The sequence below is a fragment of the Bemisia tabaci genome, chromosome 4 (genome assembly GCF_918797505.1).
Source record: "Bemisia tabaci chromosome 4, PGI_BMITA_v3".
Lineage (NCBI taxonomy): Eukaryota > Metazoa > Arthropoda > Insecta > Hemiptera > Aleyrodidae > Bemisia > Bemisia tabaci.
This window is the reverse complement of record NC_092796.1, coordinates 22,287,993-22,348,150: the sequence shown is the minus strand read 5'-3', so window position 1 is coordinate 22,348,150 and position 60,158 is coordinate 22,287,993. Positions and strand designations below refer to the sequence as shown.

Sequence of the window (60,158 nt, the reverse complement as noted above, 5' to 3'; positions counted from 1 at the left end):
TGCGCTTTCCTGTTAGAGCGACATCACGCGATTGCACCGCTCTGCGCCGTGTCAAATTACCACAGGTTTGTGGATACCACTATTCGTGCTCCACGCTTGTCCTAATTGCATACGCAAATTATTGTAGGGGCTTTAATTTTTCTAAAGCTGTTTGTGCGATTCGGCTGGCCGGCGCCTTGCTAAATTGCTACGAACTTCTTGATGCAACCATACGCGTTCGACGACTGTCCGGATTGCATACACGAAATGTTGGAGGCGCACTAGTGACCCTATTCTACAAAGTCAATGTTACGTCAATGGCTCTCAACAAATAAGTTTACAGACCAGAAAACTGAGCTATACTGCGCCATGGCATCAGTGGAGACTTCAATATTCAAATCAGGTTGGCTGGGTTCCTGCCGAGTCACCAGAAGAAAGCAATCAGTTCTGTAATTTCTTACAGTGAAGGTTTGTTTTCAAACACCGCGTTAACCTCGAAGGGTATTTTAATTTAATAAGCCATAATACCAGCGAGACCTGAATAGCATATAGATTAAGAGGCGCATCATTTGGAGAAGCTATGTAAATGAGTTGTTTCATACAATATTCAATGAAAATTACTTCCGTCGGAAAATTAAAAAATATAATTCTTCAGGTTTGCCGTATACCATAGAAAATATGACTTTTGAAAACCATTTTTGTTGATTGAAAGAAGAAATGTTCAGGGCTTAATATTAATTTTTTAACGCCCATCATCAAGAAGACGAAAATGGAAAATGATCGCATGAGAAGGAGTGATTTTAAAATGATAGCATCTCAATCAAATAGTACAGTTATGGCTTTTGTCGAACGCTTCATTCTAGATAACACGGCAGAACAATAAGAACTGAATAAAGAAGGATTAAGGTTTTCCGGATCCATAATTTATCATCTCCCAATATTATATAAATAACGTAAAAATTTCAATGGATGAACGAATATCACATTACAGTGTGATAAATTTTGACACTAAAGATTGAAGGTTCCGAATGATAAAACACTATATTTGTGCCTTCACGCCTCTCAGGCTGCAACTGCTCATAAAAAAAGAAATCAAGAAATATGTACACATTAATGAAACTTACAGAACTGACTTCTTCCTAACCATTTTATTCACATTACAAGCCAGTAGGCAATATATGAATTCAAGCATCATTTTATTTTTTTAAAATTCTTGCTGGATCCTCGTAAATCCATCGCCACCTTTCCTCAATGTCGTTTTTCTTTCTTTGTAAGAGGTTCGGTGTCAGACAATACTGCAGATTGAACCCATCCTCCCCTCAGTTGGCTTGTTGGAGCTTGTGTTGCTCGTTGCAATGTGCGGAATCGAAATTATAAGCAACTTTGAGACTTTTCGGTTTTTCAATATTCCCTAGGAGACAATAATTAATGATCTGTTCACTCGCCGACACCAATAACCTTTAGTGCCCCAAATCATCGACTGTTGCAATTTGTTCGTTGCCTGTGCATAATAAAAAATGGACTTTCGACGAATCGCCTCCGGTATCCGATTGATCCGGTTTAAAAAGTTGAGAAGAACAGTGTTTTCGGAGGGAATGACGTCGAAACACTCTGATTGGTGTCTTCAAAACGGTTGCTAAGGCTCTGATTTCAATATCAGACCCATTTTAACCAGTATTACTACAAAACTTCCGAGAAAATTAATTTATGACAATAATGCATTCATCATAATCATTCAAAAATTATAAGCAACTTTTAGACTTTTCGGTTTTTCAATATTCCCAGGGAGACAGTTAATGAGCGGTTCACTCGCCGGCACCAATAACCCATAGTGCCCTGAATCATCGTCTGTTGCAATGTTTTCGTTGCCTCTGCATAATAAAAAATAAACTTTCGACGAATCTCCTCCGGTATCCGATTGATCCGGTTTAAAAAGTTGAGAATAACGGTGTTTTTGGAGGGAATGACGTCGAAACACTCTGAGTGGTGTCTTCAAAACGGTTGCTAAGGCTCTGATCTCAATATCAGACCCATATTCACCAGGATCACTACACAAATTCGGAGAACATTAATTTATGACGACAATGCATTTATCACAATCATTCAAAAATTATAAGTAACTTTTAGACTTTTCGGTTTTTCAATTTTCCCAGGGAGACAGTTAATGAGCGGTTCACTCGCCGGCACCAATAACCTATAGTGCCCCGAATCATTATCTGTTATTGCAATGTGTTCAGTTTAGTAGTGTTTTTGGAGGGAATGACGTTGAAACACTCTGATTGGTGTCTTCAAAACGGTTGCTAAGGCTCTGATCTCAATATCAGACCCATTTTCACTGGGATTAATAAAACAGTTCAGAGAACATTAATTTATGAAAAAATGCATTCATCATAATCATTAAGAAATCAACTTTACAGTGTTTTCAGTACTGTGCAAGTGTGCAACCTCTTCTTTTCTTTTAACAATACTTAATATATGTACAATATTCAAATTGACACAATTATTTTTCCTTAAAATTAACATTCGGAAGTTCCAATTTATTGAAAAGATGGCAAAACCCTGAACGTAAATCTGTACAGCCACATAAAGAGAACGAATCAATACACATCGACAATCGTAACCTTCGTAAATCTTTAGACACCCGTGACAAAGATCTGAAATTTTTCACGTCTAGTACGGCCGCCAAACGTCCGAGTTTTTAGAGGTCTTCTCCTGCGGGGACTTATCGCTGGACTTTGAGGAGGAAGACGATTTGTTCTGATCATCCGGCGTCGGTGTTGGACTTGAAGCTTTTTTGGAGTCGTCGGACTTGGGACTGTCAGGCACTTCCTTGGCCTTGGCGTCCTCGAAGATCTGCTGCCTGAAGTGGAGCTGCGAGTAGGGGTTCGGGTAGAACTGCGAGTAGAGCCACTGCGTCGACAGGGATGGGTTCAGGAAAAGGCTGAAAAACGAGGGGTTCTGCTGGAACGGAAGGCTAGGGGGGAACCGGGGGGCCACCGAGTTCTGGAGCCCTTCGGTAGTGGAGGGTCCCGTCGGGGGATCGCCCGCGGGGTTTTTCAGGTCGGAAAGGGGCTTGTGCCGTCTGCCGCGGCGGCCGACCCCGATGGGGAACGGGTGCCCCCGACCTAGGCGTGGGTGGGGGTGGGGGTGGAGCTTCCCGGCAGGACTCGCGTGGTTGTGGCTGTGGTTGTGGTTCCCCACGTTGATGTTGAGCGGACCCAGCGGCTCCGACGAGGATCGTAATAAATCTGAAAATTGAAACATGAATTCCAATTGATGATCATAATCGTTTCTGCAACCTTTCTATTAGGACACCTCCTAAAACAATTTAGGAAGTCCTTCTCAATCGAGCATCTTTAATTCGTATAATGTGTGTAAATTTGTATCCCGATCTCCTTTTCTTGAAATATTTTAACTTCTACGTAACGATGACCATTTCCGAATTTACAAATTCTATCTTCAGATCTCTTTCTGGGCTTGCCGGTCGCGAACGCAGCAGAATAAGTTAAAAATAAATAAACGTAGAAATTGGTTAAACACAATTGAGGGATTGGAGGACAAGGCGCATAAGTGCAGTTTTTGAAAAACATTGAGATCTCATTCTGTGAAAAATTTTCTCCCAAAGTCTGATTTTTAAGTATCGAAAAGTTACTTTCAACTTTCTTTTCGCCATAAGGATCCATGCAATTTCAAAATTTATCATATATATCATATCAGGCTGGCTACTTCATACTCTCTGCTTGAAAGTTGAAAGTTTCTTACCCGAAAAATTTGAACAAAAGGAGATCGGGATAGAAATGTACATACACCTATAAAAAAATTCAATTTTTTGGGAGCATCTATTTTAAATTTCTGCAAATCACAGTGTTAGCCTCAAGTTTGCTAATTCCTGATCAACTTTTAAACAGATACTACACACATCTAACATTTTCCCCTCGGAGAAAATTATTTGTGTTTTCCAGCCCTATTTTCTTTTGAATGTATGTTCACTATTTTCAATAATTAATTTAAATATCTTATAATTCCTAAAATGAAGTAAAATAAATCAATGAGTGGCTGTTGAGTTATTAGTTTTACTACTTTCTGGCCATTCAACACTTACTTACTAACTATCCTTTGATGATGTCTCTAAACACTTTGCAACTTTCTATCCTTTTTCATCTCTGAAACTGTGATTATGGCCCAAAACTTGTTGTATCTAATCTTCACTTAAACAGAAAAAAGTTGAAAGAGTGAATTGAGGAACACAATTCAGGAATAGTGGGTAGCATTTACTAGGCCTGATATTGTTTAATTATCAAATTCAAATTGAAATTGAAATCAAGCTAATAGTTAAAAATTATAGCTCCACCATTTTCAGGGAACTGTCTTACCTCTAGGCGACGTTTCTCTTGGATGATCGGAGCCAGTCAATGGTAGTATGTGAGGAAAATGCGATGAATGAGGCGGTCCGCAGTGCGACAAGTAAGGAGGATACCCTCCTAAATTACGGCCAAATGCCGAGTTCCAGTGATGTCCATCACCATTTATTCCTAGATGATGGGCTAGACCTGAAATCAGAAAATATGTTCCATTGCGATTAATTTCTTCATATTTCGTCTCATGTTAACATGCTTATATTTTTGTCTCCGACGAAAATTCTGGAAAAATATAATAGGAAGGTGTGTAATCACAGCAAAGGGACGGCAACAATCTCAGTACCTGCAACCTCTGCTTGCGTTGCCTCTCTCAAAAGCTTCATAAGGACAAGAATAATCCTTGAATTTTGTATTTTCTTGGTTTTCGAGAGAATAGTGCCGAGTTGTGCCTCAGTTTGCCGTGGTGACCTTTGTGCGGAGATCAGGATAAATACCACATGCTTGGCATTTGTCAACCCTTGATCGTAACCCTTTCTTTTCATCGCCCAGTGACATTCAAAATGCCAAGAAAGAGTTATAAGGAGGATTCATTTTTTGCTTGTCTCTGAGATGACTTGAACTGAGGGTTGAAAGACTATGGCAGAATTATAAAAACTGATAAAAAAATGTGGCATTTAATTCGCCGAGCGTCTCTCTAGCGTGTAAAGGTTATTAATGTCAGTTTTCTTCCCAACACAAAGTATGCGATACCGTTGATTGTCACTTTTCCGACTCAGCACTGAAGATAACGGTGAACAAAATAGAATTTTCGTAACAGAGATCCTGTTTGGAAACTTCTCTTTGTAGGGAAAAACTGTCTACATAGTAGGCAATTTTTTACGATCATTAGATCTTACTATTTATTAAAAGCCATTTTAATTTTATGTAACATCTGAGGCTCCAAAAGGAAGGAAGATCACAATCTCGTCGCTTTTAGCGATCACATAATATCGCTGAAACTTAGATAATTTTTTGGGGAAGCTACGACTTAAATTTAGATGACGAGCTCCCAACGACTTCCACTAACTTGGGTTATATATCCGAAATATTCTCGAACAACGCGAAAAGTTTCTCAATCAAGTTACAAGTTACAGAGCTGGGTGCATATTAGAGAGGTCTTATAAAATTCATATCAAGAGCTAAGGTATCACAAGTGAGGACTGGAGCCGAAAGAAAGTGTGAGGAAGGAGGAGGAGCGGCAGAGGGCGCGCGAAAGAGAGACAGCGGAGGATTAAGGCGGAATGAAAAAGGGGCGGAGGTGAGGGGGGGGGGGGCAAAAGGTATCGCAAGACAAGGTTCGAGACGAAAGAAACGGCTGAAGAGCAGGAGGAAATGGGAGCCGACGACGAAAGAGAGACAGCGACGAACTTAAAGTTGCGAAGAAGCGTGAAGCGGAGAGTGGCGAAAGACAAGGAGACGGCAAAGAAAGGGGGCGGTAGGGGGACCTGGGGGATCGGGGTTCAGTGGGGGGCGCCGGGGGACGGAAAGTGGAGTTTGCGGTGCGCGCGGCGTTGCTTTGCGGGGGACCAATCGGCAGGCCGCAACCACCCCGCAACCCGCGCCATGCGCCGCGTGACGTCATGATTGTCCCGACTCCGTGACGACCACTCCCACTGCCCCGCAGTCCCACGGCCCACCGCAACCCTTTCCTTTGTCTTAGTTTATCACGCCCCGGCAAGGATGCCTTCTCTATTTTAATTAAATTATACCGACGCGTTTGGCGTGTTTTAATAATGCTTACCCAGGCCCATACTCACTTAATATTTTTTACCACCCCGACCCGACCGTTCTGGTCTCCCTATCCGCGGCAACTGTCACCGTTCAGGCGTCCGATGAAAGTTTCACCCCTGACAATCAGACTTTAACTTTTTCCTCCTCTCGACTATATTCTTCGTCGGATTGCTTTCATTTTTATTGCCGCCCCCGCCCGCTTCCCCTGCAAAATTCAGTTATGTCGCTTTCTGCCAGAGTTGTTAAGGGTTATACGACTGAAGGCCTACTCCTTACCCCTGCTCTCGTATCACGTCATTTTTCGTCGCAGGCCAGAGTCGATTTGTTAGCGGTGCATTTTCACTCTGTACCACCTGACTCGGGATCTTCAAGATTTTAATATTTCACGTTTCATCATAATCGAAGCGAAAAATTTTCCTCCAGTATTGAATCATGCACTGGAAAAAAAAAAAAAAAAAAAAAAAAAAAACCACATTGGATCTCGAGTCCAGACTCTTGAAAACATTGACAAGAAAAAATACTCTTGATTCAATCGGATTTTTGCTTGAATCAAAACGAAATCCGCTGAAATTGAGAGGCTTGGTTCTTGATTTAAGCTTAAATCTGATTGAATCAAGAGTATTTTTTCTTGTCGATGTTTTTAAGAGTCTAGACTCTAGATCCAATGTGTTTTTTTCCCAGTGTGTCAAATTGACTTTGGATCTCTTCGGGAACAGATATTTTAGATTAAAGTATGTATCTCTGAAATATGAATTTTTAAATTTTTAATCTTCTACAAAATACTGAAAGAAAAAAAAAATTCTAGACCAGTAATCACTCTCCTCGGTGGTTTTACTAGGTTGTTGGGAATCCGTAAAAAAATAATGGATGCATGTTGATTGTGCTTGTCGCAGAAGTGTTGAATTCTATAGATTACATATTAATTTTAAGACTCCCCAACCGTCTTTATCAACAATAATTAACGGAAATATTACCCACCCTTCATAAAATAATGAGTATATAACGTTATTTATTGTGATGGTGCATACTATTGCTTCTTCCCCTTAGATTAACAAAATCGGCGATGGGCACCAATTCAAGAGTTGCGCTACATGCAAGGAATTGATCTACGTATGTTTACGGTAAAAAAAAAAAAAAAAATGACACTGCCCTGGTCAATGACGTTAATCAATCGTATTTTCAGAAGGGCAACATCTGCACTAATAATGGATGCAAACTCAGCTTTTGAACAAATTTCATTAGTTTTGGCAAATACAGAAGATGCAATTATCAAAATTGAACTTAGTTCTGTTTAATTATAGAGAGCAAGTTAGTGTCGCGTCAAAAAATACCTCCTCGCGCCAAGTTTCGATTGAGAAGGAGCCAACGTATCATGTTAGGCTTGGACTACACCTGCCATCTTTGAGTTTCTAATTTTGAAAATTTGATTGAATAAACGTTTTTCCCGTCAAATAAACCCATGATCCCAAGTTCCACTAAAATTGAATGAACAGGAGCCGAGATAGAATTTTAGGTCACATCTGCTATCTTGGATTTTCAAATTTTCAAAAGTGGGTTTAAAATACTTGTTCCTCGTTTAAAATATACCGATTATGCCTAAGTTTTTAATTCCACAGCGTGGATTTTGGATGAAGTCACATGGAAGTACGTGCAGTCTGTAAATTTTACTTAATCCCTGTATCTTATTATCTGTATGATTCAATCACCGTGATCATCCTGCACAAAATATTTGTAAAAACTATCGATGAAGTTGTCTACTGAGGTGGACCAGATTTTGAATCAGATTTGTGAAGCATCGTTGGTGGAAGAAAGGGATCTTAAATACGCGCCGTAATATAATTTTCTCGGTAAAAATGAAATCTCGCCATCTGAGCTGCGCATAATTGATAACGACGCTTCGTGCAACTGCTGAGCTGTTGGCAGCTGAGGTATTACACAGTATCAGCTGGAAATCAAGGCATTTTGACGTGCATGAATTAGTAGGCAGTCTTCAACAGTTCAGGATCCCGAGAAAATACCATACCGTTCGTTCGAACATATTTCCTTCTCGCATATTTTCGAAAGAATTATCCTTCTAAAACATAAGTAGAATGACCCTTATTCAAAAATGCATTGTTTCGAAAATGTGAACTTAGCGAAAGAAATCAGCCTCCATCTAGGGCGTATTTTTATGGCGCATGCAACGTAATTCAATGAATTTTTCTTTAACGTAACGTATTGCTGTTTTCAAATTTTTATATTGAACTTGGTGACTATTACCATCCCACATCTACCTTTCAAACAAAAACGGGAATCTACGCTGTGGTAAACGATTCCAGTCATTATACGCACTTTAGTGCGCCTTCATTTCCGTCTGATACTGTGCAACACTTCCGAGGTGGAATAGTTGCTCAAAGCGCCTTTCAACAGCGTCGCTTCGACTTGACGGCAGGAAATCAGGATTGCCACTGAAATTACACTCGAGCGCGCGCGCAGATACACAATATCTCATCACCAGCGGTGAGATTACATTCATACCTCAATTTGCGACGTTGCAAATTTTTCACTACCTACTTTAAGCGGATGACAAATAAAGATATGGACACTTCAAAATCATCACACAAAATGAGGTTTTGTCCTTATTGGAAAAAAGCTGAGTAGAACTCAAATTAATAGATTTTTCGAAAGACCATAGAGTGTTCGCTCGTCACTAGTAGTCACACCGCGCCTTGCTTAGTCGATTCCATCACATGGAGAATAAAACTTCGTGCGTGGGACCAGAAGTCGAATTCACATGGATCTCTGAAGTTTTCGGATCACGCAGCTAAAACTTGAGGTCCAGCTGCCGAAGTTCGGGTCAGGCATCGAGACACTTCGGTATGTACTGGAGTACTTCAAATGTGTGATCCGAACCCTTCGGTATGCATCGAAGTACATCAGATGTCTGACCCGAACTTCGGCAGCTGGATCTCAAGTTTTTAGATACATGATCCGAAAACTTCAGAGATCCATGTGACCTCAACTTCGGGTCCCACGCACGAAGTTTTTTTCCCCGTGCAAACAGTAAAGTTTTCCTGCGGGCCGATTATTGAAATTGATAGATAAAGCTATAGACAAGGAAGACAAGATGGATATGGAGAGAGCCGATTGGTGGAAGTGGGTGTTTGCAATGAACAAAGGAGGTAAGTAATAGACTAACTAACGGCAACCCACGAGAGACCCTATGTTAGTCCATATACCACCCTTATAGCCTATGGAGATCACACATTTCAACCGATAGGATACTCCCTATGCCATCTTTGTCTTGTCTATAGCTTTGTCTACCACATTTAATAATCAGCCCGCTGGACAGAATTTTCCCCCAGTTACAAACTGCGATTTCCCGTTCCCAGCCATTTTCCAGAAGGGGTTCGTGCGAAGGGGGAGAAGGGCAATTGAGGACAGAGGATGTGGTCATAGCTAGCAACGTGGCAGTGCTGGGGGCCACGTCGCAAGATGACGTCATAAACTGTTCCTGTCCCGGGCTAAAACGGAGTGAAACGGGCGAGCGCGCGAGGGAAGCGACACCGCAGCGTGGAGTGAGGCAATCCAATTCAGGTGCATTAACACCGAATCGGGATTCACAATGGCAATGACCCGCTTTGATATCCCTAATTAATTCGAGCATAAATAATTATCACGCACATGTGTACTTACAATTTAACTGAGCCAAAGCCGTCCTCTGTTTGCTTTGAGCTTTCGTGCCCGCTCTCATTCTGATTTATGCTCGACGTTGCTACGTCTGCATTACTCTAGCATAGTTTTCTTGGTGGAAATGCTATTTATCGTAAGCGAAATTAAAAATTTGAACCGTTTGGCAAAGCTGTCAGATTTACCGCGGTCAAAGTTAAAACTGCCCTCACTAAACTATTCTCTAAATAAGAGAGTATCCCAAAAAACAAAATTTCCTCTTTGATTTTCTCTTAATCTCTACTTGATTTTTAACTCCTTGACTATCAATTAAATCTGTTACAATTTCATAGAAGCCCCGGAGGAACCATTTTCATTTTCTTTGAATCTTCTCCCCGGTTGGGCCTAGGTTTTTGTTTTACTGCACATCAATGAATCTTGCAGAGCGCAACCTTTGTGAATATTTGTTGTTTAATCAACATCTCGGAAATTAGCCTAATCGTCTGATTTGACTTTGATTCGCTTCGGTTTGGCCTCCTCAACATATATTACATCCTTTTTCAATATGTTCGGACTATGGGAAGAACCATAACCGCAATTGGAAGATTCGTCTCGTTTGAAAAGGTACAAACTAGCACTAAGTTCTAAATTTTTAATTTTTTAAAAATATTTTATCGAACTGAAGAAGGCTGTAGTGTTTTCAGCCAAAAACGTCTTGGTACATGTGTTTTTTTCTATCCTTGTTACCTGCAGTGTTAAATTTTTTTAAAATGTGTTTCTTGTCACGGGCTGCCAAGATCCAACATATTTTATACGAAGGACATTTCTTGAAGGCTGTATAGATTTTAATTTTCTTGGGGAGTATTTTTTCCGCATATCAGTGGCAGGGAGAATCGTTGAAAGGCGAATGCATACACGCACTGGAAACGTTGCCGCCGGCGGAGAGAGACGCGGAAAGATGCAAGAGATAAAAAGCATGCTCTCATAGTTAATGCGCTGAGCTCTTACAGGCGGTGCAAGGAGCGTGAAGCCGAGATGAGAGCCGTTTTAAAATTACTCCCCTGTCAGGACGGTATTTAATTTTGGCGACGATATAGCACTGCGAGAGCGCTCGGTTCAAATTTCCAGCTCCTGAGAAAACACAGCCAGCTTATTTGTCTTCATTTACACAGTCGCTAGACTACGTGCATTAGTCTAAACGTACTCAGAGGCATTAACAGGGATGAAACCCGGGCAGACGCTCGAGAGGAAGAGAGGAAAGACGCGTAAAAGCCGCCGGGACACGGAGAAATTTGAAAGGCAAACCTGAAAGGCATGAATAGTGTGCGAGGGAGAAAAGCCGGCGAAGATGGAACAACCCGGAGCGGATGAAGAGTGGGAGAGGGACTTTAAGGAAATGAACGTCGTAAGCAGGCTAGGCGAAGAGCTCCGGGAGGACCGGAGGAAAAAAGGAGCAAGTTGAGATGTTTGCAGCTCTTAATCACGAGCCGTCACCCTTTTATCAGATTAGAGCATTTAAATGCTTCTGTGTTGTCACAGGCCAAAAGATGCAAAGCGGCTTAGAGTAGGTATCTTCCCACGTTTTTACTTAACCCTTTGCCTTGGCGCCCCTCGCGCCCCCTCCCCTGCCTCCGCCCCTTCACCGCACGCCCCAACCCGGGCCCGGGCGCCCACCCCGGCGGGCGCATTCGCAAACCGGGAAATCGCGAAAAGCGGCCAGATTCATTCCCACCAGAGAAACCGTATTTTAGAGACACTACTCGTATAGTAAGGTAACACCTGAGGTATTACTTCATGAGATGTAAACGTTTTGTTTCTGTTAGTTATTCTTATTTGTCCCTTATGGTACATGGCGAGCGAAGTGCTGAGTATAATCTGCGCAGCGAAAGTTGACCAGCTCAACCAGTTAAAAGCCACTCAACTGATGCCGCAATCACATGCTGAATGTGGGAGCTGGATGTGGCTTGAATGTGGAAGTCATCGGCCCGATGCCTGAATTTTGCGCGTGCATGACGCTTAAAATTCAGCAACGATTCTCAGCAACCATCGGACTATTGTTGGATTTTTCCGAACTATTCGAGTAGATTTGATACACATCTGGATGAAAATAACTCAAATTTGCGAAATTTCAGCCGTTGGGCGATGACTGTTGACTTCCACATTCAGCTGCTAAATTCAGCGTGTGATTGCGGCAACACTAGGCGACGTCATAATAACAAATCGACAGAATCTAAAGTTTTATATACCGCGGAACATACTTTTTCCCAGCATTTTTGGGTCAGTTGCGCTGGTCACAAAATGGTGTTTTGATTAATGATTCTTGCAGATTGGCTATAAATAGTAAGATCCGTCCAAACAGCAATTTTCTACAACCAGTATGATCCGAGATATCCCCTTTGAAAAATTCGGTTTATGACGTCATGCACCGCGGTTATGCATACCAAGATCTCTTCCTCCGTGGATTCATCAACCGTTGATGCACTCGTTTGCATTGGTTGCTCAACGTGAAACTTGGATGAAAGCAAGGTCGAAGAAACCAGGGGTGTTACGGCCGCGGTGGATGACGTCATAAGCCGAATTTTTCAAAGCTCGGTATCTCGGTTAATATTGAACAGAGAAAGCTGATATTTGAACGGATTTTATTATTCTTAGCTAATCTACAAGAATCTATCATCAAGACACGATTCTATCACCAGCGCAACTAACCCATTCAACTGTATTCAGTTTTTCTTCAATATAAACAGTATGCTATTTGAAGCGCAGCGAAGTCGCAAGGGCTGTACCCCCGGAGCGGAGGGAGTTTTTTTGTTTTTTGTTTTTTTTTGTTTTTTTTGGCATTTTATCTGAGAGATACTGCGGCCTCGGATGGGAAAAGCGGGGTGAGTTAAAACACAGAGAAGCGGAGAAAAAATTCAACAGGTGCACCCCAGGGTCACTGCATTAGGGGGTAATAATGTATGAGAGGGGGTATTTGCATGGGGGTCGTGGACGTCGGGCCGGGACACCGTTCGTACGTGCCCGGAGCGAGGGGTGGGTCGGGAGAGGAGATTGGTTTTCTCCCGGGGGATGACCAGGGTGGATATTATATCACCGCATTGACATTTCGAACACGGGCCGGCAGGGCACTGCGAAGACGTCGCGGACCGGAGCGAAGAACGAGAGAGAGAAACTCAAAATAGATAGCTCCCGGGGTGGCGGAAGGGGTGGGGTGGGGCGAAGAAAATGGTGCAGTTTCCTTCGGAGTTTGTAATCAGCGCCACACGTGGCTCGGACAGGAACTAATGAGCTCCTTCCTGTGGAGTACAAATTGCTCCGCGTTTCTCTGACATTAGTTTTTTAGCTTAAATCTCACCCTTTGCTCACCGCCTCCGTCCCTTCGGCCCTTCAGCCTTCGACCCGGCCACTGCCCATCCCCATCGCCTACTGCGCCCCCGGTTGTCGGACCGACGCCACGTCCTCGAATTCTCGAATTGATACACGCTGCTTCGGGTGTTTATCAGATGCACGGATTAAACCAAAATCAGCTTGACGGAATATGAAGTTGCTTAATTTTTGGCCAATTTTACGCTGGAATAAATATTCTTGGATATAGAGTCCACACTCTTAAAAGATTCGACAAGAAAAAATACTCTTGATTCAGTCGGATTTCAGCTTGAATCGAAAAGAAATCCGCTGGAATTAAGAGGCGTGGCTCTCCATTCAAGCGAAAGTCCGATTGAATCAGGGGTGTTTTTTCTTGTCGAATTTTTTTAGACTCAGGACTCACACTGGAAAAAAAAACACATTGGATTTTGAGTCCAGACTCCTGAAAACATTGACAAGAAAAAATACTCTTGATTCAATCAGATTTTTGCTTAAATCAATAGGAAATCCGCTCAAATTAAGATGCTTGGTTCTTGATTTAAGCAAAAATCCGATTGAATGAAGAGTACTTTTTCTTGTCGATGTTTTTAAGAGTGTGGACTCTAGATCCAATGTGTTTTTTTTCCAGTGCAGTATTAAAGAGACTTTTTTCCACTGTAAGTTTCTTCACAGGTAAACTACATTTTCCTGAACTGCTTATAGTTTACCAATCACGTTTCAAAGAATTTTCTTTGTAAAAGAATTAATTATGAGTAAAAACAGAATATAGATCCACGTCTAAATGCCAATTTTACAGTAATCGATGGTAGTTGATGTACCACCGTATATTTAAATCGTGTCGTGGATAACGCAAATTTAGAGAGGCGATATTTTCTTCAATATTGAACGCAGAAATTTCGGGTCTCGGTGACACGAGAAACATGTCATCAGATAAAATCACCACAAAAAATCAGTCTCTAAACGCATGATCACGGTGTGTGTGAACATGCCGTTCGTTCTTGTGTTAGAAGACAAACATTCGGATGTAGAAGTCTTATTGCTTCGACTACTTCGAGCTCAGTCGCCGGAAGAATGGGTGGTACAATCGGACCTTTCAGTCTTTCAGCCAGGAATGGACGGACGGTGTTTTCTCTTGCTCTATTTCCAGGTTGTCTAATTTGTACTGGTCGTGAGAAACCCAACCGAAGATTGGAAAGATGTAATCGTTTTTTTCTTTCTCTGTCCAAGACACTTTCCTATGTGTTTTTCGTTTCTTGGTTTTGGCTTATCTTCTGAATCTTTATGTCAGATATGTTGCTGTCAGCATCGGACGAAAGAAATTTCTGACGGTTTTTTTGCATTTTGGCTTCAGGCTGGTCCTCAAAGTTTTCTTCGTTGATCAATTCTGAATCATATAAATATCATTTTCTTCTTCACTAAGCTCAGCAAGATCATTGTTCATTTTCTGCAGGTCTCCAGAGATCTCACACGACTCAACTCTTTTCCCGAATTAAAGAAAGTTCTGAAAAGATCGGAGCATTGCGAGCTCACGCCTTGCGCCATCGCGCCTTCAATTTTGCAGCAGCAACACGGACATCCATCAAGTACGAATAGTTGTATCTCTGCGCCGTCATCAAAGCGCGTCCTTCGGGTATGCCTTACAACTCGCGTTACGCCGTTCCGAGTCGCAGGTTTCCTCAGTAATTTCATAATCAGAATTGTTTTTCCTATTTTTCATTATTCTCTTCCCTCTCTTTTAAAGTCCGAATCGTTCGATTGGGCTTACTTTAAAATTGTATTTAGGTGATCGGACCGTGTCGATCGACAAAAAATAATGAAATATATCGAAACGCGAAATTTTTACGTTCTCATCTGTCAAAAACCGCGATGACTGATTTTATCTACGGAGGTACCTTCTTTCGGAAATCGACACATCCGTGCTTATATTGAAGTAGAAACTTGACAGTTGGACATAATTCTTTATTTTTGCGATATTGACGGTTCAGCGTTCAAACTACAATTTTAAACTATGGAAGGAATAGATCGTCTTCGATAGTGGTTCGATGTATCAAAACAATAGATCGTAACTTTAAACAAAAATTTCATGATTTTAGTAGAAAAAGCTGAATATGACAAAATCCTCAATTTCACTTTTCATCGTCATTAAATACTCATAGAATCAAACATCTATCACAAGAAACGGTTCCCTCTGATTACTCAATAGACTTTTGATGTCATGTTTCCAATCGATGGAATTCCATGGAACCAATCGATATCCATACAATCTCACCTACTTGGTGTATCGAATACGATCCATAAAGCAAGGGTTTCGTTTGAATTTTCACGAAATTATCAAAAAACATGGCAACTTTCGCGAAACGCGTCGTGGCGGGGTTTTCGCGGAGACCCTGAATGCCAGATTGGCAAGGGGTCGGGGGCGGACGACGGGAGGGGGTGGCGGGGCGCCTGGATCTCGGTCGGGTCGTTGGCGAGGAGAATTTCAAACAATTAAACTGGGAGGTCAAAAGGGTGGTGGGCGCGTATTGACCGCTGCTTCAGAAATATAAAATGGGAATGAGACGCTGCGTTGCTGTCGAGTCCGACGTTCATTCTTTGATCTTAGCATGCACACAATGCCACCTTGATCAATCTCCCTTCCCCCGTTCCGTGTTTTCCGGCTCCCCCTTGAAATAGGAGATAACCCATTCCAACTTTGATTTCCCTCAAATTCGCAACCTGTCCCGCGAGAGGTAGTTTACGGAACCTCAGATAAATGGGCGCCGCTACGTGGATTCCTCGTTTTCTTGCTGTCCCCGCAGGGAGAAACGCGGAGTCTCTGCTTTGCAGCATGAAACGGACGGATGTTTGGATGCGCGTAACTTTCAAAACATGCACTGGAAAAAAAAACACATTGGATCTAGAGTCCAGACTCTTGAAAACATTGACAAGAAAAAATGCTCTTGATTCAATCGGATTTTTGCTTGAATCAAAACGAAATGTGCTCAAATTAAGAGGCTTGGTTCTTGATTTAAGCTAGATTCTGATTGAATCGATAGAATTTTTTCTTGTCGATGTTTTTAAGAGTATGGACTCTAGATCCAATTTCCAGTGTGTGCTTCAATCATCAATAATACCGCAAAGGTTCAACTCAATTTTTTAACTTTACGGAATTTTTCAGAAACGAATGACTACATTTTTAAATAAAAATCCCGATTTTTCCCTCTTTTTCTGGTTTAAAAATGAAGTCAATGAATTTTGTCGGAGTTTTGAAATTTTAAGTATGGGTCGCATTCCAACTCAATCATAAATTCTCGGGCAGAACCATAATCAGGCGTGATAACGAACGCTGCTTCGTAATTAGCGCATTTATGGAACCCTTTTATGGAAGTGATCTCAAGGAGTTCTTTTTCGACTTGTCGTAGTGTAGCAGATGACTTTGGGTGTCTTCCAAAATTTAAAAACGCCGGGACGAATCTTGTCTCATTAATTGTTGAGTCCATCGCCTAGCAAAATTCCAGGTGGTACCAGTATGCTTATGCCAGTCTTTCTGGTGGTGGCTTACAAATGATCGGATGATTCCCTTGAATGTTCAGCTATACCGCTCCGTTGGATTTGCCTGGGGGTGGTAAGGAGGTATATATTCCGTTTCCATCACAAAGCAGTCGGAAAAGGTTATACTATCGAATTGATCACTTTGGTCAATTGGTCCGTTGTCACAGACGACTACTTCTAGTGTACCCCATCGGTATGGCACGTTTCTTCGGAACGCATCGTCGACAGTTTCTGCCGTTGCCCCTCTAAGGGGCGTTCCTTCTACCTGTTTCGTGAACAAGTCTACAAACACTACGATATAAGTAAATCCTAAGGAGCTGAGCGGAGATGGTCCCATCAGATCTGTACCGTCCATGGCTCTTCGACGACGTGACTAGACATAAGACCGGCTGGTCTCTCTGGTTCGAGTTTGGTCTTTTGGCAGACCTCACAGGATCGGACATAATCAGCGACATCTTGGAACATACCAGCAGCCTGATTTTTGAAATTTTGTGTTTGTCGGGACGACATAGATGACATACGTTAAAAGGTGGAGCGTGATTGGTCGGCTATGTCTTATCGCTGCTTTGACGTGCCTATTTCGGGTTGAACTCACGACAAGCTAACAGCACCTCTTTCGTTTTCGACAGTATGTCGTCCATTCCACCCGACAAAGCACGACAAAGCAGCAATAAGACACAGCCGACCAATCACGCTTTGCCTTTTAACCTATGTCATCTATGTCGGCCCGACAAACACTAAATTTCAACAATGAGGCTGCAGGCCAATAATACTGCTATTATACTCGATGGTACGTCTTCACGATTCCTAAGTGTCCTGCATCGGGGCGGTCATGGCATTCTGTTAGAATGGATTGACGCATTTAAAAACACGGAAAGAAAAAGCTAGGGGTTCAGTCCCAACTTGGATGTTTCCAATTAATTGTGGTAGCACCCCACTTAATTAGATTACTAATCCGATTGTTGCGGTACTACCAAAATCAAGCGGAAATGTCCATATCATCCAATAAATTAAGGTAGTATCATACTGCCTTGAGCCGTGCTAAGAAACACGCCGTATGAACCTTTAGGCGTTGCCAAATTTCCTCTGATGAAATACGAATTTATTGGGGAAATCGTAAATATTTTTCCTCCAATTTTTCAGACTATTTTTTCACAATTCAGTCTGAAATATCTGAAAATTTCAAGGAAAAATATGCGTAAATTCCGTCAAAAATACATGTTTTATTCAAGGAGATTTGGCAACTCTCGAATGTTCATACGGCGTTCTTCCTTAGCACGGCAGCATAGTTTAAGGAAATAACCCCTAAAACTTTTTCCCGCGAAGGATTAAAGGAGGATTGTTGTAAACTGTCACCTAAGCAAAGATAAGAGTTGGTACTTAAGTACACTTGCTCAAAAATGACAGTAAACGCATGGGCAATGTCATTCTCTCCTCATCTCACGATTTTTGCGAAAAGTTTGCCCAATTTTGAGCTTCTTGCTTTCAAATTCAAACTAAAGTAAAGCTACAGTTTGATACAAATAAATTGGCCAGCTGTGACAAATCCACGCAAGACCATAATAACCACCGTTATGTGATGCGGTTCTTCGGATTAAAAAAAAGCAATGAAGGTGCGTCCTATTATCAAACATCCATACTTTCCCCCTATTCAAATTATGTTCATGGAAGGAAAAATCTTAGTTGTTAGTTTATATATCTCAATGACAGCATCACATACTCATGACCATTTTGAATTCTGCGTAGAGTTATCGGAGCAAGATAACTCATTATCAACATCAAGACAATAGTGAAACAAATAAAATAAAAAGAGAAAAAAAATTGGTTGGAGTTGAAACAGTGCGTAACTCACCGCGTAGAATGTTATATGTGATTGTTATTTACCGGTGAAAATAAAGTAGGTGCCACCGTAAGTGAATAATTTCGCAGAAATGCCTCTTGCTCCATCATGCGCGTCAACAGTTCTAGCTTTTGAACGTGTAACTCTGACCAACGCTAATCTGCAGGTATGAAAGCAGCACACGGCGCGGCGCAATGATACCACTATTTTAACGCAAGGGAGCCCATTTTGCCTGCACCATTTATTGAAGGCGAAATCCGCACGAGATGAGACTTGTCGTTTCAGACGGATTAGATTTCTTGAGTGTTCAGTGTTCAGTAAATCTGCACGGTTTTTCAAACTTAATTTCTGCTCATTATTTTCTTATTATCTTGCGTGCTCTTATTTTACCACTACTAATACTAAGTGCCACTGCTGCTGCGGCAGAACCGTTTCCCTCCCTCTTGATTTACAGAGCCCTTTACCTTCTCATAGGGTAAATTCTGCATAACCAATCGCGGCATTTTTTGTGACGACTAAAAAATCTGATGATTTTTAGGCACCGTTTGACAACAACGATCCAAGCGCTCCGCTCGGGGATTTTTAACAAGGGTTATTCCAATTAAGGAAGTACCTCAGTACCGACGAACGCGCTCAAAGAAGATTTCGTATTTAAAGAGATAATAAATTTGAATTTAGCGTGCTTAAATTTGCGCCGCTAGTTTAATAATTCATCATCCCGTATTTCCTCTCCGTTGAGGATAAGATACAGATCTTAAGATGATGGGAGGGAATAAATACCCTCCTCCTCCGATTTATTGCTTCCCTGAGTTTCCTGTGTAACGGATTTTTCTCGAAAGAACACACGAAGGCAACAATCGTGAAACATTTCAACGCATACTTGGTGTTATCTCGAAGAAAACCCTTTCGCAGAGTAGTAAAGAGATATATTAAAGATACTCTCATTTCCTTGCTATATCCAATAAGCTGTTTAGGTTGTACTGACGTAATCGCACAGTAGAATATAAGCACTAACGTATCGATTGTGTTGTTGAGTTTATCAAACATGGCAGTCTGTCTCTCTAAGAGTGTTTCTAGATATAAGCGTTCATTTTGTTGATTGTTTGATCGAGTGCTTTGTTGGTCATTTTGTGGTGCTGATTGATGATTGTTATGTAGATCGTTGTGTGGTGTGGTCTTCGTTTGATCCTGTCCCATTCTTCTGTTTAGTGGGAAATTTTTGTCGTAGGTTCTGTTCCAGAAGTTGTCCTTATTTGGGGGAGGTTTGGCTGCATAGTGATGGTCAGTCACTTTATTTGGAGGGCGATTAAGTCCGGAGGCCTGGCGGGATCAGGGTTAGTTTCATCAAGCGACAGTCAAAACCCTATCTCAATCTTTTATAGATATGAAAAATTTAATTTCCTTTCAAAACTTTAATTTCTTACATTTTTCAGAAATTTGCTTTTTGAAAAGCAAAAAAAATATTAGATTATCAGCAATTTTCTCTACCGTAACTCCTACGTAAAAAGTTTGCATTTTTTAAAATGAAATTGTCAAATTAGATCGAAATTCTCAGTGAGCACCTCCTGAATTTCTTCCAATAGCAAGTTAAAGGCATGAGCTTTCTCCCCCTTGAGCCACAACGGAAGATCACACAAGCTTCGATCGTAAGGCTAGATGTGAGGAACATATTTGAACTCAACCACATGCTGAGTATTGTTTCGAAGTTCGAATTTTTAGGAGAGGGAGAATAGTTCTAGGCAAGCCAAGCTTTTCTCGATTCGATTTTTTTAAGGTATCACTTGGTCTCCTCTCGTCAAACATTGGACTAATTCCCTTTCAACAAAAAACCGTGTAACGTTAATATAAACCTCCTATAAGTCTACGGTTTTTACTAAGCTAAGACGCTCGAGTATCACACTGAGCTGGGGCAAGGCAATTTCATTAGGTATGCAAGCGCTGGGGCCGATATAAGCTCGCTCTCTGTTGAGACTCGCGGGAACTAACTCATATTCGCAACCCTTTACCCCGAGCGTGTGCGATTGTTGAGCTTGGCGCATAGAGCGCGGTTGCGGTTCGTCGACGCTTCGACCCTTCCTCAACATTGACCGCCGTTTCTGCTCCGGCCTTCATCCACATCGGTGCCAGATATCACAAATGAATCACTAAATACAAAAAGGGCACATATCCAGAAAACCAAATTGTTCAGGAGACAACATAACGACTTTCCAAAAAATATCTACCACGATATAAACAGTTTTTTGTGTCTCCTGAACAATTTGGTTTTCTCGATATGTGCCCTTTTTGTATTTAGTGATTCAAATAGAGTACACTGGAAAAAAAAACACATTGGATCTAGAGTCCAGACTCTTGAAAACATTGACAAGAAAAAATACTCTTGATTCAATCAGATTTTTGCTTAAATCATAAGGAAATCCGCTCAAATTAAGAGGCTTGGTTCTTGATCTAAGCTAAAATCCGATTGAATCAAGAGTATTTTTTCTTGTCGATGTTTTTAAGAGTCCGGACTCTAGATCCAATGTGTTTTTTTTCCCCAGTGTATCCTTATACAGAGAACATGGACACACTGGGTACCTTTTAGAGCCGAATACATGGTGGCAACTCCGGATGGTCCAAAGGTTCTGCCAATATTATCAGCCCTTAAACTAGAGGAATGCCGATCTACTCTACAACCATAATTTTTTTTTCGAGGTTTTCAATCCATTTGAGGATTCTGCAACCTTGAATGAGAATCAGGTTAGGGTTAGTACACATCTACGCTCAAGGCTTTCAAATTTTCAGGGATTAAGGCCAAATGGAATCTGCTTCTGGAGATCCACTCGTCAGTTCCTCGAAAATTTATCGCCACCACCGGGACTATAAAGGACCTATTAGTCTAGAGTCAGACGCGCTATCCGCTTAGCTAATCTGGCCGGACACCATAAATCTTGATTTGGAACGTCGCAGAATGCAGGTTTTACATCATGAAAAATTAGAAAACTATTCAACGTAATATCTTGAAGATTCTAAAGAATATTCCAGGTATGTAAACTTCGAGCGATCAAACTGGATCATTTTCAATCACAGGCATAATGTAGGAAGGGTGAATTTGAAAATTGATAAACAAAAATCGAGGTGCGGGGTTTCTGAGTTTATCTGTCGATTTACGCAGTGAAAATGCGAAACCAGTTTTAATATTCGTTTACCTCATATGTTTTTCATATAGTGAATGGTTAAAGTTACAAATGACCGAGAATTGTGTTTTTCTCTTCCTTTTTTTTGTTATTTTTCTCTTAAAGCTAATATTAATCCGTCTTGCTCGTGAAAAATTACCCCCAGATCCCTAGTTTGAGGGAAATTTGATGGATTCTGCCCTTCAGGGCCAAAAGACCCAGAATGATTGTTAAGAACCATTGATAAGTTCTAAACCGTATAACAATAAGAACTAAGCGTACGTAAGGAGAACACTTTGATGAAAAGTTCGAAGTGGAAAAAATATGTACTACCTTGATTTATTTACTTTAAATTATCGTGTATTATTGTCAACAAGAAGAAGGAGGAAGAAGAAGAATATGACCGGGGCACACAAGGAAAACAAGCGGAAGGACATGTAAATCTCGTGACAGGTTCGAGACATCCGAGCGAGGGTGGAAAGACGACACCGAGACACGAAGAGCAACAAATTCGTCGGGCTGAGCATTGACAGGAGGTGTGAGCTTTGAGTAGCGTGTATTCAACATGCAGGCGTCGGGGGTAGTTTTTGTGAAAGGGAGCTTTTGACACCGGTAGGTAGACGGGTAATTGAATCAGCCTAACGATGACGAGAGAGGGATAGGCGTCACCGACGTGGGGAGCCCGCCGGCCGCGCGGGGGCGCTCGGGTGGCTCCAAAGTAAATGCCATTAAAAGCTTTAGTTGATTGTCGGAGTCAATTTCGCTTCTGATAAAATATCACGGCTTTTGCAGCTTCCTCTTTTTGACTGATATTATAAAGCGTGAAGATTGCCGCGCGCTGGGGCCCCGGCTCCTCGTGTCAAACAATTCAAGTTAATTACTCTGATGTACTCTCGAGCTACCGACGAGACGCGGTGCAACAATCGGCCGAGCGCCCTCTCGTTGGACTCTCATCTGAAAGGCGGCAAGAGTGTCCGGGCTTAGAATGGTGGGCAAATTTCGGGAATCGCAGAACTTTTACAAGTTTTGGAGAACATTTTTGAGTGGCTCGAGAACTCACTAGTTTTCCGGGTCGAATGGGCCTCTAGACAAGGTATGACTTCCGCCGTGTTAAGGTAGAACGCCGTAGGAACGTTCAGGAGTTGCTGAATTCCCCCTAATGAAATGCTTTCTTTTTAAGGAGATTTTTAAACGATTTCCTTTGGAATTTTCAGGTAATTTTGATCTGATTGTGGATAAAATTCTCTGAATAATTGGAGGGAAAAAATTCACAGATTTTCCTGAAAATTCGTATTTTATGAAGGGAAATTTGGCAACGGCAGAAGTTCCATACGGTGCTCTTCCTTAGCGCGGCAGAATTAAGGAAGTATGCAACATGCTTTTTCTTTAAAATTTCACGAGGAAAGCGGTTTACCCAACGAGAAGTCTATAGAAATTAACTCCTGAACAAGATATAATGGCTTACAATCAACATTGGTTATCATATGGCAAAAACACAAATGACGTCCTTTGTATACTTTAACTTCCATTTGATCTGCGTTAAAAATAATCATTAGTATCTCGTTTAGGAGTTGATTTCCGAACATTCCATTCTGTGAATCTTTTTCTACGTAAAATTTTGAAGAGAAAACAAGTGAAGTTTACTACTAATTCAGAACTGGCCTAACAGTTTATTGCTAAGGAAAGTCGAAAGTTCCCCGGTAAGGCCCGGGGATTTAAATATAATCGAGGAAAGTTCCACACAATTCATGTAGGAGACGTAAATTGGCCCACTGAGCCTCCGTAAGTATTTTTGATTCACGGCCATTCTAGTGTTCTTTTAAGCTATAACTCGATCAACCCGTTATTGGTTTTAAACTGAAATTGTTTTAACTTTAAGTCTTCCTCTAAAAATTACTCAAGCCGTTCTGTTGAACTTACCAACTTTCAACGAAAAAAATCATTGTATATGAGCTCTACAAACAGCTGTATCATTCTTTCAGTGTATGAGTTTCAAAGTAAGCCTTTAAATAGGAATTTGAAACAGGTTTTCCTTCGGTTGACAGACACAAAGTAGGCAGAAAAAGATCATTAAATTGAAAACAGTGGTATCGATACCAATAAGGTGCTCGCTTGTTTAGATATCTAAAATAAATAATTTATTTATCAAAATTTAAAGACATGGCCAATGAGAGTAAAACTGATCTTACCAATTTTTAATCATACAACAAAAAATAAACAAGTCGGTTTAGGCAGATCACCACAAGGTTCGTTCTTGATAGTTGATTTTTAATAGTTGGCACACCTTCCGCGTAGCAGATTGATGGATCCACCGATATTATTTTTTATTGATATAGGCGGTGAAGCGTATCATTAAAATGACAGCGTCCTGCCAAAGTGTGGCCCATGCATCTTAACTTTACAGCTTATTTAATATCGCATGACACATTGTTGCAAAACAACTACCCCCATACGCTCACCCAGCACCCTTCATCCGAGAAGACGAGCAGGGCGTTTTTTTTAAAATTGGAATTGAATGTTGCTGCCGAAATCATTCTCTCAAACTGTCTAAAATAAAGAATACAAGTTTTTCGTGCTTACCAGAAAGTTTAAAAGGCAAATCGGCTACTCTTTGAGGATCGAGAGGGGTCCCAAATGGAAAAGCTCTTGGTGCAAAGTGAAACGGATGGAATGACTGGTGCCCTGAAAAACAAACTATGCAAAATGAGATCCCCTGGAAATACAATTGAAAGAAACAAATGCTTAGGCCGCCCATAAAATACGTAACTTTGAAATTCGGATCTTTTACTCTTTATCTCCCTATAATGCAACCGAAGTATAGTCCTATGTCCCCCTGAAGAATTACATAACATTTTGTTCGACCCTTTCTCTCCCTCAAATTGGCGTTTTGTGATGAATTTGGATGAAAAATTGTCACCTCACGTTGATTTTTCATGTTATATTTTTGAAAAGTCGGCTTTACGCGCCCATTCTAGAATTAGGTAAAGCATTCCAAAACGCCATCTCCCCCCTGTAATGCACTCCTAACGCAGGCTCAGCGCCCCGCCCCCCGAGCGTTACATATATTATGAGCGGCCCTTTCACTTTCATGAGTGTAATCACTAGACCAAACTTCAATCTGTCTTGTTCTTAAAGTTTTTCATTCGGGGAAAGAACGAGAAACAAGGCAAGAATACAACACTAAAAATCCGAGACGTTCAGACTCAGGAATGAGTCATTTGTGGTCAGCAAATTTGGACATTGGAAACTTAGATAAAATATTATGAAATTCATTAATTTATTGAACAAGTGATTGATCATAATGCTTATATGTTTATAGGAGATAAAAAAGAAGAGACTTTTTATTCTCTAAGAAACCTTGGTTCGTTGCAACAATCAGATTCCTTTTTTTCTGAAAACTTGGTTCCCTCTTTCTAAACTAGATCCTTTTGGGGGATTGGAAAAATAACTCCGTGAAAAATATTATTCGTAAACAATTATAAGATTCAAACAATGCGAACTCACTTGTTTTCGAGCGAGGCTCCCTAGGACCATCAACTGTGACCTTGATGGCTTTTGCATACGTTGCTACTTGTGGAGGACAGGAGTTCAAAATAATCGTCAACGTGAAACTCTTCCCTGAAACAAAAACAATCCATTAACTTTATTGTGTACTAGAGTAAATCAGCCACAAACATATGCGTCCTTTAAGATGTACCCTTCCTTTTCTTTATGTTTTTTCAAATACATAGAATGAGTGTTTCCTGGCTTCATAACCGACTTAGATTTTCCTCAAAATAGTTGGGGGTGGGGGATTTTTATTTTGACCCATAGAACATTAGAACACATGGCATAACACCCTGGTTGTTTAACCGCATGGAATACTTTTGATTGATTCCGTGTAGAAATACATTTCGGTTTTCACTCTGGCATTTTCAACAGTGTTTAAACCTTACTTAAGGTGACTCTCCAGCGGTACATAGTGATTTTAGCAGCTTGACGTGGCTGATTTTTTTGAAACCAACGATGAAGTTTCATCTTTATAGCAATATGAACTACCTAAGTAGCACGGCACAAAGAAAATATTGAAATCGCAATTTGATTTCAATAAAATTTTAATTTTTTTCACAATTAAATTGGAATATTTCTACATCGCTTAATCGATTTATGCCGGTTTTAAACAATCAAAAAAGTTAGCTCTATATGTCAGAAAGATAGGCAATTTTCAATGCAATGAAAAATTGCAACTTATTTCAATATTGCAATAAGTTTCAATAAATGGAAGCTGGGGCCCCTTCAAATAGGAGCGAGGCAACATACACAACACCCTGTGGAATTGTAATAATTTTACTATGTATTGCTACTTATTGGAATCTGTGCCACTTTCAACCCGTGTGCCCGTGCAGGTTAGAGTCCCTTTATACCCAGAGTTAAGACAACTCGATTATCAGCTGACTGGCAGCCGGCCTTGGCTGGCCATGGAGGCACAAACGAGTGCACCCAAATGTACGATATTGAGGGATAAGGATAAGGAATCCTGCAATGTCTGTCATCCAAAAACAACAACATCAACAAAATTGATCAATTAAAAAGAAAATGAGATTGCTTTGTGAATAATTTCTTAATCTATTCATTTTGGACCGATGGAAATAACAATTTACTCTTGATAAATCACAATTAGGTAATATTCTCATTATTTTTGTTTACATCCGAGTCACCGCCATCTTGGTGCACTCGTTTGTGACTCCATGAGGGAGAACCAATCAGAATTGGATTTTTTTAAGGCCACTTTCAGCCCAACCAAAGTGAGCTGTCGTAACTCTGGGTATAAAGGGACTCTAGTGCAGGTATGCCTCTACGAATAACGGAGGAAGATTTGGCAACATCGCTGGCGGAAGATATACTGAGGCAGGGCGACCGGAATGGAAATGATGGTAAACCGAGGCGGGGCTGCCTCGGGAGCAGCGGGCACATTAAAGAAAAGCAAAGGAGCGCTAACTGTGGGCAGAATCGGTTGATTGGGCTGTTTTCATAAGACGCTTGTTGGATTGAAACTGCATATTTCATAAGAAAGTTGCTGGCGATGCTGCTCGGCGCGGCGGAAAGCAATTACACTGTGTGGGCCCGGGCGCGGGCGGCAAACCGCACCCGCGACTCCGCCAGCGGCGAGCCCCGCTGCGGCAGCGCCTCGTCTGTTTCCCAGACCCAGAAATTATGGTTATGTGGTCTCATTCACCCCCACTCCCCCCACCACCCCTCGTCTCTCTCCGTGCTTGGTGATCTCGCTTTTCAGCGCTTTCAGCTCCGTATCCTGGCTGCCATCGGCTTTTTTTCGCAGGAGCGAGATTCAACAGTTGCCAGAGAGACCATTTCGTGAATAACCCCAAGAAAAATTGAGGGACAAGGACATAACGTGACACAGGTGCTATAAATGTTTTTTGCAATGGTTGCGCTTTTCGGATTTCGAAAAACCTAAAAATAGGGTACACCCTGCTCCTCTCCGCCATCTTGGTGCTGAGCTGGTGCGCCATTTGAACGCATTGCCACTAGTATACTAGAATTCTAGAGGCAGGTTGAAAAAAAAGAAAGAAAAAAACGCTCCTATCAACTGAGTGCTTAAGAATATTGAAAACCCCGATTTTTTGAGATACACGGAGAAAAAAACCTCGTGCGTGTGACCCGAAGTTTAGGTCATATGGATCTCTGAAGTTTTCGGATTGATCATCTGAACACTTTAGGTCTAGCTGTCGAGGTTCGGATCACACATCTGAAACTTCAGTTCTTACGTCTGAAGTACTTCAGATGTGAGATCCGGAGTTTTCGGAAGTGAGAACCGAAGTTTTCGGATGTGAAACCCGAAGTATTTCAGATGTAAGAACTGAAGTTTCAGATGTATGATCGAAACCTCAGCAGCTGGACCTCACGTGTTCGGATGCTCAATCCGAAAACTTCAGAGATCCATATGACCTAAACTTCGTGTCCCCCGCACGAAGTTTTTTTCTCCGTGTATCTAAAGAAATCGGGGTATTCAATATTCTTAAGCACTCAGTTGATAGGGAGCGTTTTTTTCCTTTCTTTTTCAACGTGCCTCTAGAATTCTAGTATACTAGTGGCAATGCGTTCAAATGGCGCACCAGCTCAGCAACAAGATGGTGGAGAGGGGCAGGGTGTACCGCATTTTTAGGTTTTTCAAAATCCGAAAAGCGCTACCATTGCAAAAAAAAATTATATCACCGGTGCCACGTTAGCCTCAAGAAAACTATCAAACCTTTCATAGGTGGCCTGGTGAGATTCTAATTCCTTTATCTCTATTTCATAAGCGACTTTTCATAGAGGGAAAAGAGACTTGCGCCCCCAATTTGACGAATAATCATGGTCTTTCTGACCCCTCTAATTGATTACCTATTCATGTTGAGGAATGTTCCAGCCTACCCGATCTCTGTACATCGAATAGCAAAATAATCTTTAGAATTTCATCTATTCCAGACAGTTTCCTTTTTGTTTTACCTTCGGCTTGGGACAATGGCCCTGACTACTTGAAGGCAAGAGGAGGAACAATTCCGCCGAAAGAACAGTTCGACACACTCAAACATGAAGCCGATCGATAACTAAGAAAGAATGAATATCAAGATTTTCCACTAACTTCTCAAAATTTCAGAAAAAAAGTGAACTTAAAGAAGAAAATCAAAAGCCCATAAATTCTTGAAGTGTTTGTGATAATTTTATGTCTGAATAAACCCAAATATTTTGATTAAATGTTTTTTTACCTCCGTGGCATACCCTTCATCAACGCGGCGTAAATAATGGATTTTAGTGTGCCTCACAAAAACGCGCCTACATAGAAAACGGCTGAGCTCATCTTTAATACAGACGTTTTAGAGCTTATTTTTTCTAACCATTAATAGATTTCTGAATTTTAGAATTTAAGCTGAAAAAATTTGCCTTCGGTTTAACCTATTGGTCCACTCAGTTCGTTGAGACACCATATCTAACTTTCTATTGCGATTATTTTCAGAGCGCTGCACGTACCTTTTACATACGCTTCCCTTCCGACATGGTCCATTATTAAGTTTTTGAACAACAAAAATGGGTCAGTTGCTTTGGTCCCAGAATTGCTCTCTGATGCGGTTTAAGCATAGACTCGCCCAAAATGGTAAGATCTGTCCAAACGCGTAGTTCCACGTCCACCAATAAGGAAGAAATCGCCCTTAGAAAAACCCACAATATACCGCTATCCACCGTTGTAGGACATACCACGATCTTAAGAAATTCTATTCATAGACAGAGAATAGATGATCCATTTAACTGTACTTTTCGGTGGATTTCACGCCGGCATGAAATACTATAAAACGGATGATACATCTGCATAACGGATCAACGGAAATTCCAAAGAAATGTCTTAAGCACTGAAAAAAAACTCCGGCCGTGGAAGTCGTACTTACGGGCTATATAGACATACCGTCCGCGTTCCGGGCTCAGACGCTAAGAGTTCTGGGCGTAGCATCCGGAGCAATCGAAGTTACGGCCCCAGTACCCGGAACTTTCGGCCTTTGAGCCCGGAACGGACGGAATATCTATACAGCCCATAAGTTTTTTTTTTTTTCAGTGAGTAAATGGCGTTTAGTTCTTTCATATACACTGATAACAATTTGTCAAAAATATACGTAAACCTATCATGCCCCTTTTGTACATGTGGTTTACAAAGCCCTACCAACCTAGAAAAGGAGTTGCGCGAAGAGTGAGCTTTGAGCCCATTAAATGGAAACTAAATTTCAGTATAAAGGGCCGAGCCGCTCATTTGTTGCAGGGATCTAATTCGACTGGCGCAATTCACGGTAGGAAATTAGATCATGACACCCACGTGAACCAATCATCTAATTATGAGCCCGCTCTCCACGCCGCCAGGCTGTGGTGATTAACCCCCGCATCCACCAAAACTCGCTGATATGCTCTGTTGCCAAATCGTCGACAAAAGAAACGATACCTAGTTTTCCGAACGTCAGTTCGGAAAACTATGCTAACGTCCGAAGCAAAAATTCCGCAACACCACTTTATTGGTTTTGCTTTGTTTTCTTAAAAATAAACAATGGTAAAAAAAAACCTCTTGGACCAATGCCGCGGTGCAATGACCTAAGAGTGCAGTTTTTTGTCGCCGGATTTAAGAGTCTTGAACTCTTGTTTTAAGCGGATTTTGCATTGATTCAAGCGGATTTTGCATCGAAACAAGAGTCCAGACTCTTAAATCCGGCGACAAGATAAGCTGCACTCTTGAACCAAGAGCTTTTTTTTTACCAGTGAATAAATAAATAAATCCCCACTAAAGCGTTTTGTTGATTGCGAATCAATGAAAATACACCTACATATTCTCCACATGACTGTGACGTACAGTTGAAAAAACTGTAAGAATGAAGCATAAAGAAATAGGTTTTTGTTGAATGGTGGAGTATGTGTGGGGGATGAATGAATAATCATGAGGAGATAAAGCCTTATTGATTTGGACTATGTAATGACAGTGATGTTATGAATGACTGGTTCCAATAAATTGTCTCACTCTCCCGCTGCTCTGTCAAGTTTTGGCCGTCTGGTTCAAATAAATAATTTAAAGTTTGAGCATTCGAAGGAGTTAAATAGTTTCTGTAAATCGATTGTTTAAACGTGGAGCCACGTATCTCCGATTGCGAAGTTGCAGATTTCCTGTCATAGTTAACTCTTTCTTATGTAAACTAGTCAACGTAATTTCTTGAAAACTTCACTGATTTCTCTTCTCTCTTGGTGGAATATTCTGTTTGAATTTCAACCTTTAACATTGGCATGTCTCTCTTCAAACAATAAAATAGGATAGGTTTTGAAACGCCGCGTTGGATGTACGTGATTTCGCACTTTGGACATTGACATGTATTTTGAGCGTTCCTCTACGAAAAAATTCAAGACAAAGGGGCTCCTCTTACACATTACGGTTAAAATTAAATTGCTTGCGTCTACATCAGCTTGGTGCACGTATAATTTTTCCAGAGTTACTTCCGATCGATCTAATCTTCGCGTTTTTTTACTCGCGATTTTACCCCTCTAAACTAATTCCGCTTTCTTCTCGGCATCTTGGTTTAACTCGGTTCTATAAGCAGCCCCTTCCGTCGATTTCAGCTCTCCACTTCCTTGTTGTACTCGTTGTTTCTTCCTTCAAAAACAATCTCCAACCCTCAAAGTTTATTATCAAATTTTTGCCCTCTATACTTGTTTTCCGGATGAATTTTTCCTCATCCTTTTTTTTTCGCAAATAAACTAGTTTTGCATTCTTTCTAGAGGAGTAAACCCCCGTCAATTTTCATACTCCCGTCTTTTCTTTGATCACTTATGTCTTCCCGAGAAGAGAAACTTTTTCTCTATGTGGAGTATTTTCGATATTCTCCTCAACGCTGCAGTTTATTTGAACCTTTTTCGCCCAAGAACGCGTTCCTAGAACATGATATAGGGTAAGTAGAAATTTGAATGAGTAATTTTGCGAAGTAGTGAGTTAATGGGATTGCGCTTGTGTCTTAGAACACAAGGTTTAAGAAATATGAACCTATATTTCTGAGTAATTAAAAATTGGGCTAGATCAGTACATTTCTTGAATTACGTACCTATTTGCTGGAATATTATGTACATGCAACAGGAATTATTTTTATTTAAGACCTTTTAGGCAGTAAAGTATTATGGCAAAAAATCGATCAAAATTGATGGATTATTTGGAAGAAATAACGACCTACAAACAAAAAAGAAATAAGGATAGATAGCGTCCGCAATTTGTGTAGAAAGGAAAATACAGAGAAGGTAAAGATGGATGCTTGGTTGTTGAATATATTATCAACCTCCATTTTTTATTTTTATTTTCTTTGTCAATGTAGAGGTATTACGGTAGAGGAATTGGAAAATTAATAAATAATTTAATACAGAATTTAGGCGTAAAAATAAAAAAAATTGAGCTCTCTTGGGATATTCGAGTTCAAAGTTGATTTGTGTTTCCATTTAATTTTTAAAATTGTATTGCATTTTTCCGAACAATCGCGAAAAAGTCACTCAAATTCAATCCATACTGAAAATACCTTATTTTTGAAGAGAAGCTTTAAACATGGTTCTCGAATATCTTTGGTACCGGGAATCTGTACCCAAAAATTTTTAAATTTCCGGAATCACGAGACAGCTGTTAGAAGTTTTTAGGTTGAAGTACCGGACACTAGGAATAAGGAATCAATAGAGCACGTTTCGCCAGCATACATTATTTCTTCAGAGGAAAGATATTGTTGACAGCCCATCAAACTTCCTTATCATTTTTTCCGCCTGAGGAAGATTGGGATGACATGGAAATTGGAAGAATCAATACACACGCGTTATTGGTTATTTGAGCAATATACCGCCTCGGATATTTTGGCACGGTTTCGCTTGGTAGCGTACACTTTTAAATTCGTGTTGACTCACAATTTACAACCCTTGTTGATTCAGGTAAATAGCTTCCGCACTTATTCTACGTGCCTCTCATAGCCTGCAAGGGAAAACGATTTCCGAACAGGAGCGACGAGAACGCAAATATTGTGCACCTAAATTGTGTTGTGCCCCTTCGAGCATCAAGACTATAAATGACGAGAATACATGTATTGTTCAGCATATACTTTATCAGCGGAGAAAGATTGGAGCGAATGCTCTTCGTAAAAACTTAGAACGCAATAGCAAAACCAATTGGGCGCTTTTACGCAGAAGAGACGTATCTACTTCAGACATTCATCGTGGATTGCCAACTTTTGAATAAATTCACCCAATGCTGTGAACTGTTTTGAAATTGACTCTGTCATTTGACTGTTTTATCAAAGATAACACGAGGAAAAGGGCCAGGGTAACTGTCACTGATTCTCTTAGGAGAGCTAAAAATGTAATTTTCTGCTACATTTCTCGATTTTTCCCTCTTTTACCTAGCAAAATTTCTATTTATATTTTTTACGCACACGATTCAAATAATCTTTAAACCACTCTGTAAATCGCCGCACCATCGTCTTTATACTATTGTAGGTGAAAATTTCTGTGCAATTTTCCAGACGTTCACTTTTGTGCCCTTTTTTTCGACTTTGTATTTTTGTAAAAATAAGTGATTTAATCAACTGATTTGAGTCAACTTTACGTTTTTCTCCTTCTCATTCAAAAACTAAGGATCTTAGAGACCTTAAAAATATATTTTGCAAGAGTATATGGAAAAATAAATTTTCAAAATTTTGATGAAAATTTAAAAGTTCCTTCTCCTAGAGAATATCACGAATCGACGGTGGAAGTACGAAAAAATTTCATGTGTACATGAATTAAAGTGCTTCAAAACGCCTTACTATCATTAATATTCAAGAAGTTACTGTTGGTATTTTTTAACGAATGGTAACTTCAACGGTATTTCTATGAATTTAGAACAGAAATTGGATAAAAGCCTGACATCATATATAGACAGCCATACGAAATTGCGATTAACCCTTGTCTCTTCAATATTGGCGCCTATATCAGTCGGGATTATTTCAGGATATGTTCAAATCAATCGTCCGGTTCAGTTTACTGTCCTAACGAAGAGAAAAACCTCTCAAAAGTTTCTGTAAACCATGCGTCTCAATGCGATTAATTTCCGCGATAACGTCATTGAATTTTTCAATAAACTCGAAAACAATCGGATGTATACTCGGGAAGTCCCTGAAAAAAAAACCAAGTTACATCCATTACACACACCTTGCCACGGAACGATAATTGTAACTGTTTTTTTCTGCGTTGTTACACCCTCCACTTCTGTAGACCTTTCTTCGGTCTTCACGTTTCCGTCTCAGTGGCTCTTCCCTTTGATTTTTCTTCCCTATCATTCATTGATTTGCTTCCTTCCGCTTTGTGCGCGGGAAATGGTGATTTCTAGTTTTTTACCCTTGTCTCTGTAATACGCTCTGACGGTTTTTGTTTTTTCTCCCTCTTTTTCTTCTTTATTTTTAAACCCCTGTCACCAAACTGTCAACTTTCTCTTCAAACCAACATTTATTTTTTCTCTCCTTTTTTTGTGTAGCCTTGCGGTGTAAAAGTTTGCTGAAGGACGATAACAACACCTCTTGTGGGTAGAACTTATGCCTATCGGGGGCATTACCCAAAAAATTATCTGTGTATTGCGGCGAGCCACTTATTAAATCCCTCAACCCTCTCACGGTTCTCAGCCGGACTTCTAAATGTAAGTTCGGATGATTTTTTTTTTAGATTAAAGCAGATACCCTCCACTCACTTTTTGTGATGAAAAATAGACTTCATTTTTCAGATCCCATGGAATCTTAAGGAAATCGCAGTAAAACGTATTAATTATTTTTTTCCATAGTAAGCGCGTTTGATCTTGAATGAGCGGGGGAAAAAATCAACTTGATTTTAAGAAAAGGTACGAATCCACAAGAAAGTGTCGATGTTCTCGATAATATTGTAAAAATAAAGTTTTTCCGTAATCAGAACGCCACAAATTTACAGCGCCCTATCATCAATATTCTTGATTTATGATTGGGAGAAGAGAATTGTCTCTCTCTCTCAGGTTTTTATTATTGTTGTTTTTTTTTTAAGCAAAAAAAAAATCCAATTTTTCTACCCTCAAAAATATTTCAAAATTCTACCCTCGGCTTTGGAACACATCTTTTGACGCCTGCGGGTTGATTTTTGAAATTGGTAAAGAAAACTCTAGACAAAGAAGACAAAATTGATACGAAGGGATCCTATTGGTGGAAGTGGGTGGTTTCAATGGACAAAAGAGGTAGGTGATAGACTATATTTAGTCCCTCATTTTCTGCCTTAGTCTGCAGGAACCACCCATTTCATCACCACTATTGCCACTATCATAAAGTAAACTTTTCCTAATAAGAGAGGTCGGTTTTTCTCTCAAATTATCCGAGGCCTTTCGTTTTAATGACACTTTCATTTGCTGCAGGGTTATGTCCGTTTCCGAATAAGGCTCGTGATTGTGTTCCGAGCGATTATGTTCGATAGTAAATTTCACAGTGGCGTCCACTAACAAACTCGCACTACATTTTTTATTCGCACACCGAAATCTGTATGTTCCGTTGGCCAACTTATTCGACTCCGTGAATTTAAAATTATTCACAGCTATACTTCTTTTTTGAGGATGAGGACCTTGAACATTACTAAAGCATCCCAAAGGAGGAGCGCTTTTTCACATCGGCTTCATTTTTTGACAGCACACTTAATCCTGTGCATGTGATGTCGCATACTCCAACGATTGAAGGCGTCCCGCTTGACAACTTTAAAGTCAGCAAATTATTGCTCTTACTTGGCCAAATAAAGGAAAAAAAGTTGATACCATTGCTTTCCTTAAACTAGAGGGTATTTGAAAGATAACAGTCTCTGGAATTTTCATTATTCGCGTTTCCTCAAATTTGCCGCCATGTTGAATTTTCCGAAAATTTATTTTGAAACAATGCCATTCAAACTTGTGACAACGTCAGATGTTTTTCCTTGCCTTAAAGGGCACTTTTCAAACTTTTCATTCCAGGTTTGTTTTTGTTTTTTCGGTAATTGGGAGCTCAACGGTGATTTTTTGAAAAGTGGTCAATTTAAAATTTTGACCGGCTGTAACTTTTGAACGAGTGAACCGATTTTAATTTTATTTGCGTCATTTTTCTTGTCTTTTTAAGTTCTTTTTAACCATGTCTAAAAAAATGGGGGTTGCTATTTGAATTTTGAAAGTTGCCCCCCAGGGGGGTCCACCAAGAAAAACCCCCCATCGAAAAAGTTCCCCCTCTGGATGATGAAGAATGCCACAAACCGCGACCTTCTATCTTTTTTTGTTCAAAAATTATACCCACTTTTCAGTTACTTTACGGACACCCGGTAGGTACTCTACAATTAGCCTGCTGAACTCACTAGTCACCAAACCTTTATTGCCGTGCTAAGGAAGAACGCCGTATGAACCTTCAGGCATTGCCACATTGCCTTAGATAAAACACGACTTTCCCAGTAAACTTATGAATATTTTTCTTCCAATTTTTCAAATAATTTAATTCGCAATTTCATCCAAAGTGCCTGAAAATTACAGGGAAAGATATCCATAAATTTCCTCAAAAATAAGCATTTTATTAAAGGATATTTGGCAACCCTCGAATGTTCATACGGCGTTATTTCTTAGCACGGCAGTTTAGATCTCCTGTCATCATTCTTTAAGATTGTTGATACCACTGAAGTAACCTATAGGAGCCCAGTATGCCTAACCTATCAAATGAAGGCGAATCTGGATGTGATCATCTTTGCTTGTGCCTTTGCATTTAGTTACCCTCGGTGAGAGTTCCTCGGTTAAACAGAACTGTTCACAAATACTCACTGGTTCAATTGTGAGTGCTCCCTTTACTTTTCAAAAATACATACACAAGAGTCGCTCTCACAGCGCTCTGCGACGCCTAACGGTCACAAAACTCGGTCCTCCCACAGGTCATCAGGGAGTTGACACTCCCTCATCTCATCCATAACCCCCTGTCGCCAACCTCTCACTGGGCGTCCCCTTCGTCTCCTCCCAGGAGGAACCCAATCAAGCATCTTTTTTGGCAGCCTCTCCTCCGTCATCCTATTGACATGACCGTACCAGACAAGATGTTTGGTCATGACGTCGAACACGATGTCATTTTCGACTTCCATTATCTGACGCACTCCATCATTACGGACCCGATCTCTCCTAGAAATTCCTGCAGACTTCCTCCAGAAATCCATCTCCGTTGCTCTTCGCATATCCTGTGTCCGTTTCTTCAGCTGCCAAACTTCACACCCGTACGTTAACATACTTTTGACTATAGCGTTGTAATACTTTTCAAAAATACGAACATTAAAATGCCTGAACAAGCTCATCGGCAAAACTCGTTTGATGCGTGGATATTTGTTTACCTCCGGCGGAGATTGACCTCAAGGATCCTTTAGCCTGACTCCATCACATATCGACGGTGCAAGTCGGCAATCACATAACTCGGTTTGCGACGTCGCAGACTTCCTGTCATACTTTATTTTTTAAATGGAAAACTACTCAACGGCAATTCTTTAAAACTGTCATGATTTTTCTTCTCAATGCGAAGAAAATTCTGCAAAAACTTCAAGAAATAATGTCAATTTGCTCTCCTTTAGAAAAATGACGTGGAGGCGGAGATTTTCAGACACCGCAAACGAGTTATGTGATTGCCGACTTTCATCATCGATATACACTTTCTACACATAATGCTCTCTTGGTGAGTATGTGCCGTATGTCGTAAGCTTCATCAATGGCCGTGTCTCGAGTCATCGTTGGCGTCGTCGTCGGTCGGTGATGGGGCTTTTGAGGTGGGATCGGTCGGCCTCTGCTTGGTCAAGGCGGTTGCAGCGACGAGGCTGCGGTGAGTGTGGTGGAGCTCGCGACGGGGGTGGCGGGGGCGCGGGGGGCAGGGGGCGGAAGGGGATTTGGCTTATTTGCGGCCGAGTTTCTTGAGTGCCGTACTTGTGCTTGCGGCCGTTGCGGCTCGTGGGGCAACACTGCAACGGCACCTATCGTTAGCGCGGGCTTTCCACCCCCTGTCCCCCCCGCCCACGGTTCATCGCGGATCGCAGCTTCCTGCCAACCCTGTAAAACTCGAGCCAAAACGTACTGGTGCGTAACTGTCAAAGATCGTATCAATTGGACCACATTATTTGCAATAAGGAACCATTATTCCTGGCTCATTTTAGAAACAGCATTTACATGGTTATTCAAAAGCCACGCACCACTGGCAATAACTTTAGTTCTACTTATGATATCGCCTTGCGGGTCAAGGCGTTTTTCCGCATATCGAGGGGGAAACTTTTTTAGGTACTTTCCAGTTTTTGATCCCCTAGGGGTGTAACGAAGAATCAAATTCTCCGTTTTAAGTTTTTTTTAAAAAATGAACAGCTGTTTGTTTCACGCGAAGGAAGGAGTGAGTCATGCAGAGCGCGGCGGCGGAGTCGGGCCGAGACCGAGCGGCGCCCGGCGCGATCAGCTGATGGCGGTAAATAAAATTCAAAAAACAAATTGCCTCTCCTCTCTTGTCATAGCTCACACACACATACACAAATTCCCTGTTTTTGAACTTTCCAAAATTGTACGTTTTACTATGAAAAAGGGCATTTTTCCAAATTTTAAATATTCGAACGCCTGGGCAAAATTTTCCCAAGCTGAACTATGTAAATATCAGGTCAAACTTTGAATTTCATGTATCAAAATTTTCAGTACAAATGTGAAGATCGCGTTCCAAGAACTTGGAAGCGATTTGGTGGGCTTATGAGTCAAAATGTGATCCTACATCCTCGATCCTCCTCTCTCCTCTCTCTTCTATTCTACATCTTTTCGGCTGAGGTGCACGTTAGTGAGTCGCATCTCGCCGAGCGAACTGTCCACTTCATTTTCCTCTTTTTTCTTCTCCTGAGCTGAGGTGCACGTTAGTGAGTCGCATCTCGCCCAGTTTCACTCTTCCTCCCCTCTCACTTCGATCCTGTATCCTGTACTCCTGGAATCTAAAGCCTAGAGGTGCACGTTAGTGAGTAGCATTTCGGCTTCCCTTTTATTTTAATTTCATTTGTAAAATATTTCCTAACGTATAAGCCTAGAGGTGCACGTTAGTGAGTAGCATTTCGGCTTCCCTTTTATTTTGATTTCATTTCCAGGATTTTATCGTCATTTGTAAAATATTTCCTAACGCATAAGCCTAGAGGTGCACGTTAGTGAGTAGCATTTCGGCTTCCGTTTTATTTTGATTTCATTTTTAGGATTTTATCGTCGATTGTAAAGTATTTCCTAACGTATAAGCCTTGAGGTGCACGTTAGTGAGTGGCATTTCGGCTAAATTATTATCAACATTTCGAGTGTAGGTTGAGTAGGATCCTCACAAATTTAGCTAATAAACGGACATTCTTTTTGTAAATTTGAGACACAAGAGTTTGATCATTCTTCCCCTCTTTCAAACTCTCGCATTTTTAAAATTGGCGCCCGAATCCAGGATCCCGGCGAGCTCATTCCGGCAACTACAGTAACGTTGGCTTATCTTATACCAGAGGACGTATGTGCCTCTGAAGAAACGGGATTTGCCTCGTTACAGGGGGGAGGGGAGCGGGGGGCAACTCAAAAATTTCAAATGGCCATGCACCCCCCTCATGGCCAGTGGTGCGTGACTTTCGAATAACCCTGTATGCTATTGGTTTCCCTAAGCAGAAAGGTGCTTTTATGGAAGAGTCAGAGCTAGTGGTTCCTTATTGCGAAATGTAATCCAATTGGTAATTTTCCATTGAGCGCATGTGTGTACGACAGAAGTTAAGCGATATGTGTGGTTGTCTGGAAGGACATAATGTCATTCTTCCGACGTAAGGGCTCATTTTACTTTGCTCTGTTGTCCGTATAGCTCCATGCTTTCTGGGACGTTCGCGAATATGGAGTTGCGCCCATACGTTAGAAGAGGGACGATAAGTGTAATAGTTTAAACCTAATATCATAAGTCGAGAGCTATGCAAAACCTTGTAAGCTCCGTAGGCGCTGCTAAGCTTGTGCGACTGTAACTGTCTCGGAGGTATTATATACGATTTTTTAACAAAAACATTAGCAAGAGACGAAATTATATGGTAACTAGTCGTGATTAGCTCGCTTTGCGAGCTGACACGTCTAGCCGGGGAGTGCCCCTGGACCCCAGTTCTACGCTTCGCGACGAACTTGCGACTCGCTCCGCGAGCCGCCACCGCCCCGCACAGTTTTTAACATTGATGAGGAGACAACATCTATGTCTTAATCTTCTTCTTCCCCAAGTTTTACAGAAATTGATGTTCTAGGAGTCCGGACCGCGTTTTCGTGCGGGGCCGCCATCTTGGATTTGGAAATGTTGAAAATCTGACCAAAAATGCGAGTTTTCCGTCGAAATACACCTCCTAATACCGAATTTCACCAAAATCGATGGATCGGAAGCCGAGACAACAATTTATACCACGTCCGCCATTTTTGATTTTTGAATTTTGAAAATCGGACCTTAAATTCTAATTTCTCGTCGAAATATACCCCCTAATACCGAATTTCACAAAAATCGATCGATATCAGGAAGCGATATAGCATTTTAGGCCACGGCCGCCATCTTGGATTTTGAAATTTTGAAAATCTGACCAAAAATTCGAGTTTCTCGTCGAAAAATACCCCTGGATACCGAGTTTCACGAAAATCGATCGAACAGGAGCCGACTTAGCATTTTAGGCCACGGCCGCCATCTTGGATTTTGAAATTTTGAAAATCTGACCAAAAATTCGAGTTTCCCGTCGAAAAGTACCTCCGGATACCGAGTTTCACGAAAATCGATCGAACAGGAGCCGACTTAGCATTTTAGGCCACGGCCGCCATCTTGGATTTTGAGATTTTGAAAATCCGACCAAAAATTCGAGATCCCCGTGAAAAATACCCCCGCTTACCAATTTCCTCAAAAATCCGTTGAAAAATACCGCCTAAAACCTTATATTTCGTCTATAAGGCAGTGACGTCACGCAACAGGATTGAACCTGTTCGGCGCGATGCGCGTAAACAACCGCGTATCTCCAATGTAATACTATATGGAGAAACAACTTTTCGCTCTTGCGGGCGTCCTAAGCAGCGGATTTGAATGGGAATAATTTTAATCAACTCCTCATTACAATAGCTAAGCGTGTACCAATTTTAAAGGAAATCGCTTCGGCCAATTTTTATCTAGGGGGGGCAGAGTGAGTGGGAACAGCAGCTTTATATAGAGTAACTAGTCGTGATTAGCTCGCTTTGCGAGCTGTCACGCCTAGCCGGGGAGTGCCCCTGGACCCCCAGTTCCTCGCTTCGCGATGAACTTGCGACTCGCTTCGCGAGCCGCCCCTTACAGCTTTTAAGTGTAACATGAAAAAGGTATTACACTCTGTACACTGGGCTGATGAAAGGAAGAGGCCGACCCCGGGGGCAGTTACTCTGAGTCACCTTTTACAGCCCGTGTAGATACAGTGGATGCTAAAAATAAGAAAAATTCAGGTTACATGAAAAAGGTATTACACTCTGTACACTGGGCTGATGAAAGGAAGAGGCCGACCCCGGGGGCAGTTACTCTGAGTCACCTTTTACAGCCCGTGTAGATACAGAGGATGCCAAAAATAAGAAAAATTCAGGTGACATGAAAAAGGTATTACACTCTGTACACTGGGCTGATGAAAGGAAGAGGCCGACCCCGGGGGCAGTTACTCTGAGTCACCTTTTACAGCCCGTGTAGATACAGAGGATGCCAAAAATAAGAAAAATTCAGGTGACATGAAAAAGGTATTACACTCTGTACACTGGGCTGATGAAAGGAAGAGGTCGACCCCGGGGGCAGTTACTCTGAGTCACCTTTTACAGCCCGTGTAGATACAGAGGATGCCAAAAATAAGAAAAATTCAGGTGACATGAAAAAGGTATTACAATCTGTACACTGGGCTGATGAAAGGAAGAGGCCGACCCCGGGGGCAGTTACTCTGAGTCACCTTTTACAGCCCGTGTAGATACAGAGGATGCCAAAAATAAGAAAAATTCAGGTGACATGAAAAAGGTATTACACTCTGTACACTGGGCTGATGAAAGGAAGAGGCCGACCCCGGGGGCAGTTACTCTGAGTCACCTTTTACAGCCCGTGTAGATACAGAGGATGCCAAAAATAAGAAAAATTCAGGTGACATGAAAAAGGTATTACACTCTGTACACTGGGCTGATGAAAGGAAGAGGCCGACCCCGGGGGCAGTTACTCTGAGTCACCTTTTACAGCCCGTGTAGATACAGAGGATGCCAAAAATAAGAAAAATTCAGGTGACATGAAAAAGGTATTACAATCTGTACACTGGGCTGATGAAAGGAAGAGGCCGACCCCGGGGGCAGTTACTCTGAGTCACCTTTTACAGCCCGTGTAGATACAGAGGATGCCAAAAATAAGAAAAATTCAGGTGACATGAAAAAGGTATTACACTCTGTACACTGGGCTGATGAAAGGAAGAGGCCGACCCCGGGGGCAGTTACTCTGAGTCACCTTTTACAGGAGAGTATAATACATTTTTCATTAAGGTCCAAAATTGTTATATCTCAAGATGGATTGATAAGTTGTTCATAAACAACGTTATGTGTATGAGGAACGTTGTTTATGACTCGTTGTTGAGGGACCAATACTTTCAGATCGCAACTTTTCCTCACGCGGCCGAGAGCAACGTAGAGTTGCCCGTGGCTGAAGACATCGCTGCGTAGATCAACCCCTACTCTATTTAATGTTTGACCCTGGCTTTTGTTTTTTGTGAGGCCATAAGCTAATCTCAAAGGAAATTGTCTGCGTCTCATTTCCATTCCATGATTCCCGATAGAAAAATCAAAAATAGCGCGAGGGATTAAAACTGTGTCGTTCTTGTTGGGAGCTCGAGCTTCGATGAAAAATCTTGATATGTTTACGACAATTAATTTAGTACCATTTACTAATGCATGGATAAAACTTAAATTACGAATTAGAATGACAATTGCTCCGATTTTTAGTGAAATTTTATGATCTGGCACTCCGGATTTTGAAATGTTGTTGAGTAAGCTCGATTCGATGTTCAGAGCACTGATGTTAGATGTATTATTGTCCTCATTTAAAATTGTGTCAACGCTGAAGCAATTAACCGATTCTCCCTCTACATCATTCAAAATACTATCGTTAAATTCGCCGGCAGTTGCGTTTGTACCAGATAATATTGCTCGACAACAACACAGATCTGGATCTTTCAGTATTTCTTTGGGAAAAACAAAATCAATCAGTTCCGTTGTCGTCACAACATGGTCGATGTCGCGAAGAGGAATAACGGAAACTCCCTCAACGTCCTGAGACTCAATTTTGCCTTCTCCAATGTCTAAAATTGTCTCCGTAAAATGAGGGTCATCTAAAGTACGTTGACAAAGTTTTAAGTGATATTTTTTTATATGTTTCCAAAAATAACAATTTTTTATGGAGGCAGCGATGACTTCTGAAGGTGTTCCATTTGGCACGATAGGAGGTATTTGTCGAAAATCGCCCGTCAGAATGAATTTTTTACCACCAAACGGTTTAGAAGAGTCAAAGAGATCTCGAAATCCTCTTTCAAGGATGTTAATGGTGTTTGCATGAGACATACATGCTTCATCAATGATGAATAGCTTAGCATTTCTGATCAGTTCTGCCCTTTGACTGCTACTGCTAATTCCCCACAATAAATTTGGATTTTCGGTCTCAATCGGAAGTTTAAACAAAGAATGCGCAGTTATGCCCCCTCGATGATTAAGGGCAGCCATTCCCGTTGACGCAGCACATAATACGATTTCTCCTTGAGATCGCAATTTTGCGGTGATTACATTAAGCAGCACAGTTTTGCCCGTCCCTGATGGGCCGTCGATAAAAATTACATTCCGGAATTCATCGTCGATTGGAAGGTCACCTTCCTCAGTGACCACCCTATCGTAAACCTCCCTTTGCTCTTGGGCTAATTTTGGCTCCCATTCAGTCACGTAGCGTAGGCACTCTGAAACGCACCAACGAATTTTTTCCCTTCCCAACTCCGTTGATTGATCAGGAATCGATGGAAGACCAAAATCAGCTAAAGTTCGCCCATGCGCTCGCAATGCTACGTCTATGTCTCCCAGTCCAAAAACATACGCTTGAGCTTTGTTTTCAGGGTTCCTCTGTAAGTAATCTTCACAGAGAAAATCTTTGAACTCGTCCCATAGATTAGAAACCGGTGACCCTGAGATGAGGAGGGAAAAGAAAAATTGTCTTAATCCCCTGCCGGTCTTAAAGGTGGAAGCCTCCAAAAGAGCATCCTTGTACTCAGATTCATTTTCGATCAAGCCACGCGCATAAGCAGCCGCTTGAAATGTTGGGTGCACAACCTGATCTACTGTTCGTAAATCGAGAAACCCAGAGCAAGGATATTTCATCAGGAGCATTCTTAGATAGTACAACTCCCCGAGAGTGGGTGAAACAAAATGAATCCGCGCAACACAATCTGAGAACACTTTTTTACTGATAAAATGTTTACCCGATGGATGCTCGATGATCGGCACCAGAGCATTCGGCCTTTTTTTCGTCTGGACATTGTATTTCTCGTAAAAATCGGGATATGTAAGGTTGCATAGTTCTGGAATGTTCGGTCTATTTAGATAGATATTTAATTTTGAATAAGCACGTTCCTGGGCTTCTTTTTCTCGGCCACGCTGAAAAATAACAGTATCCTGGTTTGGCAAGTGAACGGGAAGGGCAACTACATTTGGTGTTCGACAACTAATTTCAAACTCAAAAATTCTCCATAAGGCTTCTGACGCACTAACATATCTGAAATTCATGTAATTTTCTATTTCATCGGTTACAGAAGGATCGTTTCCCTCAAAAATACCAACTTTAGCGTGGTCCGGTCCTTTGTAAACATACTTAAATAGATATTGAATTAATCGCGTATTATTTGCAATCTCTAAATTACAGTGGCATTCTAATAAAAGCAAAATTGCAGGGTTATAAGGCACAACCCACTGATTCGATACAATTTTACCTGACTGCAGAGTGACCTGGTAATTGGTTCTCTTGTAAATGACGTACCCTTTGCCATCTACGTGGGTAATTGAATTAAAGGGCTTAGGAAAATATTTGGTACACTTTTTCGTATTTTGGTCCATGCAAGGCATATTTAGACGATTAATTCCGCAAGGTCCGTGAATCATATTTTGAAGTACCAATGTCCGTAAACGACCTTCTGCTTCATCGGATTCTGGTATGGTTGCTCTAATAAATGAATCGATATCAATATTAGAGATGGGACCTCCACCTTCAACTCTGAAGGCTATATGCGCATGAGGGAGGCCTCTTTTTTGGAATTCGATAACGTAGAGCAAATAGATGAGCCGACCGAACGTTTTACCAGACTTAAGAAACTTAATTAGTGTATCTAACTTTAACTTAAAAACGCGATCGCAAAGGTCAGGTCTGTCCGTTGGTTGTTGGCCCGGTAATAAACTGTTAATGATCTCGGGCCAACGGGGGTTGCAGGTTACTGTTAAAAAAAAGCTAGGTTTCCCAAGGCGAGAAACGATTGCCATTGCGTCGTGATACTTTAGTTGCATATACCTTGGCCCATGCGTAAAAGAAGACGGTAAATAAATTTTGCCCGGAATAATATCACCATCCGCAGCAATAGTCTCGTCCAGCTCACTGCGAGTGGCAACTCTTAGGAATGAGCTTTGATTATGACGAACAAAGTTGAGTCGTTCTTCCTCAGTGCGGCACCACATATCAACAAAATACTCTTGAGCTAAACGACGCAGTAAAATGAACCGTTTATCAGCAAGAATCTTCTGCCGATAATACATAACTTGGGAAATTTTCTTACCACTCCGACTGAGCATGTCAGTGGACCAACCTCTAGAACCGTTCGGAAAAATGAGTGGATATTGGAATGCTTCGTATAGAGGATGCAAAAAATGAACATTGTGAGGTTTACCATCTCCAATTTTCCAAATCGCAACTTTTCTTGGTTCACTTTCAATCGAAGTTTTGATTAGAGCAGATATCTCTGCTGCCGCCGGTGAATCGCCTAAAATTGGCCCATGAGTGCGCCTTGAGGTATTCTCAAACACTAAATGAGCCTCCGGAGAAGGGTGCGCAGCAAGCGATTTGAGTAGGTGCACCAAATGATTATTTGCTGATAGATAATTCGAAATGCATTTCATAATTTGTTCATTTAAGTTTAAATTTTGTCCCAATTTAAGCCGCTCGCTTTCGTCATTTACATACAGAACAGTGTTGTTCACCGTTTTATCGTATGCAAGATCAAAAATTCGGTGATAAATTCGACCTTGAACCTTCACAAATGAGACTCCTCTATCCGGTGTGCAAAAACCGTGAGTTGTCCCTAGTGCTGAAAACGCGAATAAATTATTGTATGATCTCGCATTTCTTAAAAATTCTTCATTATTATAAAACTCGGCGGATAGTGGAGGTAAATCGTGAACATTTGAGTCTCCACTTCCGCAACACCATTTTTTACGACCAAGTTCCTCCTCGAACAGTGGTGCTCCACAATAGGAACATTTTCGTACATTGGCTGAAAGGAGGGAACAGTTATTTAGTCGCAAGGGCTGCAGGTTTTGCAGCTCTGTTCCACTTGCACTTCCAATGAGATAATTAATCTTTCCCACAGCTTTCCTAACAGATTTTTCCTGACGATTTCTCACATCCTGATGGTTTTTATTGTAGCGAACACATGCCGACTGATTTATGTGCGGATTTTTATTCACATAACGGGAAACGGATTCTTTATTGATTTCGAGAATTGCTTCCGGATGATTTTTTTTCCGTGTTTGAAAATTTCTACGGCATTTTTCGCGTTTTTTTTCTGTTTGTAGTTTCGTGCTATTAGCTTTCTTTGGACGACCTTTTTTTTGTCGCATAGGATTTCCCTATTAGACGGTTCAACTACAATGTTGACAGAATCAGATGACGTAAGAGATGACTTCGACGTACCATAATTTTGTGCAGTATCATCATTTGAATTTGTAATACTGTTACCGGATGTCATAAGAGATGACTTCGATGCACCATGATTTTGTATTTCATTACGACTCGCTCTTGATTTTCTGTTTTTCGTCGGACGACCCATTTTTTTATTGTACGGGATTTCCCGGGTATATGGGTCAGTTACAATGTTCATAGAACCGGGAGCCATAAGAGATGACTCCGACGCACCATGATTATGAGCAGTATTGCCATTTGCTCTCGATTTTTTGTTTGGTGGGCTCAGAGTTTTACCATTCTCCTCCGTTGTATCAATTAAAACCGTGTCAATATTTTTACCTTTACCTTCTTTCCTATTGCACGGGACTCCCCGTGAACACGGGTCTACTACAATGTTAACCGGACAGGAAGACAGAACAGCTGACTTCAACGCAACATGATCATGTGTAGTATTACCGTTTGCTCTCGATTTTTTGTTCGATGGAGTTGGAATTTTACCATTCTCCTCCATTGAATTATTTAAGACATCAAAATTACCTTTATCTTTACCTTTTTCTACAGAAATCAAAGATTCATCCGTGTTTTCAATCAAAACATCATAGTGGCCTCTATCTCCATCACCGGAAAATTTTAAATGCCGTATATTACTACCATTACCGAAAGTGTGGCATTCGGTGTAGTTACTACCTGTATAAACTCGAAATTGAAATTTTGAATATATCTTTGAAAGAGCAAATATTTCTACGTGTCCACCGTATTCTGGATTTTCACCGTTGCTTCCATTTTTAGATAAAAGATTTTCATAATCAGCGGAAGTAAGAATGGGAACCGTATATGATTGATCACCGATCACATAATGCATGTATTGATTCCAATTTTTTACAACTTCTTTCACCGCAGAAGCCCTGACTTTTGCGTGAAAATTCTCAGTTTTAAAGACACAATAAGATACTGACCGGAAAAGACAGTTACCATCACCTGTAATTTTTTTAACTGAGAACCGCATCTTGATAGACAAATATATAATAAAAAACGTTTAAAAACGTCCGAGTCTAGAATAGTAAAAATTTTGATTACGAAAGAGATTTACAGGATTGAGTAAAGCGGTAGAAACACAATTTAAGAGTACCAATAACGTATAGCGAAGGATTTCTCAGTACTATCGGTAAAATAATATGTAAAAAGTATAATAAAATCAATGGAAGCTTAAGGCGGATAAAAGAAGAAGAAACGAAAAAAATTGGATCCTAGAAAATTAAAAGATCAGAGAAACAGAAAACAATTTGTACGAAGGGACCGTTTTAACAAAAAAGGAAGAGATCACACAGCAATAAGACCAATCATTTTTCTATTGCCGGTACAATAAGGGAAAAAACAGAAATGGTGAAATCAATGAGTATGAGAGCGGAGTAAAATGTTTGTAGCTAAGCAGTGTTGAGCATCAAGGTAAGATAAGCTTTTACGGAAAGGAAAGGACACACAATTCAGTGGAATTTTAATAGAGTAAACGATGGAGGGATAAATAAAAACTCCTCGGACTCAATGTCACTCAAGGCTAATCAAAAACGGAGAGAGAAGTAAAAATACAAAAATGACAAATTAGGTACTAATGCAAGAGAGGGATAGAGTATAAAGGAAGGAAGAAGATAAGTGGGAGTGAGCAACAAAGAGAAAAAGCGATGAGGCGTGTTCTATCGATAGTAAAATGTGGGAAAAATGAAATATGAAATCAATGAGTGTGAGAGTGGTAAAATATCTGTACTGAAGTAACGTTAAGCACAAAAATAAGAAAAACTTTTATTAAGAGGAAACGCCACACATTTCAGTGGTAGTTTAATATAGTAAACGACTGAGGGGTAAATAGAACGCCTTGGGCCCAAGGTCACTTAAGGTCGATCAAAATAAAAAAAAGTAAAAATGAGATATGAAATACTTCTAATGCAAGAAGAAAAAAGATTACGGGGGAAAAGAAAAATAAACTTGCGACTTGTTCAATAGAGAAAAGATGAGTAGCAGTAAGCAACAAAGAGAAGAAGCGATGAGGTGAGGGGAAGAAGGAAGCGTTCTATTATCGGTAAAATAGGGAAAAGAATAAAACTGAAGACAATGAGAGCGAGAATAGGTAAGAAAATCAGAACCGAAATAACGCGGAGTACAAAAATAAGATAAGATTTAATGTAAAGAAAACGAAAGAAATTACAGTTGGAGTCTAATGAAGTAACGATGGAAGAATAAATGGAAGAATAAATAAAACTCGTTGGACGCGCGGTCAACCTAGGTCACGCGAATAAAGAAAAGTAAGGAAGAAAAGTATTAATGAGAATTGAAAATTACTAATGCAAGAGATAAAAATATTATAAGGAAAAGAAAGATAAACTTAAACTTGCGAGTTGTTCTTTTAAAAAGAAGATCACGGAGGGTAAGCTGCTAAGAGAAGAAGCGAGCAGTGGATCAGATTTCGGGATGGGGGAGAAGGGTCCTTCCGTTCATCACTTTCGGCCGCTGGCTGCATCTAGAATGATGTGTGAGCGGGTTGAAGCACTCCGCGCGCTGCCACTTCGAGCCAAGTCGGCATCGCCCCGCCCCTTAGTCCACGGAGTTACGCGGTCGCTATGGCAACCACGGAACGGCTGCTTCATTCCCCGTGCGCTGCGCTCCGCCGCGTTCCCTATGCTTTCTTATGGGGAAAACAACTTATCGCTCTTGCGGGCGTCCTAGGCAGCGGATTTGAACGGGAATAATTTTAATCAACTCCTCATTACAATAGCTAAGCGTGTACCAATTTTAAAGGAAATCGCTTCGGCCAATTTTTATCTAGGGGGGGCAGAGTGAGTGGTAACGGCAGCTTTATATAGAGTAAATAATGCCATTTTTATCTCCGACGCAAGGGCATATATTCATGCTCGCGCTCATTAGCCAAGGCCCCTAATGCCAAACAAATGAGGCCAAAATTAGTTATTAAAAGAGCGCTCTTCTGCAGAGTTGAGGTTTTTGTGACAAACAAAGTCTAGAGGATAGCTTTAATAATTTGTGAAATGACAGGCAATAGTAAATAATTCTGAATAATTAAGTTCTGAGGCTGACTGCCTTTTTTGATCCTAAGAGGTCCATGACCTGATAAACCACCACAAAAATTACCGACTTGTGGATACTACCGGACTACCCCTATCCAGGATTCTAGTCCTCACGAGCCACTGACACCGACTTGTCCTGCGGAAGACCACCGATCTAAGATTGCGTCCTTTTTAAAACGCTAACTCGATAACTCTATTTCTTTTCTGAGTTCTTACCTCAAGGCGCGGACAGGCTGATCATGCGCCGAATTAGGTTTTATGAGACTGTGTTTGCGTTACTGCAGGAGAATTAAGCGTTTTCTGAATTTTGAAAATGAAAAATTCCTATAAAAGTATTCTTGTAACAGAAACTAAAGGGCACTGATCTGGAACTAGTTCCTTTCTCTAACAGCTCGATGCCCAAGCCTAAGGTGTAGCTCTTAATTTTGAAAAACGAGTTCTTTTAAGTTAGCCCAAGCTGAATATGTATATGTAGCGTAGGAGTAAGAAAATAACCTCTTCAAATGGAAAAAATTGAAAAAAATTCATCCAGTGCGAAATGCCCAAAAAGGCGCAAAATACAATTTCCAGTTTTTGGTGATGAAACGTTTCATTTAGTGTGAATCTAAGAAGTTGCGACCCAGGGCCTAGCGGCCAAGAGGCGAAAATTTCAAGCATTCTGACGTCTTTAGAAACTGCAACTGAACTGAACCTAAAACTTTATTTCGAGAATTTCACGGTGCGTGAGATGTACAATGTTAATGTTATCATTCCAAGATGGTTCACACCACCCGCTAGGTTTCAGGAATGGAGCATAGCACCGAGCTATCTGCTTCAACCCTGTTTTGGGGATACTGCCCCAGATAATACGCGATTTGTTTTCCAGCGCACTTAATTAGAGTGATTAATGAAAATGCGGCAATTTATCAGGGATTCAAGGGGCGGCGCGCGCGGTTTAGGCGGGAAAAATGATTCATAGTCCCTCCGCTTCGGCTAGCGCACCGTGAGCCCTTCAACCGCTCGCACTGTTGCCATCATCAGGGATAAAATATTCTTGAACCTCACGTTGTGTTGATCTGAGCATTGGAAATTGGTGAACAAAGTAAGTGTCAGATAACTTGCTCTAGAGTCTATATATAGCGTGAGTGGAGAAAGGACGAATTTAAATTAAAAAGAAACTATCTCCATTGATTAGGACATGAACCCTAGATGTTCATGTTGATTGAAATACTTCGATTTCGTCCCTTGGATTAACTCTATTTTTCGATTAATGTAGATTTCAATTTCGAAAAAATTGATTGGAGTTGAAACTCTAACGGTAAGAACCATTACTCACCATATGAACTGAAGAAATACTGTTATTCACAGATAAAAAGTAAAGTGATTGCCACCGTGAATGACATTGTTTCTCCGAAATACGACTCACTCTATCATGCGTGCCAAAAGTTCTCGTCTTAAACGAGCAATTCTGACCACGCTAATCCGCAGGTATGAAAGCAGCCCACAGCGCGGCGCAATGATACCACTATTCTAACGCGATGGAGCCCATTTTGCCTACATTGTCAATTGAAGGCGGAATCCGCGCGAGATGAGACTTGCCGTTTTTAACGAAGTAGATTTTTGGTTGTTTAGCAAATCTGTACTGTTTTTTGTATATCACTTCCCGGCATTATTCTTATTTTCTTTTGTGATTTTATTTTATTACCGCATTTCTACGTCACATAACAGATTTTAAAGAGTCAACACTTGGCAAGCAAACAATTTATCAATCGAACAAGATCTGTTTTGCCAAACTTGTATTGAAAACTATTTAACCGTATTCTCTCATCAGTTACGCGGTTTTCAATTTTTGTCGTGAGACAGCGTATGAGCTGTTGATTCCTGAGAACTAAGTTAGAATTTTGGGCTCTTTTGCGAAATTGAACTTTTTTCACGCAAAGATGATAGCCTGAAAGTTTTATGCTTTCTTCCAGAAATGCACGATTCTGGGAACTCTCCCCTCTAATCCACTCTACTATGGACCATTCATAAAACTTCGAACAGGAAAAGTCCGATGAGTCGTAAATCCCCGGTCCCAGCATGGACTCCTCAAATAGTTTTACACGTCCGGCAACCCTGCATGATAGGAATGAGTTATTGCGCAGCGTAATAAGTGTTGATAAACCTGACGAAACGAGGTTCGAATGTACAAAGGTGGGCCCGGCGCAGGCGGTTCGGTGGTCGTCCCTGCGCCGAAGAATCTTAAACGCCCCCGCCTCTCCGCCCCCTTTCCCGCCTAAAACAACCGCATTTTAGTTAATTTAACGCCTCCTTTGCGACGCGGGCGCGGTTCCGTTTAGCTGCGGTTCCAACTTCGGAAATTCCCGCCGTTATCACGACCGCCTCTGATGAGTCATCTTAAAGACTCATCAGATTATCACGCTCGTAAACCACGCGGAAGCATGGGACGCTCGTCTCGGTCGCTGTGTGGCAGATTGCCTATTTGCGTATCGAAGGAGCAGCTTTTGATAGCTTTTACTGGGGGGAGGTGTTAAATTCTCCCGCTATAGACTAAAATAAGAGTGGAGCTGTGGCTTAAGGTCCTATTTAATTACTTACTCATAGTCGTTCCTCAAAAGACTCCTGTCAACAAAGTCACCCATATGGTTTATATTGTGATTGAGAGGAGTTTAAGGAGAATTTAAAAAAAAAAAACACAATAAAATGCCTTAATTCAGAAATGTTGATTCAAATTCAATTGTAGAATTTTGAAAATAGGTGTCTTACTGGGTTACTGGATATCTTACTACCTTATTTTTACCTTGCTTGCTAGCCTTTAGCTAACCTCAGAACGAACTTCCCTCACGTCACCACGCACGCAGGCTGCAGTTGCTTAAGACTATTTTTACCTCTTTTTCTTCTTTTTGTTCCCTTTTTATCCTTTCGTTTATCACTTTACGAAAAAAAAGCTTTTGCGATTTAACTATTTTAGCAGTTAAAAGACGCACTAAACACGTTTTCCCGTCCGTCGGTCCTTTCCTAGAATCTTTTTGTACTCACCACGCTGCATTTTCCTGCCTCGATCTTTCCGAGAATCCTACGCCAATTTCGGAAGTTTATGAAAACAAACAATATCCGTCACCGAACTTAAGAATGTATCACCATTACCATTTAAAATACAAAAAAAAACCCGGAAAGATAATTTCGAAACAAATCAAGAGCGCGTGTCACTACGTGTTCCTCCTGACAGCGCAAAAAACTCGAAACGTCACGTGAAACGGAGCGCTGCGCTGATGAAAAATGCATATAATAAACGGAAAATACATGCACTAAATATACTGATTAATCAAAGAATAAAGTACAGCCGGTTTATTCTATCTAAATGTTGAAATGCTCATTAAAATTCGTGGAAAATGTGAAAGAAAATTGTTTTTTTAGATTGTATAGTCATTCATATCTGTCTCAATGGCTGACTGAGTGCCTAACTTTACCAGTAGCTTGTAGCAGCTGTCCACTAATTTATACCAACGTAATTCAAAGGAGGTCCTAATATTTAAACAATGAACAAACATATTCTCATTTTTAAATTTTAACTATTTTGCCTTGGTATTATGGGTTTCATATCTAAAAATACGACCTTGATGACGGTCCCTGGATGCAACCAATCGTACTCAATAAATGTTTGCGTTGCATTTTCCAAAAACGGGAGGCGCACACACGTTCTCAGCGCGCACTGTTTGTAGCAAATCACTCACGTTGATAGGGGTGATTTTCAAAGACTAAAGCTTATTAGACAACAAGTGTCATAAGAATAGAATAAAATCAATAATCAAATGCTCCAGGACTTCCAGGAGCTCATATTTCATTACCGTTGAAATTATCGTCGTTTAAAGATTTCTGCATTGTGGAAAACTTTGAAAGTTCGATGATACCGTGCACGCCCACACGCGAACAGCTTTTCCCCTCTCATACGGCTTTTACAGAAATAGAGGGGTTAAACGGGATTTTGATCGACGTTTCGCGAAGGGACAATTTCAAATTCACAACGTAATTCGGCAAAATTCCCTTGCTATGAAAAAAGTTTAGGAATTAGTTTGAAAAAAAAAAAAAAATCACTCTATCAATTCTACAATAGGTTTGTTTTCCGTAGAATTGTCCAAGAAGTAACTTACACTGGAAAACAAACACTAGATCTAGAGTCCAGACTCTTGAAAACATTGACTAGAAAAAATACTCTTGATTCAATCGGATTTTTGCTTGAATCAAAACGAAATCCGCTTAAATTAAGAGGCTTGGTTCTTGATTTAAGCTAGATTCTGATTGAATCAAGAGTACTTTTTTTTGTCGATGTGTTTAAGAGTCTGGACTCTAGATCCAATGTGTTTTTTTTTCCAGTGTACTTAACCTTACTTACTTTATTGCTCTTAATAATTTAGTCTGTTTGCGTTGTGTAACTATTTATCTTGTTATCTTCAAAGATTTTTTTTTTTTTTTTTTTTTTTTTTTTTTTTTCAAAAAATCATAGAATTTTCTTCATACTTATCATTCTCTTTTACATTGGTAAATTGCTGCCGTCCGTGAGGGGTTCTTGAAAAGAGATTATCATTTATTGAATTCCACTCAAAGTGCGTTTAACTTGCTTTCTCTCAGGCTGTCGATACCATACATTATACTTCTCTTAATTACAGGATGAATCATCATTTCAAACAACAAACCTTTCAAACAGAAACGATTATGAATACAGCCGTATGTAATCATCACTACAGTATCGTTACATTCAGGACTTTTTCCTGAGAGTGTCTTATGTCATGTATTTGCCTTTCAAAGCACGGGAAGAAATCAATCTTTATACTGAAAAATATAACATTTTAGTATTTATGGTGGTTTTTAAAATTGGCACAACAAGCTAACCTCCTGATTCCCGACTGTAAATTTTAATCACAACTCAGGGATTGTGGTTTTTAAGTCATGCGAAAGCTCTTGTCTTGTCGGTAGACTGAGAAAACAATAATTAAAAATTATTGTGATCACAATTTACTCACAAATGATAACTGTGCAGAAAATTTTTCATCACATCACAATAATTCCAGTAGGTGTAGCTAAAATACTAGCATAGTAAGAACTAAACATATTAAATCAGTAATTAGGGAGTCGAGTAAATGGGTACGGCATGACAGTCGAAAAAAATATTGATGATTAGCCTAATGAAAAATCCTTTATCATTTAAATTGCTGTATTCACTATCTTTAATTTTTGAAATTTTCACTAAGAACATTATTTTCATGCTAAAATGGCATATCTGTGATTCTTTTAAAGACTAAAACTGCGCAGAAAATAATTAGAAAATATATGTAAAATCAATTGGATGCAAGTGTATTCAAAATTGACGGTGTGTGAGTGGACGATGAAATCAGTTTTTAACATTAACTACACTTGGGAAGCTTAAAGATTGGAGTCCCTTTCCAATATTAAAAAACGAGAGGTTAATTACTATGATTGTCGAAAGAAAAAATTGGTCGCATATCTTTCGTTGTGCCAAATATTTTACAGAATATCTTTCGTTGTGCCAAATATATTTTACAGAATTTGCAGCGGTAAATACTTCACTGTTTTGCCAAGTTGATTTTTTGTATTGTTATTATCGATACGCTATAACTATGTGGCTTAAAATTAATGCTTGACATTTCTTTAGAGAAAGGCCATAAGCGTATAATCAAAATAAACAATTAATGTTATAAAAGATTTGTAGTGCACTTATATACGACTGATTACATTTCTAAAAATTTAAACCTAATTGTTGGCTTTAATAGACCTCCTACATGCTTTCATATGTGCCGAAAGTGCTAGTCCGTCCATACCCGGAGATCCTAATACTCCGCTTATTATTAATTTGCCCTAAAAATGAATCAACATTCTTGCATGAATTTTGATAGAAAATGCTTGAAAGCGAAGTAAAATTTATAACTACCCTTTAAATTATTTGCACCATAGTAAATAATAGTGACGGAATAGTTACATATCCCAGTTTATTCTGTCGCACGTTTTATTCTATTTTTGCCATCTTTATAATTTATCAGGAACGTTGAAATTTTCTGACAGATAAATTACTGGGGCTTTGTTTTGTATTCATAAAATTTAATTTGCCCGCATGAGGAATAAATATTTAAAATTCCTCCAACACACACAGGAAATGATCCCATTTTAGATTGGAGCGGGCGGAGACTTAAACGCAGCATGCCCCGCCTCTGCACCTCTGAGGACGGGAGGTCTCTGTACTTTAAAATTATCGATTTCACGTTTTATCGACGGTAGAAAATTGCATATACTCTGATACCATCATCAAACTCAAATTATTTAGCAGTTGCGTGGCATCAACAAAAACAATAATCAAGATTTGTGGGGAGAGCAAGCGTTTGCTGTTGTTTAACATGCGCGGAAATTTTAATGTATCATTATAAAAAATCCCACCGACCGTACGAATAACCCAGTAGGCAAAATAAGCTCCCATGAGATCAAATAAATATATTCATTAACAAGGGTTCTAGCTTTTAATGCATTTGCACTTCCATGTGAGCGCCAATGGCTTCATTGGTGTCCTCCAGTAGTGGGGATTTGAGAATGACACCAACGTAAAACACACGAAAGAAAAGTGGAAACGAAATGTGCGAAATATATCATAAAACCGATTGAATTTTGCTTTTAATTTGTTTCGTATTCTCACTAAAAAATGCGGTAGAGTATAGTGTACGGAAGAAGTCTTAAAGGGAAGGCCCACCAAAGTCCCTGTATTACTGAAGCCGCTTACCCCCAGAAATCTTACCCATACACGTAACCTGTCGTGTCTCTGAATCTTTCGGCACCCAAAAGTATGATATTAAAAAAAAGCTCTTAAAAAAAAAATATGAATATGATGATACGCAGAAAAAACGCATTGCCCCTCGCCCGCCGCGGTTGTCAAAATTCAGATGACCTGTTCCGGAAAGTTACACGTCTAGGTTACCAATGTCACTCGTCTAAGTAGCTTTGTAACTGGCAAAAGTTCACTTAGCATATGCGCGTAACACACAATTGATGAAAATCGCGAGTGGATTTGGTTGACTCTCTCGACCAAATCCTGATGAAAAACGGTTTCTGCAACTCAATCCGCTACGTTGTTGAGCTCACTGGCAACCGGCAAATTCAAATTCCAAACTCGACCAGACTCCGGCGGTAGGCCGGAAAGTGGACGGGAGTGAACGGTTTTACCAGAAACCTCTATAAGCAACAAATTTTTCTAAAATGGCGATGTTCTTTGCGACGGAAACAAAAACTGAGCGACAACAACCGCAGTGAAGTAATGGTGATAAGTAAAGTGTAAAAAGAGCAATTATTTTTATATATTTGTCTTACAATTTTTATGATCTTTTATATCGCGTAGATTAAGTCGTGTTGCATTGGCCAAATTGCGCGCTTCTTTCTAATCCGGATTTGGCGGTTTTCTTCAGGACATGGTTGAAAATTAGATACTCGATTCTGACCGGTCCGAATTCCAGAAATGATACAACAGTCATCTACACTGGTAAAAAAAAGTCGCTTGGATCTAGAGTCCAGACTCTTAAAAACGATAACAAGAAAAAATACTCTTGATTCAATCGGAACTATATGCTTCGATCGAGAAGCAAGCCTCTTAAATTAAGCGGATTTACTTTTGATTCACGCAAAAATCCGATTGAGTCAAGAATACTTGTTCTTGTTATTGTTTTAATGAGTCTGGACTATCTATGTCCAAGCGACTTTTTTTCCAGTGTATCCAAAAAAATCAACCGAATCCAGTCACGAAAAATCCGCCTAATGGCGAGTGATATTGTTAACCTTGTTGTGTAACTTTCTGGAGCAGGTCTTCTGAATTTTAATAACAACGGTGAGCGCGAGGCCCTGCGCTTCTTTTTGAATGCATAACGAAGAATTATTTGAACCGCGTCAAGAAGAAAGGAACCAAGCCACATCAGCTATTGCCAAATTTAACTTGGCAATTTATTTTTTACATTAAAACGGCTGTGCTGATTTTTGTGCAAATTTCCATGAATTTTCTGCATAGTGCGAAGCAAATTTCTCAATTTTTTCAAAGGAATCCGCACAAACGTTCTCTTTGTAAAGAATTAAATTACCCTGTTACATTTGGTAATACCTGATGTGGCTTGGTTCCTTTCTACCAATTGCGGTGCATATAACTTCCTTCCGACATTCTGCAGATGAGGAAGTTCGGGACGTACCTCTGCCGCTCCTGCCGACGAATCGGAGGTCGTTGAACTTGGCCACTTGGTTCTTCATGACGGCGGTGCAGTTGCGGAGCTCGGCGCAGAAGTTCTCGTCGTTGCCGGCCCGGATGGTGACGACGGTGCCGTCCATGACGTCACCGAGGGCGACCACCTTGAAGGCCACCGGGAGGGTCTTGTTGGAGCGCCAGTGCGGCGGGAGGACCGTGCAGACCACGTGCGGGCTCCCCGTCCGCACCAACTCCCCCGGGTGCTCGGCCAGGAGCCCGTCCAACGTTCGCTCGGCCAATATGTCCGCCGTCAGCAGCGACGAGTCCTCCTCACTCATGTCTTTCGAGAGATGCATCCTCGACCCGCATCCCACCGCACACCCGAGAATCTCCTGATGCACACGCCGAAGAATCTCCTGATGCACACAACGAAGAATCTCCTGATGCACACAACGAAGAATCTCCTAATGCACACACCGAAGAATCTCCTGATGCACACACTGAACTCAAGTCGTGCCGCACCAACCGTTAAGTTTTCCCACAAACCGTCGATGAATTTTAACCGACAGTTCTTACTCTTCAATATTGCACTTTTTCTCGAGTTGTTTCGAAGATTGAAATATTTTCAATGTAGATTTCTCCGGATTTCTGGATCGTTCTATCGCACTCGAACTCCTACAAACTCGAACTCTCCGCTTCATTCTTTGAGAACATGCAGACTCGTAAAAAAGAGTGGGTTTGGATGGTCCGATCAGCGCGAGGAACCATGAATGCAGATTCAATACAAAGACGCACAATCCTGGAGTTTTACATGTCAATTTCTAAACTGGTCTTGACAAAATTAGTCGATAATATTCAAAATACAAGTTTAATTTCATTGATTTTGTGAATTTTATTCGTAGGTTTATTTTAATGGATTTGAAAAGAGATTGAATGATCGCCTCGGTAGCAAATCTAACAAATCGCACTCTTGGCGCAATATTCTAAATCACGCGGCATGAGAAAAATTGAAAACCCTTTCAAATTAGAGGATTTTTCTGCAAATTCACTGTTGATCTACGGAAGCTAGGATTTTAAGAAAAATTTACTTGGTAGTGGTATTTTTCATTATTTTTGGTGAAAATCAGTTTTGAAAAAAGTCAATGAGATATGTAATTGGTGAATTCATCGTTCGCAGAGATTTCACGAATTGCAAGAAATCAGCACCAACCAATGACCATTTCGTCTCGAAGACCTGAATAAATGAAACAAATCAATTAAGAGCGAAGCGATGTAGACATTTAGATCGACGGCTGAACCACACTTTTTCCCGACACAATATAAGGTTCTTCGTGTCACAAATAACTCCGACAGCTATCTCGATCACCCGCAAAATCGACCGATGGCTCCGTCTGTAAGTTCAGTAGATTCCAACCGAATCCTCAAGAAATCCTCTCCAAGTTTTTCAATGAAGAATGGATCACCAGGCAAAAACAATTATCACATGCTGCAGAGTATCCTTGTCGCGGGTGGTAAACTGGCTCGCACCAATCCTGTTCACTGCGTGTCAACCGGAAGTTAAAGACGCACTGGTAATAACCGACACACTTTTCATTCGATTTCCGCGTAACACTCACGATTTAAAGAGTATACTATGACTGATTTACACCAATCAGAGTGTAATCAGTCTTGAACGCACAACAACGGGATAAAATAACATGGCGCTTAATTGGTCTCGCACCGTGAACGGGTTCGATCACAAGTTCGGGAATCGTGATGGTGTGTGTTATTGGACAATATTTGCGCGGATTTCGACGACATGGATTTTAGAGATAGCAGATTCAACGATAACGGAAAAAAGTCGCAGGAAATCAGCCGAGTCGAGTCAGCTGCCAATGGCCGGGAAGAGCAGGATCGCGGACGCGTTTTTCCTCTGGGCCGAGTGGCGGGGAAAAGATTTTCGGTTTGAGGGCGACCAAGATTTCTTCATTTTCGGTTTTGATTTCGCCCCGTCTTCCGTGCGGGGGGTGCGGGGAGGGGGGCAGCGGTCAAGGGGCAAGAGGGGAAACTGCGGCCTGCCACTCACCGCCAATTAGGGGGGCCGGGGGGAACGCCTCCCAGGTGGGTGCGTGCGCGCTCTGACGGGGGGAGATATGAAGCGAGGACGACGGTGCGCTTCTTTTCGGGCGACTCAAACGAGAAGAACTGACAACCAAAAAAAGGAAAAAGCTCGCGCGGAGGGCAGGGATGCGGCGGAGGGGAGCGGGGCGCGGGGGTGGGGAAGAGCGCGGTTCTGGGTTTCCACTGGGGCGGCGTTCTGAGGGCGGAGCGGCTTGGCTCTGCGGCAAGACGCCGCTGGTTGCGGCCTTCCCTCCCGCCAAGAAAACGAAAGAACCTGAGAAAAGATATGAAAAGAAGCGCGGTCGCTAAGAAAGAAAGTTGGGAAAGAAAGGCGAAGCGCATGCTTCCTTCTTCCCGCCCCCCGCCCGCTCGCCTGCGTTTTCCCGCGCCGCGCCCGCTGCCGCTGATGTCAGGTCTCCCATTCAACCCACTCCTGTCGCCGAGCGTATCCTTTTCCGCTCCACTCCACACTCCCTACCCCTTCCCCTCCCTCCCACCTACCATATCTGTCAGCTTGTTAAATATCATTATCTCAATAACAGTGATCAAAGGAAACCCCGTTATAGGTTACTGTCTTAATCTGTTCGATATCCTTCTTCCTTCCTTCGCTTCCCCTCCCTTCTGCCCGCGCCATTCCTCTGCA

The 60,158-nt window shown here is 40.9% G+C and overlaps 1 protein-coding gene across 2 annotated transcripts; it reads right to left on the bottom strand.

Moving 5' to 3' along the window:
- Positions 1 to 2,382: 2,382 nt before the first annotated feature.
- Positions 2,383 to 59,613, bottom strand: LOC109037136 (uncharacterized). 2 transcript variants are annotated; one of them, XM_019051645.2, is made up of 5 exons: positions 57,423 to 59,613; positions 25,146 to 25,259; positions 24,222 to 24,335; positions 4,353 to 4,529; positions 2,383 to 3,227 (listed from the first exon to the last, which is right to left on the bottom strand). In XM_019051645.2, the coding sequence occupies exons 1-5, from the start codon at positions 57,769 to 57,771 to the stop codon at positions 2,650 to 2,652; spliced, it is 1,332 nt and encodes a 443-aa protein (XP_018907190.1). In that variant the 5' UTR covers positions 57,772 to 59,613; the 3' UTR covers positions 2,383 to 2,649. The 2 variants fall into 2 exon arrangements, with proteins under 2 accessions (XP_018907190.1, XP_018907191.1); XM_019051646.2 differs by having other exon boundaries at positions 2,384 to 3,227; positions 24,222 to 24,323; positions 57,423 to 59,611.
- Between the last annotated feature and the right edge of the window lie 545 nt (positions 59,614 to 60,158).

What these genes read in the sequence shown, in the direction of transcription:
- LOC109037136 (XM_019051645.2), bottom strand. Translation starts at nt 57,771, where the DNA reads ATGCATCTCTCGAAAGACATGAGTGAGGAGGACTCGTCGCTGCTGACG. An exon ending in TTTGCCTTTTAAACTTTCTG is followed by an intron (nt 4,530 to 24,221) that starts GTAAGCACGAAA and finishes TTCTGATTTCAG; the next exon opens with GTCTAGCCCATCATCTAGGA. An exon ending in AAGAGAAACGTCGCCTAGAG is followed by an intron (nt 3,228 to 4,352) that starts GTAAGACAGTTC and finishes TTCAATTTTCAG; the next exon opens with ATTTATTACGATCCTCGTCG.